Source organism: Miscanthus floridulus, chromosome 7, assembly GCF_019320115.1.
Source record: "Miscanthus floridulus cultivar M001 chromosome 7, ASM1932011v1, whole genome shotgun sequence".
In the NCBI taxonomy this organism is placed as follows: Eukaryota; Viridiplantae; Streptophyta; class Magnoliopsida; order Poales; family Poaceae; genus Miscanthus; species Miscanthus floridulus.
The window spans coordinates 2,963,549-3,035,637 of NC_089586.1; the positions used below are offsets into that span (position 1 = coordinate 2,963,549).

The following is a 72,089-nucleotide window of genomic DNA, read 5'->3' on the forward strand; positions in this document are numbered from 1 at the left end:
CGCTAGTCCTTGCAACTAATGTGCAGCATACTCCATTTTCAATACCTCAGTCATCCTCAACACATGGAATTTATCTTCCATAGTGTTGATCCATTCCTCAGCATCGAGTGGCTCTGTTGCTTCCTTGAATATTGGCGGCCTGGTGTCCATAAAATCTTTGAAGCTGCTATATTGGTTCACTCCAATGCCACCACCCTGATTGTTACCGCGCTGAACGTTGTTGGCGATGGTGCGTAGAAAATCCTCCATGTTCTTCTGGGATTGTTCCGCGTTACGTTGACTCCCGAGCAACTGTGCGAGGAACATCTCTGGGGTAAACGGGGGAGGAGGTGGCAAATGCGGTTCATGGGGAGGCTCATTGTTGTTGTCGTGGTTTCCACCACCACCATCGGTCCCCGCACCGTTAGCACCGGTCTCAGCGGCCTCATACGTGGTACGGCGAGTGTTTGTCATCTGCATATTTCAGCAACAAGTAATGATTGAGTGAAGCTGTAATAATTGCGAGTGAAGGAAAAATTATGCCGTACTGAATTTACTGGAGAGAATAAATTCATACAATAAAACAGAGGCACAACAATCACATCCCAATTAAAACAACATCACTTAATCAAATTACTTCAACAGCAAACATCGCGTCCATACAACCAAATTGCCAGCATACATACACTAGACTTTTATGCGTTCAGATATCGCATTCTTAATCAAGTTCCAACCACATGCCAAGTCTCATAAGTTCGAAGCAAAATACGTTAGGTTACATGCCAACAAAAGAAATGTCATCGCGACAGGACCTAGATACTAGCGCAAGGCAACTAGCCTACTCCTCGGGGCCATCGTCGGGATCAGAGATGTCACCATCGCCCCCAGGTGAAACTATAGGCTCGTCCTCATTGTCGTCGTCGATGTCCATGCTAGCGGCGTCTGGAGGAGCATATGGGCCAACCCCATTGTAGAGCGCATGAAACTCCTCGTGCAGGTTGACGTTGTACTCCTCTAGCTCATCGACCCTCTGTAGCAGAAGGTCCCTCTCGTCCTAGGCTTTATTCCTTTCCTAAACCAACTGTCCAATCATGCGGTCTACATTGTTGTTGGCTTGAGTCAACGTATGCACCCGCTGCATAGCTCTATCACCTCTCTCAACCGCCTGGTTCCGCTGTAAGTTCATATCCGCTAACTGCTCCTGCAAACTAGCTATAGCACGTGCCTATCTCTTCTTCTACTTTCTCCCCTTGAGCTTATCCTGACCACATAAGCCAGTCAAAGTCCAGTAGGTACTCTCAAGACCCTCATACGCTCTGATGGCAGCGAACATAGCACTCATAGCCTGATCGTCGCTAGCCTGTCCCTCAGCTGGACCTCTGACCAAGGCACTTCCCTGAGGCTAAACCTAAATAGCATCACGAGGATCATCCCTAGGAAAAGTGCCAGCTAGAGCTGCTACAAGCTCACTGGGAAATATGCTCATGATATCCCTGATGACACGAAAGGCTGCTCCCTCCGCACCCTCAGCAGGAGTGCGACCCTCAAACTCCAAGTGCCAACCATCCCAATCTGGAGCATCACCAAGAGCAGGAACCGTGATCTCTACCACTGCAAGTCCATCCTCTGCTAACTGGCTCTCATTCCAAGAGTACACCAGCTCTTGACCCTCTGGGTACCCCACATCATGGAGCACTCTCCAAAGCAAGGTCGGCATGCCAAACTCGCTCAAGAAGGTGTCCGTGGTGCGGTGCTCCCTCAAGGCCAACGGACATCAAGGTGCTCTTCCTCCAGTGGACTTACGGGCGGTCTGCTTCGTGCGAGCCATTTGTAGCAAAAGTTCTTTTATTACCCCGTGGAAATATATTTTAGGTAATACAACTTTTATCAAAATGAGATAATCAATTTATAAGGGAAGGAATGCATGACATGAATGAAATGCACAAGTAATATGATGTATGTACGTGCCGTACGTTCTCACAAACTTATGAAATACATAATTTCTAGTGACGAATTCGGTGGCATACAAACGATCTCTCAATTACGTAGCTAATACGTTCTACACGATAGCATTGTTATGTACCTGCAGAAGATTCATTTCAGCCCAATTCCCAATAAATGCATAAAAGCAGTAAATTTTATCTACACGCTCTACATGAATCCATAGATACGTGTACAACAGTAGTAACTACCCGAACCATCGCCCTATTGACGGCATCGCCTCAACAGACGGAAGACCCACACATGACGTACCTTTGTAAAACATGCGTAGAACATGTAATTACTCCAGCATCATATAAACATTCACCCTAGATCGACGGTGTATCCGATCATGCTCTCACAACTCACACTTACCGAGGCGTAGAGGCAATTGATCCATACATTACCACTCAAACAAGTGGCACTCATACAATAGCATGCCGTATGAGCGACGAAAGAGAAATATGATGCAAGAACCCCAAGTCAGTACTTAATTAAGCCACCTAAAGTCCTTAGCTGGGCATAAAGGATATGACCACTGGCATACTTTTTAGTTTGGAAATCACATTTTTCAAATGCCTTTTTGTTTTAAATACACTTGTGAACAGTAACACGCTAAATCATGCTCTGATGCCAGCTGTAACAGAACCAACCAATTATACAAAATTAAGTAAGAAAATCATCCACCAGAGCAGACGATTTAACAAACTTAAGCCTGTATAACCCGGTAGTCCGTGAAATCATGAAGGATTTCAAACCAACTCACATCCCAGTCAAGATCGTAATAAGTTTAGCGGTCACCATCACATATTACATAAAAGTTCGCATCTCAGATACATCAGAGTTTAAGCATAGTTATTACAAAACGAGTTCAAATAAAAGTAGCGGAAGCCATTTGTTCAAAACCACACACACTCACACAGAGTTCAAATACAGTGCCAGCTAATGATCATCTCCAACAAAAGCATCAGACGAGACATAAGGAATGACCATGCCCATGGTCCTAAGCATCACCCATCGCAGGATAAAGGTAGTTGATACAGTAGCCATAATACATCTGCCCATCTGCAACAAGTGGGAATAAAACCCTGAGTACAAAAAGGTACTCAGCTAGACTTACCCGACATAACTGAAAATAAGTGACACCAAGGATTATGAAGGCTTTATAGTAGGGTAGCTGACTCATTTGCAAAATGAAGCATTTTTAGCATTTCAAGAACCTTTCTAAAAGCATTATTGCCAAATTAACTATTTATAACCTGTCGACTAGATTTGCACCTACACTAGAGCAAACATGTGATTAAGCCAATAATGATAACCAATGACCATTAAACAACTTTCATAATGTCATATTCATTATAACTGTCCAAGTGTTCCATCAACATTACTACGATGAAGTCACTCAAGTCAAGTGCTCACTATCCAGGAGCGATGGCGATTCGAATCGATTCCTAACCAGCTGGTGATTTATTCCTTACACAAAAATAACAAGCTATGGCATGATTATGAACATGAAAATACTTTATACTGTGAAAAGTGTCAAACAACAGAGGAAATATTTTTCCTATGTTCTACCCAGCAAATAATCACTGTACAAAAATTATCACATGCATATTTTATACAAATTTTGCTCTCTAGCAAAAATAACAAAAATTAGCCATTAAAGGCACTTGAACTACACCTCATACTTTTTCTACAGCACATGCATGACACATATTTTTCCTAGGAAGTACATTACATAAGAAGATTAACAAACTTGGAAATCATATTTTTCTGAAGCTTATAGGTTTTTCTACACATTTTTCAATTTATCAGCAATATCAAGGATTAAATAAAGCTCTACAGAAAAGTATCTCAAAAATAACATGCAATAATTTTCTCATGTAGATCTAGTGACAAGGAACCTAGAAAAATTTATTTCAAAAGATTTGGAGCAAATTTAAGTATACAAACATTTTCCAAATCATTTCTCTTTTCAAATAATAAAAGAAAAACTGAAAACGTAATTTTCCTATTACTACTGGGCTGGCCCGTGGAAACCAGCTGGCCCATGGCCACTTTCGGCCTATGCAGTCCGAGTGAAGGGGAAGGGCGGCCTGGCTCGGGGCTTTGGCCCACGGCCACTTGGCCCAGCTCGGCCGAGGCGAAGGGGTCACGCCCCGTCGGCGCTCCGGACGACACGGTGGCGCGGCATGCTCGCGTGCGGGCACCTCCCGGTCACAGCAAGGGACGGGGGGCGCGCACAAGATGCGCAAGGGCAAGGCGGGCACGGTGCACGCGGAAGGAGGAAGATAGGAAGGTAGAGCCGGGCTGTCCACGCGGGCACGAGCTCCGGCGAGCTCGGCCACGGCGGTGCGGAGACGAAAACTGACCACAACCGCCTCTCATCTCGACGACGGTAGCCGAACGTAGGCGCAAATGATGGAGCTTAACGAGGCGGAGTTGTGGACTAGAAGTAGGCGGTGGAGGTGAGGTGGAGCTCGTGCGAGGCGGCGGCGGAGGGGGTGCGGTGCTCAGCGGCGCTGTGCTCTACCGCGGTGAGAGGAGGGGCAAGCACGGGAGAGCGAGAGAGCGGGCAGGAGTGAGTGGAGAGGAGCGCAGCGCGGCTCGGCAAGTGTAGGCGCACGAGTGGAGGTGGAGTCAGGCCGTGGCTGCCGTGCGGCGGGCGTCGCCGGTGCATGGTCGCCACGCGGCGATCGCGTTCTGACGCGGTCGGGACGCGGCGCGGGCGAACGGCGCGGCACAGCGCGGAGGCAGGCCAGACGCGCGTGGGGCTGGGCTGGGCCGAGGCGAGGTGGGCTGGCGCGGGCGCGGGAGGTTCGCTGGGCCGGCTTCGGCCGTGGGCCGAGAAACGGGGCGACGACCCGCGAAAGGAGAACACATTTTTCTAAATTTCTATTTTTAATAAATTTTCAAATATCAGTTTTTAAATATCATTTTGAGCAAGAAAATGACATCTTTTGAAAATGGCCCAAAAATAAAAGTTGCTTAGAATTTAATCCTCTACAACTTTGCTTTTATGTCCAAAGTCCAATTCTTGCTAGATTTTGAATTATAAATTTAAAGTCAATTTTAACTCAAAACCCTAATTTTGGAGAATTATTTTTAAAGCAAAATTTGGCAATAATTTAAATACAAACTTTGCTCCAAAAATTGTGCTAAATAATTCTAGATGATTTACAATCATTGCCAAACAAGTTCTACTAACCTAGCATGCATAATTAGGGCAAAAACAACTCTAAACAAGTGTATGCAACATTTACGTTTCACGAGCATGTTTCGTATGTTTTGAAGCAGGGTTTCAGTTATTATTTACATGATTAGGCATGTATGATTAAGATGCTTGATGATGCATGGTTTGCAGTGCCTAAATGCTGGCATAACACCGGGGTGTTACAACGACCTGATCTCATCTATAGATCGGGTTGACAAGAAGCTCGCCGAGTGTTTGTCGCTCATAGAGTCGGTCCTAGATTGGTCCACTCACGACAATGAGTGTCCTCTGTTGCAGGTGGTTCACCCTAAGCGCTCCGCTCGATCACGCCGTCCGAGGTGGCAAGATGCAGATCTGACCATCACAACTCCACAAGGGCGCACAGTGCAGCTCTGACCGCTCTCCAGATCTGACCAGCCCAGGGTTGGTCGGCAACGTCCAATGCAGGATCCCGTGATGGCTCACCCCTACAGGCTGGCCAACGCGTTCGCTTTATATCAAGGGCCCCTGCATGATCTCTACGCCGACCAGATCGGCAACATTCACTCGCTCGCCGAGCTCGTTTTGTCGAGCGCCGATCAGTTTGCACCAGCCACAAACATGGTGCAAATTTGTCAACTCGATGACGACTCTTTGCTCTCGATCTTGGAGGCAGATCTAGGGGCAGAATCGAAAGGCCCCACCAAAACTGTCACCGAGACTATCACTGACCTCATCACCAGCTCTCCATCCCTGCCTAGATGCTTTCCTAGGGATATCTTCATGATCAGCACCGACAGTGCTACTCGCGATGGGGAGACTAACGCTCAATGCGCCGCACGAGAAGGAAGAAATGCCAATCGTGCTTGGCGCCACGGAGAAGCAGACACCGTTGTAGCCGCAGCGAACGCTAATCTTGGCATGGTCGATGGTGGTGGCGCTGCCCATAACCTAGGGGCACCGTGTAGTCCACAACCTCAATGAGGAATTCATCCAAGTTGATGGGCATGAGGTCCTACCGACACCGAGCACCAACCTCGTTGTCGCCATGAACAGAGCTGGGCAGGCTCGCGCCGTCACCAGAGTCGCCAAAGCCACCGCCATGCTCAAAGCAACTGCGATTTAGGTCAACGAAAATCACCAAAATCAGGCGCCATCCCACTCCACCTCTTCAAACCGATCCACTGTGTCGACGAAATATAGTCGGCAGTCTACCTAGGGGTATGCCCAAGATAGTAGATTGTCGGCAGACAGATGCGCAAGCCACAAACAAGACGGTGACGCAAGACAGACATGAGGTTTTATCCAGGTTCGGCCGCCAAGAAGGCGTAATACCTACATCCCGCGTCTGATTTGTATTGATGTATGTCAATGAGAGATGTTTTTTAGAGGGGTCCCCTGCCCACCTTATATAGTCCGGGGGGCAGGGTTACAGATCTGGAAACTAATCCTAGTCAGTTACAATTGCCATATGTGGCCGGATAAAGATTCCTATTCTAACCGACCAGGATCCTGCTTGATCGCCAAATCTGCCTTGACTCCTTGTGCGGGACTCCGACCAGGTTGGCTGGGCCGCACGTCATCTTTTAGGTGGACTAGACCCATCGATCCGGGCCGGCTCAAGCTTAGCCGTAAGGGTATAGGGGTTAATACCCCCACAGCTAGTCCCCGAGCACCATGTATTATGCTGTGACACGCCATTTCAACCTTCTCCGACAAGTAAGGCTCGAGTCCTTGACATCTCTGACCACCGTCGTCACCGGAGAAATAGGTTGTCCGAAGAATGTATGGTGCTCTTAAGAAAAAAGAAAAAGATTTCCGTCCTAGGAAGTGTGCCACTTGTATTTCTGAAGAGAAATGTAAGTGGTCTTGAAGCGTAGCGTCCTTGAACATCAGAGGCGTAGGGGTCGAAAAACAAACACATTCACCGCAAGGTGAAGTGTGCCCACTTAGTCCCCGAGCCTAGTAGTAGGTGACGTAGGCACGTGGTGCCAGGGTCTAGAAAGAATTCCTAGTTAAGTTGAGAACCCAATTGCCGTACAGGCAATACGAGATGCACCGGCAGGTGCATCGTACCGATGTAGTCCCCGAGCTTGCTGGAAGGCAAAGTATGAGCCTTGTAGCATGGTCTAAATAAATGTCTCTCCACTATATGTGAGTACAAATCACACGTCGCCAAGGAGAACAATTCTCTGAGCAGTGATCGGGACAGTCCCCGAGCACATTGATAATCCTTACAATCATTCAAAGCACAGAGGTCGAGTAAAACACATTCACCGCAAGGTGAAGTGTGCCCACTTAGTTCCCGAGCCTGGTAGTAGGTGACATATGTTCATGGTGCCAGGGTCTAAAAAAGAATTCCCAGTTAAGTTGAGAACCCAATTGCCGTACAGGCAATACGAGATGCACCGGCAGGTGCATCGTACCGACGTAGTCCCCGAGCTTGCTAGAAGGCGAAGTATGAGCCTTGTAGCAAGGTCTAAATAAGTGTCTCTCAACTGTATGTGAGTACAAATCACATGTAGCTGAGGAGAACCATTCTTCAAGCAATGGTCAGGACAGTCCCCGAGCACATCAGTTGTTGGAGCAGTCTCCGAGCACGGTTTGGTCGGTGCAGTCCCCGAGCACGGCAGTGGTCGGAGCAATCCCCGAGCACGGTAGTGGTCTTGGCAGTCCACGAGCACGACAGTGGTCTAAGTAGTCCCCGAGCACGACAATGGTCTGGGCAGTCCCCGAGCATTGTAGTTGTCTGATCCATCCTTTTGCACAAGACAAGCATCGAAAATACGAACGCCATTCGTATATTATTTGGTGTATTTATTTATCTCCTTTCTCTACCAAGTCCAGTCTGACACGTCTGGTCAAAGAAACAGACGGGTATAGTATGTCACTCTGTCTTCTTGCTCTTTTCTGGCAAACAATCGCTTGACACCTGTATGGAGGTGTGTCAGTGTGGGCCCTCTTACGCTATCAACGAAGAGGCGCGTACACTGGTAACGATGGAGCGCGTTTATTGGCGTAGATCTTGAGGTTGTGTGAACAACCGTTTACGGCGCGTGCGCACATCACCCAAGAATCTTAGGTGGACGAAACGATAGAGCCCTTTGTTATTTATAATATAGATCTGGTAAGTTACTTTTACCGATCCTCATTGTCATTCACCGCCGCAACCTTCTTCTTCCTCTTGCCAAACCCTATTCCACCAAAAATCATCACCAATCCCCTCGCCGCCGCATCCACCCCCTTAGCAAAGGCAGATTAATGGCGAAGAGAGACGCCCAGAAGAAAGGCGGAGTCATGGCAAAGGAGTGGTGGAAGTCAAGGAGCAATGAGCAGACCATTGAAGACCTCGTCGCCATGGGAGTGCTCCACAACAAGGCGCTCGCGGGATGGCGTGCGCCGAAAGGAGAAAGCTTCCCCGACCCACAACCAGGTGAGATTGTGGTGTTCGAGGATTTCTTCAAACGGGGTTTTGGGGTTCTAGTGCACCCTTTCCTTCAGGGTCTCTGCTTGTATTACCAGATTGGGATCTGCAATCTGCATCCCAACTCGATTCTTCTTATCTCCACCTTTATCCATCTCTGCGAGGCTTATGGTGGCTTCCAGCCCCATTTCGACCTCTTTCGCCACCTATTCTGTCTTCAGAAGAAAGGGAGCGGTGGCTCGAAGATAGCCGGAGGCGTCTACCTGAATCTGCGCGACAGTATGAAAGCCCAATACTTGCACTGCCCCTGGAATACCTCACTGGACGAGTGGTACAAGAAGTGGTTCTACATCCGTGAAGAGCTGAACACCATCACCATGTGCGACGTGGGGCTGATCCCGGAGAAGAAGAACAGCTGGTCGGAGAAGCCCAAGAACTTGGAGCAGATCGCCGAACTGCTCGGGATGATCCCATGGGGAAGGCTAGATGGCCCAAGTGTGGTCGGGAACTTCATCAGCCGAAGGATCCAGCCCTGCCAGAAGAGGGTACATCCTGGCTTCGAGTACCAGAGGAGCGCAGATCCAACAAGGACTAGGAAAGAGGCGCTCGATAAGATAGAAATCAAGGCCAGGATTGGAGAGCTATTCAACCTGGCTGATCCCAATTATGTCAGGTTGAACGACATCGAGCACGCCTTCAAGCTGGCCCGACCTCCCCCAAAGGTAAATGGTGCTTCCTTTTAACTATAGAATCATGTTGTAATAAGAAACTGACTGTTGTTTCCGTTATGTGCCTCAGAGTAATGGTCGTGACCGGGCAGCAGTGTTCGTGTCTCCGCCCCCCAGTGTGGATTGGCCGCAAGTTGCCCGCCCAGCTGCCTAGACCAGCGCCAGGACCGATGACGTCCATTGGGCGGCACTCGAGGCTATGGAGGATGCATCGACCAGAGCCTCTGGCAAGCGTCCGGCTGCCAACAAACGACACCAAGCCATCTTCCCCCTTTCGGATGATGAAGCAGAGGATGCGGACATCTTTCGGCTCGTCCCTCGAAAGAGGAGGAGACAAATGGGGTCGACGGAGCAGGGTGGCTCCTCTGTGCCAGCAGTGATCGCATCATCGACCACTGCAACACAGAGGACAAGCGAGGGAAATGTCGAGCATCAAACCCCGACGCCTGTACCGATGGTGGAAAGAGTTCTGGTGGAGCCTACTGAGCACGCGGAGCAGGGGCAATCGAGAAGATGCTCCTTTGCCACATCATTCCGCGCTTCAAAGCTGTAAGTATCTATTACTTTGATGTAAGCTTGTAATTTGTATTGAATACTATTATCTTCTGAACTTTTCTCTGATATATTAGGTCGGCGTCCACCGAGAACCCCGACTGGCTAGCCAGGTGTGGCACAACTTCGCCAGTAATGGTGGGAAAAACTGCCCAGCAACCAGCCATGGAGGAGCCTGTAGAAGGAACTCCGCTGGGACCTCAGTAGGCGGACGACCAGACATCAGTCCCCGAGCGGCTGGTCGAGAAGACAGCCAAGCAGAGTACAAGTGCTCCGAGCACAAACCCTGCTCAGGCGGATACCTTGGCGCCAAGGGAACCAGATCAAGCCGAGGAGCAGCAGCCGAAAGTGGCATAGAGCACTCATGCTGATGCAACGGCTCGCGGGAAAGCCATGGTGGTCGCTGAGACTACAGACTCCAGACCAGCGCCGCCCCCTAAATAGGAGGCTGAAGAGGACGAAGTTGAAGAGGTCCTAGGCCATCTCCAAGATAAGTGACAACATGTATATGTGTCGCGCTGGCGGAATGACGAGTGGGTGATGCACGAAGAAATCCCAGAGGTCGAAGAGACCCTAAAAGTTGAACGAGCGACAAAGTGTCTGGTGACAGAAGTCCAGGTATGACTAGTTTGACCACTTGACCCTGTTATGTAGTCGAACTGTCTTATTAATCTTGTCTATATGCAGGACTTGATGAAGACCGCAAAGTACCGAAAGAGGTGCTTCGACCAGATTGAGGGGATTACGGCAAACAATAAAGAACTAACGGCCGAGGTGGAACGCTTGCGCCGCCAAGTTGAAGCCGTCGACCAGAAGAGGGCAGAGCTAGAGGCACAGAACCAGAACCTAGTCGGCCAGCTTAATAACAAAGAGCGGGAGAAAACAATTAAGTTTTCATCTTATCATAGCAAGTGCAGGACTTGTGTTGTTGCATTGTTGGCAGTAACAGCTGTAATGCAGGTTTAGAAGCTGAAGTGACCCGCCTCCAAGGAGAGAATAGCCGCGTGACCGCAGAGTGTGGTCGCCTAAGGGAGGACAACGAGAAGCTGGCGCTCGACCAGTCTGAACTCTGGGACCGCACAACCAAGATGAAGGAGGATCTGAAAAGTAAGTATTTCAGACCACCTTTCTCATTCTATTGCCCGCTTTGTCTTGTCGTACCATTACATTTGATGTCTTGTACTGTGTTTAGTTTTAAAAGTCAATGCTAAGAGGCATTTAGAGGCCGTGATCAAAGAGCATGATGGCTAGAAAGCACGATGCCTCGAGGCCACCGAGGAGCGGGACACATGGAAGAACCGGTGCCAAGCAGTGGCAACTGGCATTGTGCCCGTCCTCGACCTTATCGACCCGGCGCTCACAGAGGAAGAGCCAAGGATGCCCCAGCTCAGACTGGCCGAGAGATGCAGACAAGCGTGGGGATGGTTCCAAGAGTTCGTGAAGGAGGCGGGTGAGTACATGGGTGCCCATGTACTAAGCATGGTGCATGCCCACTACCCCCTGATCGATCTCAAGCGCCTAGAGACTGGGTACCTGAAGGAGGTAGACCCAGACAAGGCAGAGGAGCTTCGGACGGCCCAGCTAGACTTGTCATCAAAGATAATTGGCGACATTAACCTGTGTGGAGGTAGGATAGCACCTATACAGGGTACGCCATCGACCAGTCAGCTAGAAACGCCATCAGTTGCAAGCCAACTGACGAAGCCTGCGGTCTTGACTAGCCAGGCACCGGCGGGGCCATCCCCTTCAGCTCGACTAGCACAAGAGTCCCCGAGACTCGAGTAGGGTGTCGGAAGCGGTGAGTAGTAAGTGCCACGTGCCCCGGCCAGCCAATGTAATAGGCTTAGAGTTGTAGAAGGAGGACATAGGTGTGTTATTGTAAACTTGAGCCTCTTCAGGCAAGCTTGTAATAATGTAACTGTATATAATTATAAGCTTGTTTGCTTTGTACAAAGCGTATTTAAGCCTGAAACTTTATGTTGGTGTAACTAAGTGAGAACGTGTTAACGTTCTGTTTAATTGTACCGTTTTGCTCGACACATCATCCCGAAGAGTTTGTGCGGCCCTAGTTTGGCATGTGGTCGGAGTGTGAGGTATGGTGACCTGTGCACACATAGACATGGACAAGTCAAACCAAGGGGGACCTGCCGATCACCCGTAACGTAGAGAGTGGATCTCATGCACGTGTTGGGAGGAACTGAAGACAGGGCCTGCTCCAAAAACCGTAGAAGGAGTGGTGGTCGGCTTTTACTGGCTAAGTTAGAATAACCATAAAATTCGAAGTGACACATTAGAGTGGTAAGAGAAATCATAATTGCTTTATTGAAGTAAATCGAAAGTACAAGTAGAGTACATATCTCAGTAGTTAAGCATAGAAATGTCTAAGCTTGTCGATGTGCCATGAGTTTGGTACGTCCGTGCCGTCCAGGTGAGCTAACCTGTAAGATGTTGGACGTGTGACTTCCTTGATCATGAAGGGTCCCTCCCATGGGGTTGCAAGTTTGTGGACACCAGCCTAGTTCGTCTTCCACTTCAGGACTAAGTCCCTGACCACGAAGAACCGCTCTTTAATGTTCTTGTTGTAGTACCTACGTAAAACAGCAAGGTATTTGGCCATGCGTACACAAGAATCGAGCCTTTTCTCTTCTGCGATGTTCACTTCTAGCTCCCATACTTCATTGACCTTGCCTTCATCGAAGTTCTCTACTCGTGCTGATCGGAAACCTATATCTGGTGGGAGGACTACCTCAGCGCCGTAAACCATAAAGTATGGTGAGACGTCGGTGTTACGACTAGGCTGCGTTCTGAGGCCCCAAACTACAGCTGGTAACTCTTTGAGCCATCTTCTAGGAGCTGTGTCATTTTCTCTATACATCCTCTTCTTCAATGCGTCCAAGATCATGCCATTTGCCCGCTCGACTTGTCCATTAGCTCTAGGGTGCGCCACCGAAACGTATTTTACTACTATGCTCCTTTCATCGCAGAAGTCCCAAAAGGCGTTCCCGGTGAACTGAGTACCCAGATCAGTGATGATGCTGTTGGGTACGCCGAAACGGTGGATGACCTGGTCAAGGAACGTGATAGCCTTCTCTGAGGATGCCTGTACCAGAGGCATGTATTCTATCCATTTAGAAAATTTGTCAATCAGCACGAAGACGCATGTAAATTTCCCAGGAGCTGGTTTGAAAGGCCCGATCATATCCAGTCCCTAGCATGCGAAGGGCCAAGAGGATGGAATCGTCTGGATCTCATGTGCTGGTACGTGGATTCTCTTGGCGAAGAACTGACAACCCTCATAGTGGCGGACTAGCTTCTCTGCGTCGACTATTGCTGACGTCCAGTAGAACCCTGCTCGGAAAGCCTTACCGACCAGTGTTCTTGAGGCCGCGTGGTTGCCACAGGAGCCAGAGTGGATTTGGTCCAGGAGATGTTCGCCTTCTTCCTGGGTTATACACTTCATCAAGATTTCCTCCTTTGTGTTTTTGCGCCATAACTTGCCATCGACGAGCAGATACTGCTTACTGTGACGCATCAGGCGCTCATTTTCTGTCCGATCAGTATAACCACTGCCATCTATTAAGTACTTGATGAAAGGTGTTCTCCAGTCTGGCTCATGAGTCATCAGAGGCGGCTCGGTTGTGCTCGGCGCCAGAACCGTAGCCACCAATTGCTGGTCTGGAGCTTTGTCGACCGTGGGATCTTCCTCTTCGATGGAAGGCGTGAGCAGGTCTTGGACAAATACGCCATGTGGGATTTTGGCTTGGGATGATCCTAACTTTGACAGCGCATCCGCTGCTTGGTTCTTGTCCCAGACCACGTGTATGTACTCGATGCCATAGAACCTGCCTTCTAGCTTTCTTATCGATTTGCAGTATGCGTCCATCTTTTCGCTGGTCGTGTCCCAGTCCTTGTTGAGTTGGTTGATGACCAGAGCCGAGCCTCTGTAGACATAGAGACGTTTAACACCAAGCTCAACCGCAATGCGTAAACCATGGAGGCATGCTTCATATTCAGCGGCGTTATTAGATGCCGGGAAATAAATCCTGAGGACATACCAGAGCTGCTCCTTGGATGGTGACATGAAAAGAACTCCTGCTCCCGCACCGTCAATGTTGAGAGAGCCATCGAAGTACATCGTCCAATATTCGTCGGATCTCGGAGAGGCAGGCGTGCTTAAGTCTGTCCACTCGACGATGAAATCGACGAGTGCTTGAGACTTGATTGTAGTACGGCTTGCAAGTTCCAAGGAGAAGGGGCATAGCTCCATTGCCCATTTGACAATGCACCCGTTCGCATCCTTATTGCGAATGATGTCCCCCAAAGGGTACTTGGTCATGACCACCACATGATATCCGTCGAAGTAATGTCTCAACTTTCGGGATGTTATCAGTATGGAGTAGAGCAGTTTCTGAATCTGTGGGTACCTAGTCTTGGATTTGTTGAGGACCTCACTGATGAAATAAATTGGCCGCTGTACCTTATAGGCATGGCCCGGCTCATCGCGCTCGACCACCATGGCAGTGGAGACCACCCGATTGGTTGCCGCAATGTAAAGGAGGAGAGTTTCGTCTTCTCTGGGAGCAGTGAGGACCGGAGGTGATGTAAGGTATTGCTTTAGCTGCATGAAGGCAGCATCTGCTTCCTCCGACCACTCAAACTTCTTGGATGCTTTGAGCAATTTGAAAAACGGTAGTCCTTTTTCTCCTAATCTTGATATGAAATGGCTTAGAGCAGCCATGCATCCGGTAAGCTTCTGGACATCCTTCACCTTTTTTGGGGGCTTCATGTCTAAGATAGCTTTGACTTTCTCCGGGTTAGGGCGTATGTCGTCGTAACTGACGACGTTGCCGAGTAGTATGCCAGAAGGAACACCAAAGATGCACTTCTTTGGGTTTAACTTCCATTGGAACATATTGAGGGCTGCAAAGGTGCGTTCTAGGTTGTCAACAAGGGTATGTGCTTCCTTGGTTTTGACAACTACATCGTTGACATAAGCCTCAATGAGGCCGTCTTTTATCTCGTTGTTGAGGCAGGCCTATATAGCGTGTTGGTAGGTAGCCCCGGTGTTCTTGAGCCTGAACGACATAGTCATGTAGCAGTAGGCGCCGAAAGGCGTGATGAAAGATGTCTTGATCTGATCATCCTTTTTAAGAGCGATCTGGTGATAACCAGAGTAGCAATCAAGAAAAGAAAGCAGCTCGCAACTGGTGGTTGAATCTATGACCTCGTCTATGCGAGGTAAGCCGAAGGGGTCCTTAGGGTAGTGTTTGTTGAGATCAGTGTAATCAACATACATTCTCCATTCATTATTCTTTTTGCGTACAAGAACCGGGTTGGCTAACCACTCCAGGTGATACACTTCTTTAATAAATCCGGCTGCCAAAAGCCGTGTAACTTCTACCCTAATCGCCTCCTTTTTGTCGTGAGCGAACCGTCGTAGCTTCTGCTTGATTGGTTTGGCCTTGCTGTTGACATTTAAGGAGTGCTCGATCAAGTTCCAAGGCACACCGAGCATGTCGGCAGGTTTCCATGCGAACACACCCACGTTGTTCCTCAAGAACCCGACGAGCGCATCTTCCTATTTGGGATCTAGGTTGGCCCCGATAAGGGCCATTTTGCTGGAATCGCCGTCGACCAGCTGGATCACCTTGTGCTCCGTTGACTTGATGTTCTTGCGTGGAGCCTCAAGCTCTGGGATCTCTAGGTGGTCGACTGAGGTCTTCTAAGCGTCGAGCATGGTCTCGGCCATGCGAATAGAGAGGTCGTGGGCCTCTGCTATTTTGAAGCTGTCGTCCTCGCAGGTATAAGCTGCGTATACGTTGCCTCTGAGGGTTAGAACTTCTTTCTTGGTAGGCATCTTGAGCACCAGATACCTGTAATGAGGTATGGCCATGAACTTGGTGAGCGATGGTCGACCAAGAATAGCATGGTAGGTGTCGTCGAAGTCAGCGACCACGAAGTTGACGTAGTCGGTGCGGAAGTGGTCCGGAGTCCCAAATTGCACAGGTAACGTGATCTGCCCGAGAGGTGTAGAGCTCTATCCGGGGAGAACGCCCCAGAACTGCGCCTCATATGGCTTGAGGTCCACTTGGGCTATTTTCAGGGTAGGCAGACTGTTCTTGAACAGTATATCGAAGGAGCTGCCGCCGTCGATCAGTACTCTGTCGAACTGAACCTTATTGATACAAGGATCGAGGACCAGGGGAAAACGTCCTGGTTCAGGTATGGCGGCCCATTGGTCCTTCTTGCTGAAGTAGATTTCACGGTGAGACCACGGGGGGAGCCACGGATCGGTGAGAAGGTTGTCGGTGTTTGCCACGTTCAAGCAAGCGCGGGCGAGCATCTTGCGTTCTCGTTTGGTCTCAATGGACACCTTTCCGCCGATGATGGTGTGCACGCGATTAGTTGGCTTGACGTATTTATGACGAGGGTCTGCATCGTCGTCGTCGTTATCATCGTTGCGCTATTCCCCTGTGTCGTTAGGCTTGTCGGACGTATCCGGAGCCTGTTGACGCGTGTAGATAGTCTTGAGGACGCGGCAATTCTCCATGGTATGGTTTGACTTAGGATGGAGCTGGCAGGGTCCCTTCAATGCTTTAGCGTAGTCATCCTCGTAGTTACGACATCAGCCACCCTTTTTAGCGATATTGACTTCACCATCGTCTTCCCGAGCACATTTGCTCCTGTAATCGTCACGGCGGTTACGCCGCTGATTACGTTGGTCACGGTGGTCGCGGGAATCATTGCGCTGGTTGCGGCGGTCAAAATTGTCATTCCGACCACGATTGCCGCGGTAATCGTCGTGGTGTGGGGGATGGTCGGAACGTGGGACCCTTGCTGCTTCTTCAACAATTATCTTTTTAGCGTCGTCGGCATCTGCATATTTCTTAGCGGTGGCCAAGAGCACTGTGACTGATTTAGGTCTCTTGGGGAGGAGCTTGTCCCTTAGGGCGTCGTGAAAGCGGAGGCCAGTGATGAAAGCCTCAATTGCCTCGTTGTCGGAGATTGATGGGACCTTGATGCACATCTCCGAGAAGCGCCGGACGTACTCACGCAGTGGCTCATCCTTTCGATCTCGAATCCATTACAGATCGTATTTGTTGCCTGGCTGTTCACAAGTAGCAATGAAGTTGTCGATGAAGGCTTGCTTGAGCTCCTGCCAAGAATCAAAGTAGTTCGCCGGCAAGCTAACCAACCATTGGTGACCTGCATGGCCAACAGCGACTGGGAAATAGTTAGACATGATGTGCTCATCAGCCATGGCTGATCTGCACGCAGTTTCGTAGAGCATGACCCATAATTCGGGGTTTTCCTTGCCGTCATACTTCTGAAGTTTTTCGAGCTTGAAATTTTTGGGCCATATGACTTGGCGAAGGTGTGGAGTAAACTACTTCAAACCTAGCGGGCCGTGGGCAGTGTCATATTCCATACGGCGATAGCTTTCATGGGATGCACGATCGTTGGCTCTCTGGTTGATGCGAACGCATAGATCACGTCCACCGAGGTAATGGCGGAGATCGTTATTGCCATCACGGCGATCTCGATTGCCATCTGGATTAGCCCTACGACCGTGGTTATCACGGCGATTGTCGCGGTTATCTCGGCGGTTGACATCTCGAACATCGTGGCGGTTATCCTCCCGGCGGCGGTTGTCGTCCTGACCACCATCATGACCATCGTTTCCGCCTTGACGGTTGTCCAATGGGTCGTCGTTGCGCGAGCCACGTTGGTTGAGTGGCTATGAGCGACTTGAGTATTGGCGGCTGTGGCTTGATTCGACTGAAACGGATGGAGCCCGGGCTTGATTCACCATCTCTGCGGTCTGAGCCATAGCAACCGTCAGATAAGCTTGTATGTCATCGCGAACTGCCTGGGTCTCGGGAGTGTTGGGTAGCCGCTGCATTGTCGCCATGGTGATGGCTACGTTGGCGCTTGGAGTCTTGAAGACTTGCTTGTCCCCCACCCTGTCGAAAGCATTGTTGAGGTCACGTGGCAGGACCCTTATGCGTCGTGCCTCCTGGTCTACTTCAGCTTCGATTTATCGGCGATTAAACCGGTCAATATTGCATGCTTCGCGTGTAGTCTTTTCTTGTTCTGTTTCGCCAACTACTGACGGCTCGTCATTGCTGACAACATGGATCAAATCCCCTCGTCTTGGCGGGAAAGACGAAAATTGGGGGAAACCCGAGGCGTGGTCTGGGAGATCCAGATCGTATTTGACGCCTTCATCTTCGTGATGCTAAAGCTCGGTGTGGACAGATGCATTAGATGCGATGCTAGACGAGGAGCTAGAGTCACCCTCTTGGACTGTGTGGACGGATCCTTCTTGATAATCTTCAATCCGGACCATGTTGACGAAGTTGCATGGCTTCGGCCGAGGTCGGTGTATAGGACATAGATCCGAGCGGCGTTGTAGGTTGTACGTGTAGCTAGAGGTAGCGTTTCGTAGGCCGTAGGGCTAGACCTGGTGGTTCTCCATCGAGGCTTCGTACTCGGAGAGTCGGAGACCCATTGCGAAGGCTGGCTGGCGACGAGCGAAGCGCCCCTCAGGAGTAGATACGACCACGAGATCTGTTCTAAGTCATGCAGGACAACTGGTCCGAGCTGGTCGGGTATATCTGTTGTGGGGAGCGGTTACCTGCTCATTAGGTTGACTTTGAATTGTACTTACCAGAGCTAGGGTTTCAGCGAGTTTGATGCCGACCCGATCGATGGGGTCGAGCAGGTTGGTGTTGTCGATCTGCTTCCCTCTGTAGCGGGGAAGCGGATGATGGGTTATCGGCGTGGCTGTAGGCGTGGTCGAAGCCAGATGTATCATGGTCAGAGCCAGATCCATCGTGGTTAGAGCCGTATCCGTCGTGGTCGGAGCCGTGTCCACCGTGGTCGGAGCCGTAGCCAATGCAGGTGAAGTAGTGGTCGGCGCAGGTTGAATCCATGCCTCCTCCGTGGTCATGGCGATGGAGTCATTTGAGCTGGTGGTCCAGGTGATCTAGTCAACGGTGAACTTGAGGCTGTTCGGCGTAGCCATGGAGCCGGAGATGATGACCATCTTGTTTGCTTGGAGAGTAGTACGCACACCCCCTACCTGGCGTGCCACTGTCGACGAAATATAGTCGGTAGTCTACCTAGGGGTATGCCCAAGGTAGTAGATTGTCGGCAGATAGATGCGCAAGCCACAAACAAGATGGTGACGTAAGATAGACACGAGGTCTTATCCAGGTTCGGCCGCTAAGAAGGCGTAATACCTACGTCATGCGTCTGATTTGTATTGCTGTATGTCAATGAGAGATGTTTTTTTAGAGGGATCCCCTGCCCGCCTTATATAGTCTGAGGGGCAGGATTATAGATCTGGAAACTAATCCTAGTCAGTTACAATTGCCATATGTGGCCGGATAAGGATTCCTATTCTAACCGACCAGGATCCTGCTTGATCGCCAAATCCGCCTTGACTCCTTGTGTGGGACTCCGACCAGGTTGGCTAGGCCGCACGTCGTCTTTCGGGTGGACCGGACCCATCGATCCGGGCCGGCCCAAGCTTAGCCGTAAGGGTATAGGGGTTAATACCCCCACACACTGGGCCATGCAGGGCCCAATCCCAGCGACCTGGTGGAAGTCGCCTCTAGGCATGCGGCCCTTATCTCCAAGGGGGATCGAGAGGTAATTACATTATAAATCCCAAGGAACGAATGCAGTATGCCAATCCCAACGCCAGCCAGGAGGTTGAACCAGGGGCGAAGCTATGTTCATCTTAGGGGGTACCAAATGCACCCCCAAACTTTTAAAAATAGTAGATTTGATTAAAAATTCACGATATATGCACCCCTACAACACATGTATATGCACCCACAAGGCAAGTGCATCCCCCTCAGATATGCTCTAGCTTCGCCACTGGGTTGAACAACCTACTGGTGACTTGCGTCAGCATCTTAATAATCATCATGACATTTGTCGCCGTATCGATAATCGGCGCAACTCGCGCCACGCGGAGGAGATTCTTTGTTGCCAGCAATACGAAGAAGCATGGGGCAACCCCGACGTGGCGTTTGAGCCGATCTAGCAGGCTCACTCCACCAACGTCACCCAGGTCGCCGCTGGTAACGCTGCCCGACCAGCTACCGGTGCTGCTGTTCCACCAGCCGCTGGTGACGTTGCCGTCGCCGGTAATGTTGATGGTCTGCGAGCATTCACCACAAAGCTATGGGCTATACAGTGGCCCCCTAACTTCAAGATCTTCGGTGTCGAGCAGTACGACGGTCATGCCAACCCGAAGCAATGGCTCATGAGCTACGGCATCGCCGTACGAGCCGGCAGCGGCAACACCGATGTCATGGCAAACTACTTGCATGTCATGCTTAAGCCTGCCACGATGAATTGGCTCACAAACCTCCAATCGGACATCATCGACTCATGGGATGACCTCAAGAGGTTGTTCATTGAGAATTATAAGGCTACATGTGAGAAGCCAGGGACGAAGCATGACCTGGCCAAAGTGTATCAGAAGCCTAGCGAGCTCCTTCAGAGTTACATCAAGCATTTCTTCGAGGTCAGGAATCGTATCTTGAACATCCTAGAGTCCGAGGTCATCGCTGCCTTTATCCAAGGACTTTACCATCATGATGAGCTCCGCAGAAAATTCAATAGGAAGCCACCAGCATCGATCAGCGAGATGTTCACAACCGCCAAACAATATGCTGACGCTGAGGAGGCTGACCTGCGTCACCGTGAAGATATCACCCGGGTTCCCTAGCCTGATCATCCACCATGTCGCAATGACGAACGTCGCGATGAATGGCGCAGTGATGATCGAGACCACCGCTACGCCAAATGCGAGCGTTGCTTCGACAGCTGTGACCATTGTGACGGGTAGGAGAACTTGAGGGCAGGGCAGCTCCGACACCGCTGACTAGAGAACTTCATCACTTCCGTCAAGCAGCCTCATGCGAAGCATAACTACATCGCACAGTCCGACAAGCTCCTCGACGGCCCATGCCCCATTCATAAAGGCGCAAAGCATACCATGAGGGAGTGCATGGGTCTAGCAAATATCTTCCAAGAATAGGTGGATAAGAAATGTGCAGAAGACAACAACGGTGGCAAGGATCACAAACCCCCTAATGTGGATGGCGCCTTTCAAGATCCTAGCGACAAGAAGCTCACCTCCCGACGAGTCTTATTCGTCAGGGGCATCAACACCATCGCCGACCCTAGATACCTCCCCTGGTCAGAGCAGCCCATCACCTTTAGTAGGGCCGACCAGTGGGCGGAGATCCCATACATAGGATGTTTCCCCCTCGTGTTGGACACCATCATCTGCATGGTGCGTTTCACAAAGGTCCTCATCGATGGTGGCAGTGCCCTCAATATCCTCTTCGCTAGCGCCTTGTCTGAACTAGGCCTCTCTAGGGAAGATCTCACCCTCGTCAATTCTCCTTTCTAGGGGGGTCATCTCGGGAAAGGCTTGCCAGCCCTTGGGCGAGATCACTCTACCGGTGCAGTATGGCACCATCGAGATGTTCCACATCGAGTACATCAGCTTCTTGGTGGCTGATTTCAACACCGCCTACCACGCCATCCTTGGCCGCCCGGTGTTGACCAAGTTCATGGCCATACCGCACTATCCTTACATGGTGCTCAAGATGCCGGCCCCCGGAAGAGTCCTTACCTTGTAGGCTAACCTCGCCGTTGCCTACACCTACGAGAAGGAGAGTCTTGCTCTCGTTGAGGCAGTCGACCTCTCCCTTCGCATGGACGCCTACCTCACCGAGTCAAAGAAGGTGCCCCTAGAAGAACAGGAGACCCCGACGATGGCGGCGCCTCGTGAAGCTACCAAGGCTAAGGAAACCAAGGAGGTGAGCCTTGGCCTCACCGACCCATCCAAGACCGTGAAGATCGGGGCCCATCTGGACACCAAATAGGAAGGCGCGCTCGTCAGCTTTCTACGTACTAATGCAGACGTGTTTACATGGAAACCTACAGACATGCCTGGGGTACCAAGGGAGCTGATCAAGCACTCCTTACATGTCTCGTCGACCGCCAAGCCGATCAAGCAAAAACTCTAACTATTCACGCAAGACAAGAAGGAGGCTATTAGGGTAGAATTAAACTGGCTTTTAGCAGCCGTATTTATTATCTCGATTAGCTGGCTAACCTAGTGCTCATTCAAAAAAAGAATAAAGAATGGAGAATGTGCATTGATTACACCGATCTCAACAAACACTGCCCTAAAGACCTCTTCGGTCTCCCTCGCATCGACGAGGTCGTTGATTCTACCGCTGGTTGTGAATTACTTTGTTTTTTAGACTGCTATTCCGGTTATCACCGGATCTCTCTCAAAGAGGAGGACCAGATCAAAACGTCCTTCATTACACCATTCGACGCCTACTGTTACACCACCATGTCCTTCGGGCTCAAAAATACTGGTGCGACATATCAGAGGGCCATTCAGTGTTGCCTTAAAGATCATATAGGGCACAACGTTGAGGCCTACATCGACAACGTAGTTGTTAAGTCCCAGACCGTCGATAAGCTCATCGCCGACCTCAAGCAAACATTTAAGGCCCTCAAGAAGTACCGGTGGAAGTTGAATCCTACCAAGTGCATATTCGGCGTTCCATCCAGCATCACTCGATTCTTCGGCAACGTCGGGGACTGGTTGCTTTCTTGGCCAAGCTGGGGACTATATGTTTTTTCTTTGACCCTGCTACAAGATCCATTCCTCATCTTCCAGCAGGCTCGAGGACTACATTATGTACAATGCACCTCGCGGTGCACGTACTGTTTTTTCTTCACGGTATTTTGACTTCGTCGATCCTATCTCTTAGTGCCTCCGCTTCAGTTCTGATGATCACATTGTCAGAGCCTTCGCAATTGGCACTTAAGTGTGTACGCTTCACCGACCAAGATTTCTCAAAATTTTCTGTTGAGCTCCTTACATCCTATTGGCGAGCCTCACTTGGCTAAGTTCGAGATCCACTATCATTTTCACTGCTCGGATCATTAATCAATCTGATCGGTTTTATGTCAAACTGCTCGGACTTGATCAAGACGGCGTCACCAAGCTGATACAAGGCGCTCGTGGACTAACTATGGGGGGTCTGACCCTAGGTACCCATGGCAGACTACATGGCCCGCACCGCAAGGGGTGGTCCAGCCCACAAGATGATGGCTTGCGGCTTACGGCACAACTCGGCGCACACCGCAAGACACCTCGACGACATCCTGAAGATCGCGTAGAATCTGTTAGGATATGCCGAATGTAATATTTCATGTATATCTTATTTGTTACCCGATTAGTTGTAGACCTGATTGGTATGTAATCCTACCCCTGGGCTATATAAGTCGGATAGGGGACCCCTCAAAACACACACAATCATATATGATAGCCAATACAAACTAACGGGACGTAGGATTAGGGTATTACGTCGAACTGACGGTCTGAACCTGTCTAAATCTTGTGTCTTAGTCACCATCCCGCTCCTGATCTCGCTCACCTCTACGACAAATCTACCACCGCAGCGTTTAGTCGACAAAAGTCGTAAGCCGTGGGATCAATCCGATGGCTGTGAATTAAGTCCTAATCATCATTATAGCTAAAATACGTAGTAATCAAATCTGCACGTGTGAATACATTAGCCGTAGGCCATTTTTATGCACCTGTGCCCAAGGACCGAGAACGTGAAGCGCCTTCCACCGCGTTTCTCTTGCACCGCAACAAACGACCCAACGGCAACGGGACGGAACGGACTCGGTGAGGCAGCGCGGGGTCCATGATCCACCGACCACCATCCACCCACTCTGCTGGCCGCTGCCGCCTTTTCCGTTTCCGCGCGTCCCGGTCGCGCGGGTGGAGACGGAGCTCTACAGAGTACACACAGGGGACGGCGTTGCTTGCACGGGAGGCTTCTGCGCGAGCGCGGCCTCGCCCGGTGCGTCACGCGTGACATGCGCAGCCCTCTTCGCGTTCCTCGCGGCAAAGGCGGCTACCGCGCGACACGTTTTCAGTGTGCCCGTCTATGCCTTCCGGCTTCCGCGCGGCCCAAGCAACCAAGATTCTTCGCCCCCTTGTCAGTTTCCTCTCGCTTCTGCTTGCGTGCCAAGTCTACGCCCGGCTCTTCTCAACTGGAGCCTATAAAAGAGCGGGCACGCGCCTCAACTCCTTTCCCGCAAACTCCGATCACATCGGATGTTTACTAATTTAGAGTATTTAATATAGATTAATTATAAAACTAACTACGTAGATTAAGATTAATTTGCGAGATGAATCTATTAAGTCTAATTAGTTCATGATTTGACCATGTGATGCTACAGTAAATATGTGTTAACGATGACTTAATTAGGTTTAATAGATTCATCTCGTAAATTAGTCTCCATATATGTAATTAGTTTTATAATTAACTCATATTTAGTCCTCTTAATTAACATCTGAACGTTCGACGTGACAGAGACTAAACTTTAGTCTCTGGAATCAAACGACCCCTTACACAGGAGCGCGCAGCTGAGCTACTTCTGTCAGCTTAATCGACCCAGTTCAGTTGCGAAGAGGAAATTTCAATTAGGAGAGGAGCAGGTCATTTGCAATGGCGTCCATGATGGGAGGAGACTTCATGGAGGCGTACGTGCTCAAGAACGCGTACAAGAAGCTCCGGCGCTTGGAGGCCGCCGAGGAGAAGAAGAGCAACTGAGCAAGCAGCAGGGCTCCGCCGAGAAGGAGGCCGCGAGCGGCGGCGGAAGCAGCAGCAGCAGGGGAGGAGGAGGGCTGTTCAGGCTCATAGGCCTCGTTCGGCTTATCCAGAAACTGGTTTGTTCGGCTTATTTTTTCAGTTGGAACAGTATTTTTCTCTTACAATAATTCAGCCAGAACAACGTTTTTCAGTCAATTTCAGCCAAGATTCAGCAAGCCGAATGGGACCGGTCATGGACAAGCAGGCGCATCCCAAAACCGCCGCTTCATCAGCGGCCATGGAGACCGGTCATGGAGCCTCTTCTTGAATGTTCCCCTCTATGATCGCCCGGCAGTCAGTGGTTTTGAGACGGCGCGGCGGACGAAATGCTGTTTATTTTTGCACGTCGGGGACGATTCTCTTAAAAATGTTTTAGTTGTATAGATAGAATAGATAGAGATAGAGATTGCCTATCTGTATATTACATACTCTTTATACTCGTCATTATCATGACTCTTTATTGTTCTAATTACTGAATATAAACACCTAATCTTCTCAAGTTGAAATACAGAAATGAAACATCGTCTAGTCGTCAACCTATCTATTTAGTTTAGGCTGGCTTGAGATCAACAGGACACGGCCAGCTTCCGGAAACGCGCAGTTTGACCTCTACAAAAGCTTCCAATTTTATGCCGACCAATGGGAGCATGAAACCTATGTTTTTCTATTAAATAGAATTGATTCATGTAAAATTTCTACACGGTTCCCATGGTCGAAGCATGCCCAAGTGAACAGATCAATAGAAGACCATCCCTCTCACGCATTGCGGCACATACACCTAGAGGCATCGCTCCAATCGTCACGCATGACATTCGACCGGCGGCGTTTGAAGCGAGTAACAAAAGTTGTGGACGCCATCGAGACGTGTGGTCGCCCCATAACGCCGGCAACCGAGCGCAATTCGCCCCCCATTTCTGCTGACGCGGCGTGCGCTTGGACTTCCATTGCACCAACCAGAGTGAACAAACGACAAGTGCCGTCCGTCCGTCCGTTGCATTTGGCACGCAGGTTGAGGCAGCTGACGCGGCTTGCTTGTTGAGAGAATGAAAGAAAAAGGGCACTCGCCAAAGTCGCCATGCTTGCTGGCAGATCCGGATCTGCACACCATGCCCTCTCATGCCTGCCGGACAACGGGTCGGCAGATCCAGTGGCCCTGTTCGCTTATGCTGAAATTTGGCTTATGCTGATGCTTATGTTGAAATATTGTGAGAGGAAAACACTGTTCCATGGCTTACGCTGATGTTTATGTTGAAATAGGTGGTAGTTGTAAGCTGGAAGTCACAGGGTGATTCTGCTGCCACATGTTGGCATGGATGCTTGGATAGGATATGTAATGCAATATAAGGCGCAGAAACGGATACTAAAGTCATCATATTTTTTTTTTCTCGAACCCACAGGACTCCTGCGCACTGAGAAGGTCACTGGGAGTACAAGATAGTTGCAGCCTTGCAAGTGCCCACTGAGAAAATGAAGAAACTTAGTATCATCAACCATATAAGACACGGCTTGGAATGGAATGAAGGATCATCAACCGCCTTGGAACGGATTGATGGATCTCCCAGAAGTTCATCAGGATCAGAAACATGTTAAAAGGAAACTAAAATTGATCACTGTACATTAACATGTCGATCGTATCTCTGTACACAGTGTCCCAGCAACTGAGTTAACTTATACAGTTACACATATCTGCAATTGATCTCTCTCCACGTCAAATTAAACGCTTGTTCCACACACACACACACAAAAGACAAAAACAAAAACTATATATTTTGTTGGTTAAAACGATGGTCTATGATATTACTATATGCGCTACAAAGTGTAACTTGTGACCCACATTTTAAACATCTAGAACCTGGCTGCTGACGAGCTCAGCCGTCCCAAAGTTCTTAGAAGCCACAGTGGTCCATACCACATTTTCTTCAGATACTGCGTTATCTGAGTTATTCTGCACTACAGCCTGCATAACTTGAAGAGTGTTGTTCGCGGCCTTTGTTATAACATGGAGCCTTCCACGGAGACCGGCGAGTAAATAAGGGGCCTCTGCGTCAGTGAAATCATTAACTGGAACTTGTGGCGAGATAGTTACCCACGTGTCCTCTTCGGAGTTGTATCTTTTTATCTGACCACTGTCCAAAGAGCTGGAAGGCTCCAGGGTGTAAAGTTTGTCATTGATCACAATACCCAATTTTGTGCCTGCCTGTCTTGCTGGCCATCCGTCGCCGAGACCATCAGGCATTGTTGACCAAGCATTAAGATCTGGGTCATAGATCTCACCTCCGATGTCAAAAAAGAAGGGCCATGAGTACAAGCTCTGAGGAACATACAACTTTCCCTTGTAGGGTGCCATTCCTGTGGCGATAGGCTTAAGCACATCGATCAAGAAAGCTGTGGGGAGTACCTGTGCTTTTGCGAAAGGCATTTCTGGTAGCTCACTCCACAGTCTAGTTTTGGGATCAAACGCCTCAGCTGAACGCAGAGGAAGCAAGCCATTCCGACCCCTACTGACTCCACCAACTACATATAACTTGCCATTCAAAAATGTTGCCTTGCAGAAAGCCCGTCCTGTGATCATTGGGCTCACTTCCTGCCACAAATTGAGAAAAGGGTCGTATCTCCAAACGCAGTTCAGGGCAACAGCTTTGGAAAACCCCCCAATGACATACAAGTAACCATCAGCAACACCAACTGAACAACCACAAAAGGGCATCTGATCCAAACTGTTCCTGCGCCAAAACAAGCTCCTCACGAAATCAGCAATCCTAATGCTTGATCCCATGACATTCCACATCCGGAACCCAGAAGATGCCGTCCTATTGGATTCCTCCTCATTGACGAAAGAAGGCATCGGTGCCAACCTCTGCCATTTTTGAAACACTGGATCGAGGGCATACCAATGGAGCTTGTTTGCCTCAACCTTGGTCAGTACATACAACCATTCTTCACTTACGCCAAGCTCTTTCCTCAGCTGGGAAAGTTCAGAACCTATGATTGCTGCCTTCCAAGCTCGGCAAACCATCTTCAAGTTAAGGTAATGGATCCGCGGTAACCTTGCCAGAATCTGGAGTGAGAGCTCATCAGGAAGAGTTGGAATTATCCTTGGGTTGGACCCATACTCATAAGTAGATACCTTCACCCTCTTATTAGGATATGTCCCAGATGTCTCATGCTGATCCATAGACTTAGCCGTAGTACTTGGCGCACTTAGAATGGAGCCCATCTGAACTTGTTTTCTTCAAACCAAATAGTTGAAGCAGTCTTACATCTTTAATCCATCAATAGTTGCTGAAACAGGGTTTGAAAATAGGAGCTCTATGAGCTTCAATATAAGTCTGAGATAAATATAGTAGCAAAGCTCAAGTCTAAAATGTGATTAATATGCCACAAACATTTAAAAAGCATCATAAAAAGGATTTCCAACAAAGCGAGCAAATACTTGAAAATGAACACATCCTGCAAATCCAAGTTTTTGAGAAAGTCAACATCACTGCCACACAATGTGTGTTCACAGGTTTGCCAGTCGCATCATGGCATGTGGCCCTAGGCTCCAACTCCACAGGTCATTACTGAGACAATGAGGGGCAAATCCCCACATACACCAATAAACAAGAAAGAGATTGTAACCATATGGAATGTTGGCTTGGGCAACATTGAAATAAGAAAAAATATCAATAGCATATATATTTCATTTTATCGACTATTTCTACCCCTATGTAGGGACTCAAACCCAAAAAAAAAAAATCTCAAGCAGGAGCATGAATTTAACTTCAAAATCTCCATCTCCCCCAAAGAAAAAAAAACGCCCACGGTCCTAAAATTCATGACCCATCTAAATATCTAATAATAGCAAAAGGCTCGAATTTGACAGAGCACGGTACGTGTTCTGCCAAACCTAAACAAGGCGGCTAATTCATCGATCCCTGAAGAAATTAGAAATTAAAGATGATCTGCGCGGGACCCAGAATGGTTTTCCATGAATCAGACGAGAATTGGAGGTTGACCGTGGCCGGGCTTACCGCGGGAGGAAACGGCAGGGCGGATCTCCGATGGTGCTGAAGGAGCAGAGGAGAGGGCGAGCAGACAGCAGCAGATGATCCCAGGTAGGGGTAGAGGCGTAGAGCCCGTGGCGTCGAGCGAGCACGACCCGCGCCGCCGTGTCAGCAGGCAGTAGAGGCAGGCACGCAAGGTAGAGAGGGCGAATGCTGAGGACGGCACAGAGAGGGGCGGGCCGGCGCGGCGGGGTGGGTGGACACGGGTTGGTGGAATCCGGGAGGGGAGGAGGGATCAGAGCCAGAGGCGGAGGCGGACTTCGCGTGCGAACGGCGCCTCGCCGTACTCGTGTACGCTACTCGGAGTGGAACCATGTGGACTTCCTGGACCGGACGGTTCGGGGTCGGTGGCCTGGCCCGCTGTGGCGCTATCGGCGGCCCAGTTTGGCGTCTGGACTTGGCTTCCGCTCCGTGAGGGAGTTCACAACGCTGCTGGTCTCTCTACCGGCACCATTTGTTACCTTGCTGATTCTCAAAACAACACCAACAAAAAAAATGTTTCCTTGCTAACATGTCACTACTTTAATGACTCCGTCCAACATGATGTAATAACCATGTAATCCTTTGCTGGACTAACAGGACCAGTTCCGAATATATCCAGGTGGGGACACCCTCCCCTAAGTTGCTTATATTAAAAATATGTATTTTAACACGGAAGGAAAGCATATCAATTTCAATATCTATCTAATATTTAAAGAAGAAAATCTTCTCACCCACATTTTTATTTTGATAAATACACTCAAACGAGTGTCACGTCAAATATATTGCAAGGAAAACAAGGGCTAGTATAAAAGATGGACAATAAGACAGAAAAACGACCTATAAAAAATAAGAGTACATCAGATAGCAAATCGGTCGTCTTCCTCCTTCGGACCTCCACTGCCTGCCGGAGTTTGAAGATCGCACTGTGAAGACAGCAAAAAAAAGGGACGTATGCAAACACCCTCGTCAAACAAGGCTTTAAAGACCGAAAAAGTCACTCACCGCTGACGACGAGGTCTAGTATACACTAAAAGAACATCGGTGGGAGAAAACTTCCAAAGGACGCAGGCTTACAATCCTTCACCCTCGTAACAGCTTGTTGAAGATGTGGGACCTTGCGGTAGAACGGACCAAAAGAAAAAGTTCGAGATCGCATCAATGAAAGCCAACCAACTTATTCCTTTGATACTCTCCCACATTTATGGTCTGCCAGTCTATTCCACCATACCTTACTCTTCTCCGTTCACATCTCTCTTGTTTTCCACATTTTTCAAATCCATACCTAACATGAGGTCACGTTTTCGATTCAAAACCAGCGCAATCCAATTCAACACAAGATCACGTTCAGTACGATGAGTGTCTAGTCACAATACAAAGTTTGATTTTAAAATGTATTAGAATAATTAACACGATCATTGTACACATCGATCTCCAAACTACAAGACTACAAGTTGTATAGGTGACTGCGCAACAAGATATGGCATATGTTTGCTCCTAAAAACCAAAGTGTACTTGTGAACAACCAATGTCCCAACGGTGTTCCAGAGGTTCCCCTTTTAGCACCGAGACCGTCCTGATTGCGTTTGGTCCGCCGGCTTGGTGGAGACGTGGAGTACTGGAGGTCTGGAGTGGATAGCAATTAGGGGCCAAAAACGGTTCACGGTGAAAAGCCTGTCTGTCTGAATGCACCAGAACCTCCAGAGCCGGAGACCGGGGCGGGGCATCGGCCAGCGCCAACACGATTGTCTCGCCACGGGCCGTTAGCTTCGCGCAATCGCTCGTCCATGGCGCCACTCGGTGGCCGTGGCCGTCACATCCCTGCCAGCTGCCGGCATCAGCAACAGGAGATAGCTCTTCAGCAATCAGCAGAACGCATGAAACGCTTCAGTGCTCAGCTTCTCCGATTGTCCAACACGGGGGCAGGGCACCATCATCACTTATCTGAAACCAACCGCGCTACATCCGGCGTCTTTCTTCTTTGCCGCGCCGTCCTCGAGCATCCGCCAAGCCTCGGCAACACCATCCCACCTCCCGCCCGACGCGTACAGGTGCGACAGCAGCACGTACGGCGAGCTTGTCGCCGGACCAAGCGCCAGCAATCTCTCGGCAACCCTCCCGCCGACGTCCGTGTCTCCATGGACCCTGCAGGCGGAGAGCAGGCTGCCCAGGACTACGGGGTCGTCGCGGAACGCCGATGCCTGGACATGTCCCTCCCTCAGCTCTCGGTGAGACGCCGTGTGTTTGGCCCATGGAGTAGAAATACTCCATGCCTGGGCTGACCAGTCCGGCATGGTTGCACAGCTAGAAGGCCAGTGAATGTGATCGAGTCCGGAGCCATCCCAGTTTCCTTCATCCGATCAAAGGCGTTGATGGCTTCCGTGGCATGGCCTTGTTTGTTGAACCCAGAGATCAGTGTGTTCCAAGAAAGCAAGTTGTGATCTGGCGATCGATCAAACACGCGAGCCGCAAACACCATCTGACCACACCTTGCGTACATGCTCATGATCGCATTGCTCGCAGCGACATCAACATCATCCCTGCTTCTGATGAGGTGGCCATGAACTTCACTGCCATGCCGGAACAGAGAGAGCTCCCCACGAGCAGCTAGCGCGCTGGCGAACGTGAAGTTGTCAGGGCAAACGCTTGCATCCACCATGTCCTTGAAAAGCTTGAGCTTCCGTGTGGGCACCACGCTGGGAGTGTGCAGCGATGTAGGTGTTCCAAGTGACAGCTGTCAATTGGGTCTTGATCCGCGCCCTGATCAGGGCGCCCAATCCTAACTATGGTTGATGACCACCTCCACATTGCACAGCGTCATAAAAAGAAAGGTGGAGGCCGGGGCACAAGGCACGAGGTTCACCTGAGCCACCAGACACCCCATCTACATCCTAAACCCTAACCGATCTAGAGAGGGGGCACTACGAGTGACGGGAAGCACCGCCACCGGCTTCACCCTGCCTCTGCACCGCCGCCCTGCGACTGCGCCTTCACCGAGTCACCACCGCACCTCCACCGTGCACCAGCGATGGCCAACTCGTCTTCGTCGAAGGCGACCGATGGTTTGCGTCTCCGCACCCCTCTCTATCTCTCTCTGTTTTCCCATTACTAGTATATGTTCTATGGTTCACTATTTATCCCAAATGTCTGTTAGACCCGGCTGATCTACACCTAGCCGATCCTATGTATCTATCAATGGTATCAAAGCCTGGTCTAGATATAGATCTAGTCTTTGTGGTAGAAATCACGAAGAAAACATAAGGAGGAGACTCGATTCGAATCGGATTGAAACCCCATCTAAAACCCTAACCCTAACTCTAACCCTAACCCTAGATGGATGGACGGAGAAGGGGGAAGACCTACCCGGTTTCGCGCCGCCGTCGCCACCGCCGTGCGCGGGAAGATGCGCCTGCCGCGGCCTCGCCGACACGCGGGGGGAAGCCGAGCCGCGCTCGTCGCCGTGCGCGCGAGCCTCGGCTGAGGACACCGTCACAGGACCGCTCGACGGTGGCGCGCTCACCCACTGGGGAGCGCACGCTCCGGCGAGGGGACCCGCGGCGGCGCCGGAGGGATCTAGGGTTTAAGGCAACTCCATCGCAGCGCGTGTGGGGGCGCAAAGAGCAAGCGACGGGAAGCACCGCCACCGGCTTCACCCCCGCCTCTGCACCGCCGCCCTGCGACTGCGCCTTCACCGAGTAACCACCGCCCTCCACCGTGCACCAGTGATGGCCAGCTCGTCTTCGTCGAAGGCGGACGATGGTTTGCGTCTCCGCACCCCTCTCTCTATCTCTCTCTGTTTTCCCATTACTAGTATATGTTCTATGATTCACTATTTATCCCAAATATCAGTTAAACCCGGCTAATCTACACCTAGCCGATCCTATGTATCTATCAATGGTATCAAAGCCTGGTCTACATGTAGATCTAGTCTTTGTGGTAGACACCACGAAGAAAACAGAAGGAGGGGACTCGATTCGAATCAGATTGAAACCCCACCCGAAACCCTAACCCTAACCCTAACCCTAGATGGATGGACAGAGAAGGGGGAAGACCTACCCGGTTTCTCGCCGCTGTCGCCACCACCGTGCGCGGGAAGATGCGCCCACGCGCTGCCTCACCAACACGCGGGGAGAAGCCGAGCCACGATCATCGCCGTGCGCGCAAGCCCTGACCGAGGACACCATCACAGGACCGCTCGATGGCGGCGCGCTCACCCACTAGGGAGCGCGCGCTCCGACGAGGGGACCCAAGGCGACGCCGGAGGGATCTAGGGTTTAGGGCAACTCCACCGCAGCGCGTGTGGGGGCGCAAAGAGCAAGCGACGGGAAGCACCGCCACCGGCTTCACCCCGCCTCTGCACCGCCACCCTGCGACTGCACCTTCACTGAGTCACCACCGCACCTCCACTGTGCACTAGCGATGGCCAGCTCGTCTTCGTCGAAGGCGGCCGATGGTTTGCGTCTCCGCACCCCTCTCTCTATCTCTCTCTGTTTGAAGAGCACTTAAATTTTATTTAGTAAATTATGATATTATTATTTTTCTGACCAACGTTGATAATAACAATATTATAATGTTTATTCATAAGTTTTCCATACATTAATTCTATTTCTGTCCAACGGTGATGTAAAATTAGTGTATAAGAATGTTGTATGTTTTAATTTTGACCAACGTTAAATTAAACCATGCAATTATTATGTCATATTTTCTCACTATCTCTGACGGTGTTTTTCAGGACTCAACACAATGACATTTATCTCGTACATACCACCTCTTAAAGGGGGCAACTATAGGGTATGACGAGAGAAGTATGAACTAGCACTTACGCTTTCTGAAAATGACCTAGCGCTTACCTCCCCATGTCTTACTGAGCTAGTGCACCCGGTAAGGGAAGAAAATGAGACTGATGCTGATTTCACTGCTCAGCAGCGAAATCATGCAGAAGTGTAGATGAAATATGATCTCGAACATAAGAAATGGGACATTTCAAACCGCAAGTGCTTGATGGTGGCTAAGTCCACAATTTCATATGTTATAAGGGGATCTATCCTAGATTATGATGCTGCCACAGAGTATCTTAAGAAAGTGGAGAGTCAATTCACTTGCTCTTTAAAGGCTTATGCTAGTACTTTGATCAAGAAATTATTCAATGAGAAATACACTGGTGGCGATATCAGAAAGCACATATTGAAGATGAGCAACACGGCTTCGAAGCTAAAGTCAATGGATTTGGGGCTCAAGGATGAGTTCCTGATTCATTTAGTTTTTGCTTCCTTGCCCAAAGAATATAAAATTTTTGTTGTGAATTACGACATGCAGCCCGATAAATGGGATATAGAGAAGCTCATTGCAATGTGTGTTCAAGAAGAGGAGAGGCTGAAAAGCTCACAGGGTGACTCTGCTAACCTTGTGAAGGACAACAAGAAGAAGAATTTCAATAAGAATACCAAACCTCATGGGAAACCCCTCAGACTGAGCACCATTAGAAGAACAACAATACCCAATTTTAAAAGGATCAATGCAAATGGTGCAAGAAACATGGACATTACTAAAGGGACTGTCCAGACTTTCTGAAGAGCCTTCTAAAGAGAGGTGAGGATATCATTACATTCATAGATGAATCCTTGTTTTTAAGTTATGCAAAATCTACTTGGTGGATTAATTCAAGAGCAATTGTTCATATTGTAAATTCATTACAAGGATTCCGTATGAGGAGGACCCTGCAAAGAGGAGAAAGAAGAATTAAAGTTACAATTGGAGTTGAAGCTAAAGTTGAAGCCATTGGAGATCTTTCTCTAGAATTAGATGATGGTTTTAGACTTCAGCTTTCAGATATTTTTTATCTACCCTCTTTACATAGAAAATTGATAAGTGTTTCAAGATTAGATGATGATGAATATGATTGCCATTTTGGTAATGGCAAATGTCGGATTGTGATTGATAATAAGTGTGTTGGTCTTGCCTTCCGATAAGATAAGCTTTATTTATTATCACTTTTTTGAGAATGTGAATGATGCGAGCACTGAGAGTGAGAATGCTTCCTCGTCTATGAATACAACAAGTAAGCAGAAGAGAGTGTATGATGTATCTTCGAAATTATGGCACCGTCGTTTAGGCCATATTTTGAGGGAGAAAATAGAGCGATTGATTAAGAAATCAATTCTTTCGCCTTTAGAATTTTTAGATTTAGAACAATACATTGATTGCATAAAAGAAAAATACATTAAGAAAATAAAGAAAGATGCCAAACGAATTGCAGAAATTTTAGATATAATTCACACAGACATCTATGATCCTTTTCCTATGAAGAGTGTGGATGGTTATGATTCATTTATAATATCCACAGATGATTATTCTCGTTTTGACTATATTTATCCAATTAAGAAAAGATCGGAACCATTGGATAAATTTAAGATATTTAATGCTGAAGTAGAAAATCAGCACAACTTAAAGATTAAGGTGGTAAGGTCCGACCGTGGAGGAGAATACTACGGTCGACACGCCTCATATGACTAAGTTCCTAGACCCTTTGTAAGGTTCTTACAGGAAAATGGCATAGTTGCCCAATATTCTACATCGGACGAGCCTCAATAGAATGGAGTAGCTGAAAGGCGCAACCATACCTTAATGGATATGGTAAGAAACATGGTAAGTTACTCTACCCTACCGATAAGTTTATGGATGGAGGCGTTAAAAACAGTCATTCATATTCTTAATCGAGTGTCAAGCAAGTCGGTGCCCAAAACACCGTATGAGTTGTGGACAGGAAAGGAACTCTCACTTAACTATTTACATGTGTGGGGTTGTTCAGCTAAGGCAAAAGTCTTTAACCCAAACATAGAAAAGTTAGACTCCAAGATAGTCAGTTGCCATTTCATTGACTATCTAGAAAAGTCAAAAGGTTACCGCTTCTATTGTCCTAACAAACAAACGAAGTTTGTAGAAACAAGACATGATGTGTTCTTGGAGGATGATATGATCAGAGGGAGCATGGTAGCCCGAGAAATTAGTTTTGAAGAGAAGTGGGTATACATGCCCACTCCGATGGTTCAGGAACCATTATTCACGCTACCTGTTGTTGCTGTACCAATAGTGCAAGACACTATAGTAACAACACATGTTATTAGTTCTCCTGTTACAATAATAAATGAACATGAGGAACCTGTCGTTTAGGATCCCATAGAACCCGTTGTCACACATGAGGAAGAGCAACAACCTCATATAGAACAAGCATCATCTAACGAGGCCCCTAGAAGGTCTCAAAGAGTTAGGAGATCAGCCATTCCTGAAGATTATAAAGTTTATGAATGTGAGGGATTTCAAATGGAGGGTGGTCCCACCTCATTTGAAGAAGCCATGAGAAGCGCTCACTCATCAAAGTGGCTTGAAGCCATGGAAGATGAAATGAAATCAATGAAAACCAACGGTGTTCGAGACTTAGAAACAATTCCTAAAGGAGCCAAGACAGTAGGCTGTAAATGTGTCTACAAAACCAAACATGACTCCAAAGGGAATATAGAAAGATTCAAAGCGCGATTTATGGTGAAAGGCTTCACGCAAAGAGAAGGTATAGATTATAATGAGATATTTTCTCCAGTCTCATGTAAGGATTCTTTTAGAATCATAATGGTGCTTGTAGCACATTATGATTTAGAATTACATCAAATAGATGTAAAGACGACGTTCCTAAACAGGGATCTAGAGAAAAATATTTACATGGCACAATCGAAAGGTTTTGTTATGAAAGAAAAAGAACGTATGGGATGCCACCTGAAGAAATCCATTTACGGATTAAAACAAGCTTCAAGACAGTGGTATTTGAAGTTTGATAGTACAATAAGAAAGTTTGGGTTTTAAGAAAATGTAGGGGACAATTGTGTTTATGCAAAGTTCAAGAATGGGAAATATATTTTCCTAGTCTTGTATGTGGATGACATCTTGCTCGCTAGCAGTGATGTTAATCTACTACTAGAAACAAAGAAGTTCTTGTCCGCGAAGTTTGATATGAAAGATCTCGGTGAAGCTTCGTTCGTCCTAGGAATAGAGATTCACTGAGATAGAGAAAATGGGTTTTATGATTATCACAAAAGGCATACTTACAAAAAGTTCTAAAGAAATACAGTATGCAAAATTGTAAGTCTTCGCCTGCTCCCATAGTCAAGGGCGATAGATATGGGGAATTTCAATATCCTAGGAACCAATATGAGATCGATCATATGAAAGCGGTTTCATATAGTTCAGCTGTCGGAAGTTTACAGTATGCTCAAGTGTGTACTTGCCCTGGCATAGCATTTGTTACCGAGTTACTTGGCAGATATCAGAGTAATCCAGGAATAAAACATTGGAAATTAGTAAAGAAAGTTTTGCGTTACCTGTAAGGTACGAAGGGTCTCATGCTAACGTACAGAAGATTTGATTCCCTGCACATAGAGGGGTATACAGATTCTGATTATGCGAGAGATGATAGAAAGTTCACGTCAGGATACATATTCACTCTCGTAGGAGGAGCTATATCATGAAAAAGCTCAAAGCAAACCATCACTACATCGTCCACAATGTATGTCGAGTTTGTAGCCTATTATGAGGCCACAATACAGGTGAATTGACTGAAGAAATTTATGCCCGGGTTGAAAGTGGTAGACGACATACATAAACCACTCACGTTATACTGTGATAATAATCCAGCAGTATGTTATGGTCACAACAATAAATCAAGTGGTGCTGCCAAACATATTGACATAAAATATTATGTTATGAAAGATAAAGTCCGAGGTCATATAATTAGTCTTGAGCATATAAGAACAGAAAAGATGCTCGTGGATCCGCTTACAAAAGGCTTACCACCCAGCGTGTTCAGAGAACACTTAGCCGGCATGGATTTAAGGAAACACCTATGATTCCTAGACAATGAGGGCCTAGTTGAGAATCTATTTCAAAACAGAGAGGTGCATTATAACTGTTTAATCTAATAGCAACAGACCATGACGATGAGGCACGCTCTATGCTCTGATCTATGATGGAATGAGAACAAGATAAAGTAATTTAAGTTTAAATCATAAGGTGAGATCGAGAGGGAGAATGTTAGATTGATCCCACCAGTTTGACCTAATGGCCAATTGGGCCTTGATCCGCGTCCTGCTCGGGGGTACCCAACCCTAACTATGGTTGATGGGCCCCCGTCACACAGCACCATAAAAAAAGAGGTGGGGGCCGAGGCACAAGGCACGAGGTTCACCTGAGCCGTCAGACACCCCACCTACATCCTAAACCCTAACCGATCTAGAGAGGGGGCGCTGCCAGCGATGGGAAGCACCGTCACCGGCTTCACCTCGCCTCTGCACCGTCGCCATGCGACTGCGCCTCCACCACGTCACAGTCGCGCCTTCACCGAGTCACCACCGCACCTACGATGGCCAACTCGTCTTCGTCAAAGGCGGCCGATGGTTTGCATCTCCGCATCCCTCTCTCTATCTCTCTCTGTTTTTCCATTACCAGTATATGTTATAGAATTTACTATTTATCCTAAATATTAGTTAGACCCGGTTGACCTACACCTAGCCGATCCTATGTAACTAGCAACAACATCCTTCTCTTCCGCAGACAAGAACACCTGCTCTGCCTCGGCGATCGTACCATGTTTGGAGTACATGCCCAAGATGACAATGCCCACAAAAGCTGTCACGTCCAGCCCAATCTTGACAGTGTCACAATGCAAGGCTGCTGCAATGCCAGAATTCTCCAAATTGCTGCGGATCACAAGAGCGGCAGCGTACGAGAACCTATCAGGATGCAGCCCACGCAGCTTCATAAGGTCCAGTTTAGTTCCTTTTCAAAATGCTAAATTTTTCGAGATTCTCCATCACATCAAATCTTTAGACACATGCATAAAGCATTAAATATAAATAAAAAACAAAACTAATTACACAGTTTAGACGAAATTCACGAGACGAATCTTTTAAGTCTAATTAGACTATAATTGGACACTAATTATCAAATAAAAAAAACGCTACAGTGTCATTTTGCAAAATTTTTCACCATCTAAACAGGCCCTAAGCCTGAGCACATCCAAACCCATCTCCGGTTGGGAGCTCGCTGCCAGACCTGAGATCAGGGCGTTGTGCGATACGAGATTGAGCTCGAAGAGCGTCCTGAAGACGTTGTACCCTGCCTCGTAGCAGCCGCACTTCATGTACATGGACACGACCGAGTTGGCCACGAAGGACGCGCCTAGGGACCCGCTCTTGACGGCGTGCGCGTGCACCTGCGCGCCCGCCGCGAGCGCCTGCAGGGCGGCGCAGGAGCGCGCCACGCTGGCGTATACGTGCTCGTTCGGCCGCACGTCTCCCATCCGCGCGAAGAGCTCCAGCGCCAGATCCGGCCTCCCTGCCTGAGCGCAACCGGAGATGAGCGCTGACCAGGAGACGAGGTTCCGGCGCGGCATTTCACCGAACACCCTCCGCGCGGCCTCGAGGAGGCCGGACCTCGCGTACGTGACGGTGAGGTGGTTCGAGAGGAAGACATCCGCCGCGTGGCCGGCTTTGGTGGCGGCCGCGTGCGCCGCTATGGTGGCATGGGCGCGTGAGCTGGTGGTGGCGCCGTGGAGGATGAGAGACACTACCCATCGCAGGATCATGTAGGTACTACAGCGTTGAGACTGAAGATAGGGATGCTGGGCTTTGCGTTGCGGTCTTGCCCGGGCCTTCCGGATCCGGGATAAATTGAAGACCAATCTGAGTTTTGGCACAAGAAGAGACTCCAATTGTCGGCCATCACAATTGGTCCACATTTTTTATTCCCTTCTTCTCTCATTTCTCATCTCTCACAGCTAAAAACGCTAGAGAGTGGACATATTTTCGTGCGACAATCGAACTTGGGGGCCGTCGTTCTGCCTCCATGCGTTTCCATCTCCGCGCGCTCCCCCGCTCGCGCGGTGGGCCCGGTCTCACGCGGTCTGCCCTCCCCCGCACGACGATCTCGTGATAGATGGCGTCGCAGGATCGCTCGCTTCCCCGGGCGACGATCCCGCATCCAATCACGCAGCACCCGTTCCCGCCCGGCCACCCCGGCCAGATCCATCACGGTCGTGCTATACTGCAGCCTCTCCACGGCCGGCCCGACCATCGCCCGCCCGCGCCATCATCAGGCCCTGTCGCCGCCGGATCCCCGCCGCAGTGAAGGGGATGCGGAGTTGACGGAGGCGGCGACAGCGCATAGTGCGCCATCTGCCTGGCGGAGTTCGAGGACGGCGAGTCCACGCGTGTGCCGCCCCAGTGCGTCCACACGTTCAACGCTGCCGGCCTACCTGCGGGACAACGAGTGCAGCCACCGCCACTACCGCTGCGAGTGGCCGCTCCCGCAAGTGCTGCTCTCCGCCTTCTCCATCGAGAACGAGACCCTCAAAGTCTGAATGTACGTAAACTCTCTCTGCCCTACCCTCCTTAATTAACGGTTCTATATATATTGTTGTTTGTTCCAATTGATGTTAGCTACGTTGGGAGGAACGGGATATCGATTTTGGCCGTGACTCTGATTGCAATGCGTTCAATTGTTTGGTACATGAGATTTCTGGGCGTTTATTTCCTGCTTGTGCATAATCCTTGCGTATGTTTCAGAATTAAGATTCATTGTTATGGATTGGCGAAATATATTGAATTTTGTAGTTTCATTCTTTTAGCCGGTTCAGGAACACGTTTGGAATCAGAAAAGGTCAGCTTCGTAGCCCTGACAGTCTTTGTTCTTTTGGTTCTTTTCATTTGCATGTTGTTGAATGCAAGTACATCAACCAGTTCAGAGAAAGCAGGACACTGACTTAACTTAGCATCCCTCCTACTCAATTTGAAGTCTTTCTTCACGTCAGTTAATACATTTTCATTACATTTAGCATAACATTAGAAAAACAGATAAGTTCAGAGTTAACATTCAAACAATTGCCCTGCTCCAGACTGTCTTCGCCAACCTGCAGGAAGTCTTCCTTGGCACCAAGGTCGTCGTGCTCTTCCTCATTGTGCTGCTCACCATCGCTGCCCAATGCACACACTTTGGCTAGGTATGTAGTATGTGTGTCATGTTACACTTCATTCTAAATTATAAAATATTTGGTGTTTGCGTAAGGGTCCTTGGTGGAAACTGAAAGGGGAGACGTTAGAGGTATTTAGGGAAAGGGTTATCAAAGGGGGCTCTTGGAAGGAAGAAGACGACATAAACAATATGTGGGACAAGATGGCAACCAACATTCGGAAGGTAGCCTCAGAGGTGTGTGGAGTAACCAAAGGAAAGGGACGTGAGGCTAAAGATACTTGGTGGTGGAACGAGGAAGTCCAAAAGGCTATTAAGGAGAAGAAAGAATGCTATAGACGCTTGTACCATGACAGGAGTGTGGACAACATAGAGAAGTATAAGGTGGCAAAGAAGACTGCAAAGCGAGCTGTAAGTGTGGCAAAGGGTAGAGCGTACGAGGATCTTTACCAACATTTGAGTACGAAGGAAGGAGAGAAGGACATTTATAGGATGGCTAGGGTTCGTGAGAGAAAGACATGGGACTTCAACCAAGTTAAGTGCATTAAGGATGAAAGGGAGCATCTCTTGGTAAAGGAGGATGAGATCCGACATCGATGGCAAGAGTATTTTGACAAATTGTTCAATGGTGAGAATATGGACACAACCTTTCAGTTGGATGACTCTTTTGATGACACCAATAGGCGCTTTGTGCGGAGAATCCAAGAATCTGAGGTCAGAGAGGCGTTGAAAAGGATGAAAGGAGGTAAGGCGATGGGACCGGATGGTATCCCAATCGAGGTGTGGAGATGCCTCGGGAACATAGCTGTAGTATGGTTAACCAAGCTGTTCAACCATATTTTTCGATCGAACAAGATGCCTGATGAGTGGAGGAGAAGTATATTGGTACCGATCTACAAGAATAAAGGGGATATTCAAAGTTGTACAAATTACCGAGGAATTAAGTTTATGAGCTATACTATGAAGCTATGGGAGAGAGTTATCGAGCATCGCTTGAGAGCAATAACGCGGGTCTCTATGAACCAATTTGGTTTCATGCCCGGAAGGTCAACCATGGAAGCCATTTTCTTAATAAGACAAGTTATGGAGTGGTATAGGGAGAAGAAGAAGGACCTACACATGGTTTTTATTGACTTGGAGAAGGCTTATGATAAAATACCAAGGAATGTTATGTGGTGGGCGTTGGACAAACATAAAGTCCCAACGAAGTACGTTGGGCTCATTAAGGACATGTACAGCAATGTTGTGACTAGAGTTCGAACAAGTGATGGAGACACGGATGACTTTCCGATTAGGATAGGACTACATCAAGGGTCAGCTTTGAGCCCTTATTTGTTTGCTTTAGTGATGGATGAGGTCACAAGGGACATACAAGGGGACATCCCTTGGTGTATGCTTTTCGCGGACGATGTAGTGCTAGTTGATAAAAGCCGGACAGGAGTGAATCAGAAACTGGAGTTATGGCGGGAGACTTTGGAGTCCAAAGGTTTTAGACTTAGTAGAACTAAAACTGAGTATATGAGATGTGACTTCGGCACTACTACTCGGGAGGAGGAAGATGTTAGTTTGGAAGGTCAAGTAGTGCCTAGGAAGGATACCTTTCGATATTTAGGATCAATGCTACAGAGGGACGGGGATATTGATGAAGATGTTAGCCATAGAATCAAAGCAGGGTGGATGAAGTGGCGACAAGCGTCTGGTGTCCTATGTGACAAAAGGGTACCACAGAAGCTAAAAGGCAAGTTTTATAGGACGGCGATTAGACCTGCTATGTTGTATGGTGCAGAATGTTGGCCTACGAAAAGACGACATATTCAACAGCTAAGTGTCGTGGAAATGCGTATGTTGCGTTGGATTTGCGGTCATACAAGAAGGGATCGAGTTCGGAACGATGATATACGTGAGAGATTAGGGGTAGCGCCAATTGAAGAAAAGCTTGTCCAACACCGGTTGAGATGGTTTGGACATGTGCAACGGAGATCTCCAGATGTACCGGTGCGTAGTGGAATCCTAAGTCAGAATAGTAACGTGAAGAGAGGCAGAGGAAGACCGAAGTTGACTTGGGTAGAGGCAATAAAAGGAGACTTGAAAGGATGGAATATACCCAAAGACTTAGCCTTAGATAGGAGTGCTTGGAAGACAGCTATTCACGTGCCTGAACCTTGATTGCTTCTGTTGGGTTTCAACTCTAGCCTACCCCAACTTGTTTGGGACTTAAAGGCTTTGTTGTTATTGTTGTTGCTGCGTAAGGGTCCTTGGTTGTGGGTTATGTTACAGTGATTTTTTTTGTTCGTTGCCTCTGCAAATTGTGAAATTTATTTGTTGGTCTAATCCAATTCAATAATGAGGCAGGAAGGTAAATTGAGGTGTGATGTTAACTTCCTTCTTCTAAATGTTCAACGATGCTTTCTTGTACTAAAATATTTGCCTTGGATTTGGTTAGCTGAGATGAGATATAGCTGAATATTCCTTGCTATTAGCTGTTTGCTTGCTTCTGGTAACCGCAGGGAGAAATTATTATTGTGAGCAAACCTATTCATCATTAACTAAAAATAGGTCGCATTATGTGTTGCTTTGCATGTTGTAACACTGATATTTTCCATCTTTAAGGATTAGTACTAGAGTTTCATTGATTATTACTAGAAATTCATCGGTACTTCAGTGGTTCAGAGAAATTTAGTAATTTTGCATTTTAGCCAACTTGTCCCTATTGTTCATCTCCCTCCCACCGTCCCCTGCTTCCCATCCACCTCCCTCCCCTGCTTCCCTAGCTGCTCCAGGAATAATGTCATCATCATCAGTTCCATCTCCTTCATCAATTGATTGGGTTCCTCGAGCTTGCAACAATTCTCTACAACTCTGTTCACTGCCCATGTGTATTGTGCTGACAACAATGCCATGAGCATTGTGCTGATTGAGTGAGTGACTGAGGATAAGGCCAGCAGGATTTATATTAGATTTGAGAGTTGAATCTTAAAATTGATTTTGATATGAATGGTATGCCCAAATAGAAGAACATGGTTATAGAATTTTTGAGAAGCTCCCATCCTCTGAACATCTGTTGTTTGAAAGTCTGCAATTCTGATATTGTTGGTAAATAAATTGTCAAATATATTGTTTTACCCAGCCCACTTAGACTGTAATATTTTTATTAGTTTATATCTCTAACTGTATAATTTCGCCATTCCCCTGTCTTCGATTGGTGTCAGCACTTCATATGGGCAGTGATTTAAAAGATAAGGCTTTAAATTCTTTTTTCCCTCAAAAAATAATTTGTAACCTATGTGTTTTTTTCAATGGTCAGGATGAAGACTTCTACTTGGTAGATCCTCATGAAATGATATATTTGTCGACAAAAGATGCTCGGCAGTCCACCGGAGTATCCCACGATGTAGATTTGTCATAGAGGTGAGCGAGATTAGGGGCGAGATGGTAATACAAGCACCAAGACACAAGATTTAGACAGGTTCGGCCGTCAGTATGACGTAATACTTACATCCTGTGTTCTGATGTATTGCATTGAGATGTATGGATCTGTCCACTAGGGGATCCATGTCTCTCCTTATATACTCTGGAGAGGTAGGGTTACAAGGAAAGTATCCTATTTGGTACTATACAATAGTTTGCGGTGCACGTCGAGCAACGCCGTGCACGCCTTGATCTTGTGGGCTGGGCCACCTCTGATGGTGCGGCCCATGTCTTGTCTTGTGGATACCGGAGGCCATACCTCCACAACTAGTCCCCGAGCCTGACAGTAGGTGACGTAGTCACGTGGTGCCAGGGTCAGAAAATAGAAGACCAGCCGAGCAGACAGTCAGTCCCCGGGCATAGCCTCGAGATGAGAACAAGCACATTCACCGCGAGGTGAAGTGTGCCCACTTAGTCCCTGAGCCTGCTGAAAGATAAAGAATGAATCTTGTAGCAGGGTCAAAGAAAAAGAAGTCTAAAAGCTTTGCCAACGTCATCCGACATGCGCGCATCAAGACCCCAGACGTGCTGCCGAAGATCAGCATCCTGATCCGAACAACATAGAGCAGCTTGATAGCACACCGATGAGACGTAGCAAGATCCGACCACCAAGGAAGCACCGAGGAGTCCCCGGCGTCGCTGACGATGTCCGAGCGCCGAAAAGCGAGGAGTCCCCGGCGTCGCTGACGATGTTCGAGCACCGAAGAGCGAGGAGTCCCTGGCGTCGCTGGCGATGTCCGAGCACCGAGGAGTCCCCGGCGTCGCTGGCGATGTCCGAGCACCGACGAGCGAGGAGTCCCCGGCGTCGCTGGCGATGATCAAGCACCGAGGAGCGAGGAGTCCTCGGCGTCGCTGGCGATGACCGAGCACCGAGGAGCGAGGAGCGAGGAGTCCCCGACGTCGCTGGCGATGTCCGAGCACCGAGAAGCGAGGAGTCCTCGGCGTCGCTGGCGATGTCCGAGCACCGAGGAGCGAGGAGTCCCCAGCGTCGCTGGTGATGTCCAAGCACCGAGGAGCGAGGAGTCCCCGGCGTCGCTGGCGATGTCCGAGCACCGAGGATCGAGGAATCCCCGGTGTCGCTGGCGATGTCCGAGCACCGAGTCCCCGGTGTAGCTGGCGATGTCCGAGCACCGAGTTCCCGGCGAAGCTGGCGAGGTTCGAGCACCATCGTAGTTGGCGACGTCCGTGCGGTGAAGTGTGCCCTCTTAGTCCTCGAGCACGAAGAAATCGAGTGCCGAGGAGTCCCCGGCGTAGCTGGCGATGAAGCACGAGTGACGAACAGTCTAGTCAATTGGTCGGCGACGAATTGAGCATTGAGTAGAAGCGACCGGTGAACAGTCCGATCAACTGGTCGACGACGGAGTCCATGAACCAAGCGGTCCGACCAGTTGATCGCTGGAGAAGCCCGAGCACCAGGTGGTCCGATCACCTGGACGATGATCCTACAGTACAAACATGTAGAACAGGTAGTACATGATGTAAAAATATATGAACTCCGGAGAAAAAATAGTGTATGTAGCTCGGCGATCAGTTGAAGCGAAGATGTATTTATATTTAATATAAACCGTCCGGCCAGTTAGTGTGTAGCTGAGTCTCCCGCCCTAGCTAGCCTATAGTCCATGACGTCGAGCGCGAAGCCCGTGCACGTGTAGGAGGAACATGCATCGCTAAGGAGGCGCTGCCGACCACCCATAACACAGAGGGCAGACGCTCGTGCACGTGTAGGGAGGAGCTGAGACAGGGCCGTCTCTGGAGGCTTTCGAGCATCAACATGACTGTTCAGGGGTTCGAAAAATTGTTTAGAGAGCAAACATGGAGAAAACAGCTCGGAGAAACATCATGGCAATATATGGAGATTGGATAATATTTAGGAAAATATTAAAGCGTGACTTAGCTTTAGAAAAAAAGTCTGGTCAGCGACGTATGTCGTTATCTGGTCAGCGTTGACGGCGAGCTTCAGGCGGGCGGTGAGTTGTTGGTGAAGGCGACCTCGGAGGTGGTTCCAAGATCGGATCTGCTGTCGTGGGGGCTGGTGTAGCCAGTGATGAATCGTCGTCGTGGACCGGCATTGATCTCCACAAGATTGATGACGAGAACGCGTTGTTGATTTGATGTCCATCTAGCTCACCATGGATCAAGCGCACACCCCCTACCTAGCGCGTCAACTGTCGACAAAAGATGCTCGGCAGTTCACCGAGAGGTATCCCACGATGGTAGATTTATCGTAGAGGTGAGTGAGATCAGGAGCGAGATGGTAATACTTGCACCAAGACAGAAGATTTAGACAGGTTCGGCCGTCGGTATGACGTAATACCTATATCCTGTGTTCTGATGTATTGCATTGAGATGTATGGATCTATCCACTATGGGACCCCTGCCTCTCCTTATATACTCTGAAAGGGTAGGTGTCATGTACGGCCACACGTATACCAGGCGCAGGAGAGCCTGCGACGTGCGCCGGGCAGCCGAGCGGGCATCAAGGGCGCAGGAGCAGCAGGCGAGTGGCTAGGAGGGAAAGTAGCTATCTTTACCTTATTTGGTTTAGTCCTACAATTAAGGAGAACCTTCTCCATCTGTAAGGCCATTGGCCATATATGCTGTACAGCAGTAGCCTTTGGAATTAACGAAGATTATTCCCATCTAATCTCCTCTCTCTCTCCTTAAGCCGGCGACCTGGGGGGCATACCCCAGTCGACGTTGAAGCTCGGCGTGGGGGAATAACCCTGCTGGCAACCACGGACCGAGACTACGATCTGCGTAGTCGAGGTCCTCCTACCCTGGGCATCGCTGCCCTTGACAGCATGGTATCGCGAAGCCGACGATCCTCGTCTTCCCAGCCATCCACATCCACCACAGCCGCCACCAATCAACCACAACCACCACCATCGCCCGCAGCCTCCACCACTTCCACGGGCCACTCCACCACCATGGCGGAGCCAACCATGGCTGACCTCATGGCGATGATGCAATCCTTCAGGACGGAGATGAAGGAGATGAAGGCCGAGATGGCATCCATGAAGGAGAAGTCAGCCTCGTCGTCGGACAGCAGAGGCGGTGGTCACGTGGAGCATCCTCGCGAACCGGATCGGCCCCCCAAATTCCAGAAGATGGACTTCCCTCGTTTCAACGGCAAGTCTGATCCGCGGCTCTTCCTTAACAAGTGTGAGTCGTATTTTCGTCAACAGCGCACCATGGCCGAGGAGCGTGTCTGGATGGCGTCCTACAACCTCGAAGGCGTCGCCCAGGAATGGTTCATGCAGCTCTAGGAGGACGAAGGCACACCGGCGTGGGGGCGCTTCAGAGATCTCCTTGATCTGCGCTTCGGGCCGCCGCTACGCTCGGCGCCCCTCTTCGAGCTGACGGAATGTCGACGTACGGGCACCGTGGAGGAGTACTCCAACCGCTTCCAGAGCCTCCTCTTCCGCGTCGGGCGCCTCGACGAGGGGCAGCGTGTCCAACTCTACACCGGCGGTCTCCTCCCTCCGTTGAGCCACGCCGTTCGTCTCCACAATCCGGAGACGCTCGCCGGGGCCATGAGCCTCGCCCGACAAGTGGAGTTGATGGAGCTTGATAAGTTGGCGGCAGCATCGGCCAAGCTGGTGCATCGCGTGGGCCCGGCCGCTCCGGCACCACGGCCGGTGTTGCCCGCCCCCCAGGCGCCCCCGCTGCTCGCGCTACCGGCACCTGGGGCGGAGGCTGCACCAGGCGCGCGCGAGCGGCCACCTGGCCGCCATCTTTCCAAAGACGAACAGGAGGAACGCCGCCGGCTCGGGTTGTGCTTCAACTATGATGAAAAGTACTTCCGCGGCCACAACCGTACCTGCCGCCGCATTTTCTACGTCGAAGGCGTTGAGCTGGAGACGGACGACGACGCAGCGGGCGCCGCTGACCCGGCGGGAGAGGCCCCCGTCTACTCCCTGCATGCAGTGGCCGGGGTGCCTGGCTTCGACACACTGTAGGTCCGCGCGCTCCTCAGGACGGCAGTGCTGGTCGCCCTCCTCGACACGGGCTCAACGCACAACGTCATCGGCGAACGCGCCGCATACCGCTCCGGGCTGCACATCCAGCCGCACCCACGTCTCACCGCTACCGTGGCCAATGGCGAGCGCATCGTCTGCCCAGGGGTCATCCGCGACGCGCCGGTCACGGTACATGGTGAGACGTTCCACGTCGACCTCTTCGTCATGCCTTTGGCGGGCTTCGACCTCATCCTGGGCACTCAGTGGCTGGGCACCCTCGGGCCCATCGTCTAGGACGTCGCCGCGCGGACCATGCAGTTCCAGCGCGCGGGACGTGCCATCTGCTGGACCGGCATCGCCTCCTCCGACAGGGCGGCCCTCCGCGCGGTCACGGCAGCCCCAGCGCCGGTGCTACAACCCCAGCCGCCCCGGGAGCCGCTACTCGACGCCCTGCTCCACTCCCTCAGCGACGTCTTCACCGCGCCCCGTGGACTGCCACCCAAGCGCTCCCGTGACCATCGCATTGTCCTCAAGCCGGGAGCGCTGCCGGTGGCTGTCCGCCCGTACCGGTACCCGGCGACCCACAAGGACGAACTCGAACGGCAGTGCGCCGCCATGATCGAGCAGGGCATTGTTCGCCGCAGCGACTCGGCGTTCTCCTCACCAGTACTCCTCGTCAAGAAGCTGGATGGCTCTTGGCGCTTCTGCGTTGACTACAGAGCGCTGAATGCGCTCACCATCAAGGATGCGTTCCCCATTCCGGTGGTGGACGAGCTGCTGGACGAGCTCCATGGCACAAAATTCTTCACCAAGCTCGACTTGCGCTCAGGCTACCACCAAGTCCGGATGCGCCCGGAGGACATCCACATGACGGCCTTCCGCACCCACGACGGCCTGTACGAGTTCCTGGTGATGCCGTTTGGGCTGTGCAACGCCCCTGCGACATTCCAGGCGTTGATGAATGATGTACTGCGACCGTTTCTTCATCGTTTTGTTCTGGTGTTCTTTGACGACATTTTGATCTACAGCAAGAGCTGGAGCGAACATCTTCGTCACATCCGCATTGTCCTCGAGGAGCTTCGACGCCATCAGCTGTTCCTCAAGCGCACCAAGTGTGCGTTCGGCACAGCGTCGGTCGGCTACCTCGGCCACGTCATCTCCGAGGCAGGCGTCGCCATGGACCCGACCAAAGTACAGGCAATCCGGGACTGGCCCATGCCTCGGTCAGCGCGGGCGGTGCGGGGCTTCCTGGGCCTGGCCGGCTACTACCGGAAGTTCGTCCACCACTACGGTACGGTGGCTGCACCACTCACGGCTCTGCTGAAGAAGGACGGGTTCTCATGGAGCGAGGGCGCCGCGGCGGCGTTCGTAGCGCTCAAGGACGCGATCACCTCGGCCCCCGTCCTCGCCATGCCGGACTTCTCCAAGCCGTTCGTCGTCAAGTGCGACGCTTCGTCCCACGGGTTTGGCGCGGTGTTGGTCCAGGGTGGCCACCCCATCGCGTTCTTCAGTCGGGCTATCGCTCCCCGCCATCAGGCGCTGGCGGCCTACGAGCGGGAGCTTATCGGCCTCGTCCTGGCAGTGCGGCACTGGAGGCCATACCTTTGGGGCCGCCGGTTCGTCGTCAAAACCGACCACTACAGCCTCAAGTACCTGCTGGACCAGAGGCTCGCGACGATCCCGCAACATCATTGGGTCGGCAAGCTCCTGGGCTTCGATTTCGCCGTCGAGTACAAGCCCGGGTCGACCAATGTGGTGGCGGATGCTCTCTCCCGCCGCGACACACCGGACGACGGGGTTGTTTTGGCCCTCTCAGCCCCGCACTTCGACGTTCTCTCCCGCCTCCGGCAAGCACAGCTGACCGACCCCGCCCTGGCTGCCATCCAGGACAAGATCCAGGCCGGTGCTCGGCGCGCACCCTGGGCGGTGGTTGATGGGATGGTCCAGCACGCGGGCCGACTCTACTTACCGCCGTCTTCACCGCTACTCCAGGAGCTGCTGGCCGCTGTGCACGCCGAAGGCCACGAGGGGGTCCAGCGCACGCTGCACCGCCTTCGCCGTGACTTTCATTTTCCTAACATGAAGCAGGTGGTCCAGGATTATGTGCGGGAGTGCTCGACCTGCCAGCGCCACAAGTCCGAACACCTCCATCCGGCTAGGCTACTACTTCCTCTTCCGATTCCGCAAGGCGTCTGGACAGATGTGGCGTTGGATTTCGTCGAAGCCCTGCCTCGCGTACGGGGCAAGTCTGTCATCCTGACGGTGGTGGACAGGTTCAGCAAGTACTACCACTTTATTCTGTTGGCGCACCCATACTCGGTGGAGTCAGTGGCTCAGGCGTTCTTCGGGGAGATTGTCCACCTCCACGGTGTGCCACAGTCTATGGTGTCCGACCGAGATGTTGTGTTCACCTCCAAGTTCTGGCGAGAGCTCATGAGGTTGATGGGGACCAATCTCCACATGACGTCGGCCTTCCACCCTCAGTCGGACGGCCAGTCCGAGTCGGCGAACAGGGTTATCATCATGTACCTGCGGTGCCTCACAGGTGATCGGCCGAAACAGTGGCTGCAGTGGCTCCCATGGGCGGAGTACGTCTTCAACACCGCGTACCAGAGCTCCCTCCGCGACACGCCATTTTAGATCATCTACGGGCGCGATCCTCCCTCCATCTGGTCCTATGAGCGGGGGGACACCCGTGTGGCTGCTGTGGCTAGGACCATGGAGGAGCGTGAGGAGTTCCTCGCTGATGTGCGCCATCGACTTGAGCAGGCTCAGGCGGTCCAGAAGAAGTACTATGACCAGGGTCACCGCGACGTCAAGTACCAGGTGGGCGAGTGGGTGCTGCTTCGCCTCCGCCACCGGACACCTGCCTCCCTCCCCACCGATGGCGCCAGCAAGCTGAAGCCAAGGTTCTATGGGCCGTACCGTGTGCTGGAGCTCATCAACGAGGTCGCTGTCCGCCTCGAGCTCCCGGCACGTGCCCGTATCCACGACGTCTTTCACGTGGGCGTCCTCAAGAAGTACCATGGCGCGCCCCCCGCTGCTACACCGCCACTGCCACCGCTTCACCATGGGGCTGTCACCCTGGAGCCCGAAAAGGCCGTCAAGACCCGACTCGCCCGTGGCACACGTCAGGTGCTTATTCAGTGGAAGAACCAGTCTCCTGCCTCGGCCACTTGGGAGGACGTCGACACTTTCAGCACCAAGTTTCCCACATTCCAGCTTGAGGACGAGCTGCCTCTCGAGGAGGGGAGAGATGTCATGTACGGCCGCACGTATACCAGGCGCAGGAGAGCCCGCGACGTGCGCCGGGCGGCCGAGCGGGCATCAAGGGCGCAGGAGCAGCAGGCGAGTGGCTAGGAGGGAAAGTAGCTATCTTTACCTTATTTGGTTTAGTCCTACAATTAAGGAGAACCTTCTCCATCTGTAAGGCCATTGGCCATATATGCTGTACGGCAGTAGCCTTTGGAATTAACGAAGATTATTCCCATCTAATCTCCTCTCTCTCTCCTTAAGCCAGCGACCTGGGGGGCATACCCCAGTCGACGTTGAAGCTCGGCGTGGGGGAATAACCCTGCCGGCAACCACGGACCGAGACTACGATCTGCGTAGTCGAGGTCCTCCTACCCTGGGCATCGCTGCCCTTGACAGTAGGGTTACAAGGAAAGTATCCTATTTAGTACTATACAATAGCTTACGGTGTACGCCGAGCAGCGCCGTGCACACCTTGATCTTGTGGGCTGGGTCACCTCTTATGGTGCGGCACATGTCTTGTCTTATGGATACCGGGGGCCATACCCCCACATATATTCTTTGATTCTTTTTTCATCAAGAAAGATTTGGAAGTCGAGAAAAAAGTGTCTGGTGTGGATTAGCCAAATAGAACCTGTAGATTTTGATAAACAGAGTATATTCTTCAGTCAGTTTGTTGCAGCTGTCGCATCTCATATATGGATATTATGTTGCATCTCACTTTCGTTCCCTGATTGATAATCATTCCCTTTTATATTGATTCAAATGTGGTGATTTTAGTTTGCAACATTAAGTTTGTGTGACACTCAAATTCTTTCATGCAGATGGCATCTTCAAAACACACTGCGTGTCGCATCCCATTCATAGATATATCCAACACCAACAATGAAAGTGGACCAACGACATCCAATTTGCAACCAGATGACACAGACCCAAAAGAACGCAAGAGGCAAAGGGCAAGGGATGCATATGCGAACATGCCTCAAGATCGAAAGGAGAGGTTACTAAAAAAACGTCGAGAAGATTATCATCGAAGGAAAGCTCAAGCTCTCCTTACAAATGAAGATTCAGAATCCACAATCCCACTCCTTGCTGAAGGTTACTAGACTTTTTAACGCATATTATGTCTATAGGCATCCTCAGTAATGTTGAGCAGTGCGACACCTCAAGAGTAGAAAATATGGTTCCAGATGAGAATGCTGATTGGTTGCACAGAAATGATTCATACAACATGCCACATGCAACAAAGACCTCCCTTCAAGTGTTGGGTACCGCGTACAATTGTCCAGTGAATATCATTTTATACATATGCTATTTCATAAAGCGGATATGCTACATTTGTTGTAATACTATTGAATTTCATTTCTACAAGTCATGTATTTCAATTCAGCTTCATTGACATCTATTTCAATTCTGTTTAATTGATTGGGAGTAATCTCTATTGATATACACCGAAGCATGTTTGATTTAGCTAGCACCTCCAAGTGAATAAAATATGACCAAATATACAAAAATATTTACAGAAACCTCCTTTGATTTGTATATGAGGAAATGCTAGCCGAAATTAGCCTTGATTCAGCAAATACCACATTAGTTGGTGATTGTGCCGTCACAACACCCTCATCCAAGAATTCATGTACGATGAACTTAACAAACAAGCAGCGTAAAGCTAAGTGTGCCAGGGAAAGAGAGCGCTATGCATGTATGACACCTGAGCAAAGAGGCTAAACGTGCACGTAAAAAAAATGCACAATTGCCGAACTCAGGAGCAGATTGAAGCAAAAAAAAAATGAACGTAGAAGGGTATCAAATATGATGGCTGAGCAAGCGCAGGCAAAGCGAGATAAGAAAAGGATGGAAAGGCATTGTCGGCGCAACACTCTGAACAGCGATTCCATTGGGGTGGGGGGGGGGGCAGTTGCTGAATGGCTCCATTACTGTACTGGTTTTTGGATTGTAGTCCTCTCTCTTCAATTGGATTAGTGATGATGTAAAAGAAAGTTAAAAACCAACAATGTCTCTCCATCACATGTTTTTTTTAAAACATAGTGCTTAGTCAACAAAAAATGCGGCAGTGCATTGCCTATTTGTTAATTATCTGAGTCACCATCACCTATTGTTAATTACCTATTAAGTTATGATTACTTTGTTGTTTAATGTTACCTATCTCATTATTGTTTTTTTAACAATACAACACGTTCATGCTTAAATTATCAGGACATTATTTGTTTCCGCTGCAATGCACGGAAAGGTCTGTATAGAGTTGGTGAGCCTGCGACGCCGTGCTCACCATGACCGTGTTAATTTCACGAACTTTGCCTTTTAGATTAAATATCACTTTAATATTGGTATTTAATTTTTATTATCTTATCGTGCGATCCGTGTGGTTTTAGTATAAAAGTTTAATTGTCCTGTAGTAACGCACGGGCACATTACCTCATATATTAAAAAACACTTTTCTCCCTTATAAAAAAATCTTTTATTTTCTAATTTTGTATCCAGTACGATCTCTCATGATCCTCGACTTTGTAATTCTGTAGCACATGGTCTTGCTAGTTTAGGGGCTGGTATGGGACCTAGCCCGACCTCGGTTAGGGATATTATGCCCTCTTGTAATCAGGTCCTGGTCGTCAAAGATTTGGCGCCGTCTTATGAGTAATGGAGTTTTCTTCCATGTTCAAAAAAAAAAAAAAAACAGCACATTAGAAAATACTAAATTCATTCCAAATTATAGTTTGTTTGAATTTTTTATCCCAAGTTTGACCACTTGTCTTATTAAAAAATTTATACAAAATATCACTTCTTTTGCTGTGGCTTGCTTTATTAATAAATGTTCTTCAAGAATAACTTAAATTTGACTATGTTTGTATCAATTTTTTGAATAAGACGAATGATCGAACTTAGAATAAAAAAAGTCAAACAAATTATAATTCGGACCCGAGGGAGTAGAACAATTTCAGGCTATCATGTGATCCATCAAGCAGCCATATCCTTCTCATCGTTTTCAGCACCGGTCCTGAGTTTCCGAAGTCTATAAACAAACTCGCGGTTGCAGCTTGTGGTGACTAATGAGACGAGTACGAAGTAGTATACCAAGGATTAGCTTTTAGGACAATGGAGAACGTCCAATTAGCAATTCACAAAATCACAATGTCTAGTCTTTTGAACCATATGTAAGTGCCCGCCACTTTTGAAAGCCTGAGATGTCAAGCGATCATTGAATGCATGCAGTTCATAATATTTAGATAATCAAGCTTCAAAAGCTAATATCTACTCAATAATTGTCGGTGTTTCGAACCACCGACTAGTAAATTTGTGTTTGCGTATCTGGCCCGGATGGTGTGCTCGGAGGACACAATGGTTTATACCGGTTCGAGCAGAATGTCCCTACGTCCAGTTTAAGGCTGCTCGTGTTACCGACACTTGTTTGTAGTAGGGGTTATAAAAGGGCAAGAGAGGGAGAAAGTCCCAAGTCTCTGATGGAAGGATCGAATGGAGTTGAGTCTACTTGAACTGAGTCCCCCCCCCCCCCCCGGACGTCCTGCTTTTTCTTTTATAGGCGTAGGTTACACGAAAGAAAGAGAAAGAGAGAGAGGGAGACAGAGAAGCGAGGAGCAAGAGGGCCTCCGGGGTCACGTCATCCTTCATCCCCCTACGTGGGTCCCACCGGTCCTGTAGATGATGACGGGGACGGCTCCATGTCGTGACCCTTTTCGCCACTGTCTCTACACGCGGGCGTCGTCAGCCGGTTGTGGTGTCCCATTCCATCCCGACGGACAGCATGGTCAACAGGTACCCTGACGGAAGTCGTGCGGGGGGTTAGGCAGCACAGTGTTGGCCTGCTCGACGATGTCGGCGACGTGCGCTCCCAAGTATGGCTCGTTGTGGCCACGGGTCACGTCAAGACGTGCCTACTCCCTTTCTGGTGTCAAAAGTTTGACCCCGGGTCCGTACTCTTATACCCGTAGTGGTTGGAGATGGTGTGGGCCCCATGGGGCCTATGCTCCTGCCCGTGACCGAATCTGTTCCCTTAGGGTCGGGCGAGGCGGAATCCCCCCTCGAGGGGTCGAGCGAGGTGGGCTCCCCCCTCGAGGGATCAGACGAGACAGAGCTCATGCCCTTGGGATCGGACGAGATGAAGCTCGCGCCCTCAGGGTCGGGCGAGTTAGTTGTTCGAGGCCATTAGCCTTTTTCTTTCGGGTATCTCTAATATCAATACCCGACAGTTGCCCCCGAGCCTGCGGAGGAGTAGGATACTCCTTTGAAGGCTTTTTCAAATGGAAGGACTTTGAGGGCTTTGATCTCCCTTTGCGGCCCGCGGAATGTCTTGGTAGGGTTGCGATTCCTTTCTATCGCGATCGAACTCTTTGGGAGTATGCAGCTGTGGGGTTCAGGGGGTCGAAAAAGATTTCTCTTGATTCCGATCCCTCCCTAGGATCCGATCGATCTGTCACTGATACACCACCACGTACTCGGTCTCCTTACGAGTCCAACTTCCCCTGAGGCCCCGCTCGTAGCAGGGGTTTGGTCAGGGGGGTCAGCTTGTCTTGTGGTCGTCCTCCCTCAAGCGTTTTTTCGATAAAAATAGAGGGGTTGAGCCATGCCATGCTTTCTCGATGGACGAATCATGGTGCTCGGTGAGCTGTTAATGGGCTAGTCCAAGTGGGGCTCCGGCTTCCTATTCGTGGGGGTCTAGCATGGGTCAGCTGGTGACCGACTCTAGATTCCCGATGACTAGTCCATATAGTTCTCAGGTCTGTTTGATCGATACCAAGGGCTCGTTGCCTTTCTTCGAGGAAAAACCATGGACCGTGCTCTGGCTAAGACTCGAACATGGGTCGGGATGCCCATGATGCTCGTGCGCCTGGGTCTGGCCGCTAACGGGCCCATCCTTAACCACCCCTCACTCTAAAGGTGCCCTAGAGCAGTTGTGAACCCATCAATCGGCCAACCTTCTAACTCCTGGGCCTTAATGGGCCGTGGGAGCATTTTTAGCTTCGTATCCCTCCTTACCTATGGTAGTTTTTATCCCATCGAGGGGGTGAACCATCGTCTGGCACACCCTTCAAGGGAGCGGCTGGGGGTGGCGTGCGCATGACTCCTGGAGAGACAAAGTGATGAGGCGTGGTAGGCGCATTGATTGAGGCAAATGGTTTGTGTGGGGGGTATGACCCCAGATACCCATGGTAGACCACATGGATTGCGCCCCCAGGGGTGGCCCAGCCCACAAGACGAAGCCTTACAGGGCACGACACTGCTCGATGCCTCCCGCAAGACACCAGGAAGATATCCTAAAGATACTACAAGATCTGTTAGGATACGTATGATCCCATGATTCATGTAATCTGTTATTACTTTCTGGTTATCTCTTAGATCTAACCGACTTATAACCCTGTCCCCTAGACTATCTAAGGCAGGCAGGGACCCCCTCCAAACACACGCAATATCTTATGATAGCCAATACAATTCAACAGACCATAGGAGTAGGATATTACGTTATACTGAGGGCCTAAACCTGTCTAACTCGTGTGTCTCTGTTGCCTTCTTGTTCTTGATTATACGCCTCTCTGCTGATCAATCTACCTTTGTGGGATACCCTTTGGAGGACTATCGATGATATTCTATCGATAGTTGGCACATCAGGTAGGGGTGTGCATGCTGTTTCCATGTCGAACAAGATGATATGTTCTACAAGCTCTTCATCCCTACCACAACCTGGCCAGATCTTCATGGTTGGATCGATCTCGTGGATCATCAACGCTGATAGAGTCGGAGAGCTCATCGAGCTAGCGTAGATCGATTCTACATTGATCACCGCAACACTTGCGACTACAGATCCAATCTTGGAACAGCCTCCAAGACCGCCTTCATCGACAACTTGCCGCCCGCTTCCTCGCTACCAGAGGAGGCAGATCAACAACGATGATCTGATCGCATCCATCGACCAGGTTGGTCAGAAGCTCACCGATTGTCTCTCCATTGCCGAATCGGCTTTAGACACTCTCGTTCAGCACCGACCACCCTCCGATCTAGATCTATCGGAGGCTGCTCGGAAAACTCCAGAGGTTGTGGCTCTACCCTTCGGGCTCAGCAACGTCGCCACCACCTACCAAGAAGTCCTAAGGTGCAAGCTCGCCGACCAGGTTGGAGATGTCCAACCTCCCGCCGACTAGATCGTCGACCAGCCTCCGCCGGCCATCAACTTGCTGCATGTTGGCTGATGCCCTAGAACATCCCTCCAAATCATCTCAGAGGAGAATCCAGACTCCGAGTCCTAGGGCTCTACAGAGACTGTCGTCGAGACCACCATCGAACTACTTCCTCTCCCTCCTTTTCGTGGCGGCATAATCTTCAATGTTAGCGTCGATAGCCCCTCGTGGGAAGGGGTAACAGAAGAATGTTCACCAACCTGAAAAGGTACCGATGGAAGCTGAACCCTTCGAAGTGCATCTTTGGAGTTCCATCCGGTATACTTCTAGGCTACATCGTCAGCGCCCGTGGCATCGAACCCAACCCCGACAAGGTCTCCGCCATCACCAATATGAAACAACCAACATGCGTCAAGGATATATAGAAGCTTATAGGTTGAATGGCTGCTCTCAGCCGCTTTATATCACGCCTCGGCAAAAAGAGACTACCGTTCTTTAAACTCCTCAAGGCCTCCGAGCGCTTTTCCTAGTCAGAGGAGGTAGATATAGCTTTTGAGTAGCTCAAGTTATTTCTAATGAAGCCTCCGATCATGATGGCACCTCGACCAGACAAAACTCTACTGATCTACGTCGCCGCCACTTCTCGTGTTGTTAGCACAGCTATCGTCGTCGAACGTGAGGAGGCCAGGCACCCCTATAAGGTGCGACATCCGATCTACTTCATCAGCGAGGTCCTTAAGGAGCCCAAAACTCGTTATCCTTAGGCCCAAAAGCTACTATACGCCATTCTAATTATGGCATGCAAGCTCCACCACTACTTCGAGTATTACAAAATTGCCGTGGTCATCGAGTTCCCTCTAGGGGACATTCTCCGCAACAAAGAGGCCAACGGACACATCATCAAGTGGGCTGTTGAGCTCGACACTCACTCCATTGAATTCAGAAGCAGGCCTACCATCAAGTCTCAGGCGCTCGCTGATTTCATCGCTGAGTGGACCAAGATCCTAGAGCCCATCACCGCTACTTGCCCCGAGCACTAGGTGATGTACTTCGATGGCGCCCTCAACATCAACGGTGCTCATGCGGGTATTCTGTTCATTATGCTGACCAAGGATAAGCTCCGATACGTTCTCCGGATACATTTTTTGGCCTCCAACAACGTCACCAAATACGAAGCGTGTGTCCACGGACTCCGTATAGCCATTAAACTCAGCGTTAAATGCCTCATGGTATACAGGGACTCCGCACTAGTCATCAACCAGCTCAACAAAGACTAGTCCTGCTCTAGTGAAAAGATGGATGCATATTGCGTTGAAATCAGGAAGCTTGAAGGGAAATTCTATGGTATCGAGTACCACCATGTGGTATGAGATCAAAATCAACTCACCGACCACCTATCCAAGTTAGGCTCCTCTCACGCCATGATTCCACTAGGGGTCTTTGTTCAAGATCTTTTGGTGCCATCCATTAAGGAAGAGAAGGAAGTTCAAGAGATTGCCCCCACCGAATAGCTAGTACTTATAGTACCTTTGCCAATCGCTGATTGGAGGGAATAGTTTATCAAGTACCTCACTAGCGCCGAAGTACCCGCCGACAAGACTAAAACCGAATGCCTAATTCGTCGAAGCAAGCATTACGTGCTTGTGGATGGCAACTTGATGAGGAAAAGTGACAACGAAGGGATTCTGCAGAAATGCATCACCTAAGAAGAGGGGGTGAAGCTACTTCTCAAAATTCACTCTGGTTCCTGTGGCAACCACGTGGACTCGAGAAACCTAGTCGACAAAGCTTTCCGAGCTAGTTTTTACTAGCCCACGGCCATCTCTGATGTAGAAGACCTCGTCCGATGTTGTGAAGGATGTCAATTTTTTGCCAAGCAAATACATGTGCTGGCACAAGAACTGCAGACCATCCTAGCTTCCTGGCCTTTCGCATGCTGGGGACTGGACATGATTGGGCCTTTCAAGCCAGCATCAGGTGGTTTTCGGTACGTGTACATCACCATCGACAAGTTCTCCAAGTGGATCAAGTATAAACCGCTTGTCTCGACCACTGCAAAGAAAGCAGTCGAGCTCTTTGAAGATATCATCCATAGATTTGGTCTCTCAAACAGCATCATCACCGACCTCGGAACCACATTCACTGGTCATCATTTTTGGGACTTCTACGAAGACCGATGCATCTCTGTTAAATATGTCTTTATTGCCCATCCCAGACATAACGGCCAGGTCGAATGGGTGAACGACATGATCCTTGATGCCCTCAAAAAGAGGCTATATGAGAAAGAAGAAAAGCATCCAGGCAGATGGCCCAAAGAGCTACTAGCTATGGTCTAGGGACTACGCACTCAAGCTAGTCATAGCACCAGTGTGTCTCCATATTTCTTGGTCTATGGCTCAGAAGCCATACAACTAGAGGACGTTGCCTTTTGAGCACCTAGGGTGGAAAATTATGATGAAGAGCAAGCCGTAGCTGTTCGAACAGAGGACGTCGACAGGGCCGAGGAGGAACGCCTGATCACCTATGTTTGCATAGCCAAATATGTAGAAGGCTTGCGGAGATACTACAACCACAACATCAAAGGTCGTTCATTTGTTGTCGGCGACCTCGTTCTCCGTAGAAAACAAAAAAATCAAAGGGATGCACAAGCTCTCCTCCCCCTGGGAAGGGCCTTACGTCATCAAAGAGGTTACTCGACCAGGGTCTTATCACCTACGTGACTTGGACGGAATTGATATCCCCAATCCATGGCATATCGAGCACCTTATACATTTCTATCCTTGAAACGCTCCAGATATGTATTCTCCACTCCATGATGAATAAAGTTTTGGTCGCCATAATTTGTCTCCATTTTTTCTCCATTATGATTTAATCTCCACTTACGGTCGCTGAGCTCTAAGCTGCTCCATAACGAACTCCAATACGAAATCACCATAACTGCTCCACCACATTTCTCCATATCTCCAACATATGATTGCCATAAACACTCCACCGTGTTTCTTCATATCTCCAAAATGTTTCGCCGACCACCAAGCAGCACATGTTCTGTTCTATGCTCTATGGAGAAGACCCAGTCTCTGATCTCTCCCTACACGTGCAATAGGCTCCACGCTCTATGTTATGGGTGTGGGTGGTCGGCTGTGGTTCCTTGGTCATGCCTGTTCCTCCTACATGTGCATGGGCTCCATGCTCGATGTTATAGACTATGGGCTAGCTAAGACCGAGAGCTCAGTGAAGAACTAACTGCTCGGATGCCACTTATACTACATTTATCTCCAAGTTATTTCGCCAACCGCCGAGCAGCACATGTTTTGCTCTGTTCTCTATGGAGAAGACTCAGTCTTCGATCTCTCCCTACATGTGCTATGGGCTCCGTGCTCTATGTTATGGGTGGTCGGCTGCGGTTCCTTGGTCATGCCTATTCCTCCTACATGTGCACGGGATCCGTGCTCGACATTATGGACTATGGGCTAGCTAAGGCCAAAGAGTTCAATAACGAACTAACTGCTTAGACACTACTTATACTACGTATAATTGCATTAGGATTAATACTACAATGATTTTTTCACCGCAACACTAATAAACTGCATAAACATGCACTTGTTACTTTACAACATTTATACTTATACATAAATGTCTGTTTGCACCCTTGCGCATTCTAACTACTCTCTCTAGTTAATATAGCATAACTCTCCGAGCAGATCACTGAGCCTCGCCATCGCCGTCCATCTCATTGAACAGGTCGATGTCGCTGGCCCGCTTCTTCGCCGCATCTTCCACCTCATCTTCTAGCTGCTGGTGCTCCATCTCGCCCATCCCTTCAGTGAATTCGGCCCCTATCGCCTGAAGGTCAATGACTGGGTAGTGGGACCGGACCACCACAAGGTCATGAGTAATGGCAGTAATAATGGTGTCGCGGTTGAAGCTCTTGATGTTCTCCCATGCCGCCTTGCACCTCTCGATGATGGTGTCCGGACATGGTGGCCTACCGTCGAACTAAGGAGCCACCTCCAGGTTGACGTAGTTGAGCACCAGTTTGATTCCAGCAACAACAGTGTTGAGCTTGTTCTTCAGGGTTCTGGCCTCTTGACCCAGCACATCAAACTATGCCCAGACACTTTGACGGTAGTCTACAAGCATTACAAGGTTCCATCAAGCAAGGAAATTACTCCAACAGTAACTCTAACCACGGAGTACTCACCTTTTAGCTCCTCTTCTAGCTTCTCCACTCACCCTGACTCCTTCGCCTTCTCCTCTCAGAGTTGCTTGACGGTTTGGCATAGCTGGCTGAGCTCTGCATCTTGCTCTACAAGCACAGCAGTCATCAGCACCAATAATAATTCAGTAATGCAAAGCAAGTTCACTGATACGTCATACCTTTTCTCTGCTCGGAGACACTTTTGAGCTGCTCGGACTTGTGTTTTAGCTGATCACAAAGATTCATCACCTGCTTGGAGCTCCATTCTAGCTGCTGGGACATACCACGCAACTGCTCAGACATCATCGCTAGCTGCTCAGATAGGGCACCCTTGTGGTATTCTAGGTTCCACGTGTTGGACTCAGCAAGGTCTCGCTCGCGCTAGGCCCTTTGGATGTTCTTCTCCATAAGTTTCATTGACTCTTTGAGTTTTTCATTCTCCTTGGCGAGGGGCTCCATCCTCTTTATCAACTGGTGCCGCTGCTTGGTAGTCCAAGTTATCCCCTGCAAAAACGCTAAGATTCTGAAGAAGAACAATCTCCAACATCAAAGAAAAATGTTACTGATGCAGTACTAACCTTGATTAGTTTCATCACTCCGGCAAGGGTGGTCTCTAGTCTCCTGAACTCCCTGGTGGTGTCCTCCTCCTCAACAACCACCACCTTGTCATCGCGTTTGCGGAGGATTTGGAAAGCTTGGGGTCCAGATTCCTCACATTTGATCTCTTCCACCTCATCCTCCTCCGCTGCAGCTGGAGACACCACTAGGGGGCTTCATGGCCGGACAACGTGTCCAACCACGCCCTTCGACTCTTCAAGGAGCGCTGTCTGCTCCTTGAGCACTGTAGGTTTCTTCGCTCCGGCCTCCAACGTGGCATCAATGACTCTAGCCTCCGCTCCCGAAGACCCGATGACTTCCACTGTTGCCCCGGGCACCATCACCGACCCATCCACCATCGACACTAGCCTCTCACCGCCACCAAGTCCATCAGCAGCGGCAGTTAACTCCTCCGCCAGCTACCGAGCACCTAGAGACGAGAGCCGTTGGCATTGCCTCCACCCTAGGGCTAGCCCTCGGCTGCTCGTTAGCCTAGACGGGTGGGGTCAGATCCTCCGTATGCCTCGCACTGCATTAGATTAGCTCGTCAGTCACAAAAAAGATATGAGGATACGACACCAAGATAACTCCAAGGCAAGGATGCTTACATGTCGGCTTGTTGGTATACTTTTCTGAACCAGCGCTACCTCCCAAGCCCCTAGCTATGGCCATGGGGTCGATTCCTGAGCCTTAAGGTGTAGGTCTTGTGGTCTCCGCCGTTGGCCTATCCTCCGCCCGCCACTCCGAGACTCCCCTCGCCTATTGCTCGGGGACTCCCTTCGCTTGCTATGTAGGGACTCATGTCGCCTACTGCTTAGGGACTCCCTCCCCTCCCTTCGATTGCTCCTCCGTGTGTATGTTGCGTGGAGGTGCCTTAGTGCTCGGTGGAGGAGCCATTGGCACTTTGTCATTATCTAACCACTCGTATATCATGGCGCTCCGCATCCGAGTGGTCCAGTCACCGCCAAGCAAGATGCCGCTCGACATGAGGGGAGCGACACCCGCCGTCTTTCTCTTCTTCTGGGCTGGCTTGTCTGTCGCTGCCCTCTTCCCTCAGACTTTCTTCGACGCTGGGGATGGACTCTCTATCCGACCAGCATCCATGCCTCTAGACTCTAACAAGACACTGATGACTCCCTCCTCAGGCTGTGTTGGAGGTTGGGCATCTACTGCCTGTGGCCAATCACCCCTTGGCATGCTCGAGAAGTACACCGCTATTTTCTATGAATGGATCTTTGCATAAGTGAGTCAGTCCACTACACAACAACGACAAACGATAAAAAGCATTAGGAACACACAATTGAGATATTTACCTAAGGAAGCAGATTCTTGCAGTGAAAGGGTCTCATGTGCCCTGGCAAGTTGAACAAGGCAAGTGGAGCAAATAGCTCTATGGCCCGCTCTTGCACAACATCCCTCGACGGCATCTTTGTCCTCTCCTGGGTGTCATCGGTCTCCCCCTTAAACTCAAAGGCTATGTGGGCCCTCTCTTGATAGGGCTAGATGCGGCGCACTATGAAGCTCACCACCACCAGTCCACCATTGGTCTTCATGCCCTTTATTAAGCCAAGGGGCTCCCTTACCTCCTCCATATCAGCACTGCTTGGCTTCTCTGACCAGCTTTTTTGGCTCTCCGGGATGTGGTCGGCATCGTAGCAGATGGAGGGGTGGCTCTGCTTCATGTAGAACCACCTGACATTCCACCCCTTCAACGATGTGTTCAGCGGCACAGTAAGGTACTCGCCTACCATTCCATCGCCCAGCTAAAGATACATGCTGCCGACCACCTTGGAACCATCGCTGCCCTTCTTCTTCAACCAGAACAGGTGATGGAAGAGGTTGAAGTGGGGAAGGATTCCGAGATACGCCTCATAGAAATGGATGAAGATAGATATGTGAAATATGGTGTTTGGGTGAAGGTTGCACAGACTGACTCCCCAGAACTCCAACAAATCTCTCAAGAATGGATGAATAGGAAAACCTAATCCATGCCAAAAGTAGTCCTCAAATACTACAGCTTCATTGGTATGAGGCATTGGGAAGGACTCACCAAGGGCCAGTCGCCATCCGGTGGTGATGCGGTCAGGAAGAACGCCTGCCTCCACCAATCCGTTGAGCTCCGCCTCTCCCGTGCATGATGGCACCCACTCTTCATCATGCCTGGCTCTGGCACTTACCTTCTTTGGGCTCGCCTTCTTTGTGTTCACAGCTCCCCTCTTCGGTGCCATCTCTCAGATCTGGATTAGGGCTGGCGATGGAAGCACATGCGGCTACGAATCTAGAAGCACGAGGGTTGAGGAGGAAGATGAAATGGCAAAGTGGCAAAGGTGAGAGCGCAGGGTACGGCGGCACAGTTATAAAGCACTCTCCCCACCATTTCACATTCGAGGGTTTTTGGGAAACTGCTGCCAAAATTGGCGCTTCTCTAAATTCTCCGCAACAGCAAGCTAGGCCGTTACCTGGGCTTTTGTGCAACCGCGGCCCGTATCACCCATTTATCTCCGTAATTTGTTACGGCTCGCCGAATATTCGCCGACCTCTCTGCCAACCATTCTAGCTCGGTAATTACTATTGTACAACCATTACTCTGGTATTTTATCTATGATTTGTTTTTTCCAAGATTTCCTATTGTGGCTCAGGAACTGCGTTAGCATTATGTCTTGGTTCCTCACCGCATTGGGGATCTTCTTCTGTTGACTGTTGTTTCTGACCCTAGCACCATGTGACCACGTCACCTACTATCAGGCTCGGGGACTAAGTGGGCACACTTCACCTTGTGGTGAATGTGCTTTTTCTCATCTCGGGGCTACGCCCAGGGACTGGCTACCTGCTTGGCTGGTCTTTTACTATTCTTCTACTTTGGACCCTGGCACCACATGACCACGTCATCTACTGTCAGGCTCGGGGACTAAGTGGGCACACTTCACCTTGCGGTGAATGTATTTGCTTTATTCTGGAAGACTCCACGCCTCTTGAAGCTAAGGAAGACTATCTCCCTTTCTTGTGGTCGGACTCTAAGTGGGCACACTTGGTCCACTGTGAAGAAATTTTTGATTCTGAACTTGAGCTCCTTACACCCTTATGGCAATCCATACTTGGGTTACTCTGCTCGATGATGGTTCGCACTGCTCAACGATGATTCACGCTGCTTGGCAACTGCTCACAACTGCTTGGCAACTCATCACCATAGTCGGACCATGAGTTTGACTGCTTGGCTTTGTTCGCACCTGCTCGGACAAGCTCAAGACGGCATTGCACAATGGGTACAAGGCACTTAGGGACTAGCTGTGGTGGGTACGACCCCAGATACCCATGGTAGACCACATGGGCTATGCCCCTAGGGGTGGCCTAGCCCATAAGACAAAGCCTTGCGGGGTATGACACTGCTCGACGCCTCCTGCAAGACACCGGGAAGATATCCTGAAGATACTATGAGATCTTTTAGGATACGTATGATCCCATGATTTCTATAATCTATTATTACTTTCTGGTTATCTCTCAGATCTAACCGACTTGTAACCCTACCCCCCCAGACTATATAAGGTGGGTAGGGCCCCCCTCCAAACACACGCAATATCATACGATAGCCAATACAATCCAATAGGCCATAGGAGTAGGGTATTACGTCATACTGATGGCCTAAACCTGTCTAAGTCATGTGTCTCTGTTGCCTTCTTGTTCTTGATTACATGCCTCTCTGCTGATCAATCTACCTCCATGGGATACCCCTCAGAGGACTGTCGATGATATTCTATCGATAGTTCACTTCTCGCTCCACCTTCCCCAATAACTTGGGGTTTCTCCCTTCATCTTTGATATGCCTAACCGTAGCCTCGTCCTCTCTGCTTCTCCACCGCAAGTGCTCGGATCTCTTGCTCTCACTCTTCCATCGCTGGCCAAGTTCTCATTCCTCCACCCTTGCTTCCCATGGAGTCGTGGTATCGCTCCAATGTCACCCACGCGCCCATGGAGGGACTCATCAAGTATGGTCTTCTCTATGGGAGAACTAAGGCGGTGGAGTGGCTCATGCCCGGTCATGAGGAGGTGCTGGTGCCACCCAATGGCTACGCCATGTCCTTCGCGCCCTTCCATGAGTGTGGACTCATGATTCCTCCCCACCCGTTCTTCCGAGGACTACTGCACCACTACCTATTGGTGTTTCAAATCACTAGCTAGTAAATTTCTAGTTTGCGCATTTGACCCAGATGGCTGTGCTTAGAGGACATAAGGATTTATACTGGTTTAGGCAGAACGTCCCTACGTCTAGTCTGCTGCTACTCGTGTTATAGGCACTTGGTTTGTAGTAGGGGTTATAAATGGGCGAGAGGGGGAGAAGGTCCCAAGTCTCTAGTAAAAAGAGTGAGTTTAGTTTAGCTCTTTGTCTATCGTCGAATGCCTAAGCCCTCAACCACTTAGATGTGTTAGATGTGTCTTGGAATTCCCTCTCAGTGGGGTGCCCTGCTTTCCCTTTTATGGATGAAGGGGAAGATGTAGGTTACATCGAAGAGAGAGAGAGAGAGAGAGAAAGAGACGAGGAGAGGGAGGCTTTTGGGATTCTAATGTCTTCCATCTCCTTTACACAGGTCCCACCGGCCCTATAGATGACAATAGGGATGTCTCCACATTGTGGCCCTATTTGTCACTAATGCCGTACATGGGCGTCGTCAGCCGGTCGTGGTGCTCCATCTCGGCCTAGCAGATGGTATGGCTCATTGATGTCTTCGCCTGAGGCCATACATGGAGTAAGTAGTACAGCATTGGCACGCCCAATGCTATTGGTGACATGCATCTTCATACATGGCCTGTCGTGGCTATAGGCCATGCCAAGACACGTCTGGTCCCCTTCTGGCATCAAAAGTTTATGCCCAGACTCATACTTTTAGACCTGTAGTGGTTGGGGCGGTATGGACCTTCATCGGGTGAGGGGGAGTCCATGCCCTCAGTGGTTAGACGATGCAGAGTCTGCGCCCTTGGGGTCGGATGTGACGGGGCTCTCGCCTGAGGGGTCAGGCGTGATAGGGCTCTCGCCCATGGGGTTAGGTGAGATGGAGCCCATGCCCTTGGATTGGGTGACCTAGATCCCATATCCTTGAGGTCGGGCGAGATGGAGCCCATGCCCTTGGGGCCGGGCAAGACCAAGATACGCTCTTAACCATCTGAGGGAGTTAGCATTTGCGGCTATTAGCTTCCTTCTTCTAGGTATCCCTGATACTAATACCCGATAGTAGCCCCCAAGCTTGTGGAGGAGTAGGATACTCCTTCCAAGGCTATTTTGGAGGGAAGGATTCTAGGGATCTTGATCTCCCTTTGCGGGCCACGGGATGTCTTGGTATGGTTAAGATTACTCGTGTTTGGACTCCTTGGGACCATGTAGTTGTGTGATTTGGGGGATTAGAGAAGATCTCTCTTATGATTCCTATCTAGGATCCGACCGATCCACCATTGTTATGCAACCGCGTATTCAGTCTCCTTGCGAGTCCAACCCACGAGCCCCCACACGCAGCAACTGTCTGGTCAAGGGGTCAGCTCATCTTAAGGTCATCCTCTCTCAAGCATTTTTTATAAAACGGAGGGGCTAAGCCATGCCATGTTTTCCTCGATGGACAAACTAGGGTGCTCGATGAGCTATTAACGGGCAAGTACTAGTCGGGCCCTAGCTTCCCGTTCATGGGGGTCCAGCATGGGTTAGCTAGTGACTGACTCTAGATTCCTGATGGCCAGTCCATATAGTTCTTGGGTCCGTTCGACCAGTCCTGAGGGCTCCTTGCCTTTCTTCGAGGAAAAACCATGGATCGTGCTCTATCAAGACTCGAATGTGGGTCGGGATGCCCGTAGTGCTCGTGTGCTCGGGTACTGGCCACTAGCGGGCCCATCCCATTCCACCCCTCACTCTAAAGGTGCCCTAGAGCGGTTATGAACTCATCGGTGGGCCAACCTTCGAACTCCTAGGCCTTAATGGGTTGTGGGAGCATTTTTAGCTTCGTATCCCTACTTACCTACGGTGGTTTTTAGCCCATCGACGGGGCAAACCGCTATCTGACGCACCCTTCAAGGAGCAGCTAGGGGTGGCATGTGCACAGTTCCTGGAAGGGTGAAGTGATGGGGCTTGCCGGGCATGTCGATCTGGGCAGACAGTTCGCCTCCTGTCTCACCCGACCTTATAAATAGCGGGCTCCTCCTTCATGTTTTAGCATGCCAAACTACAATCTTGCCTTCCCCGCCTTTCGTCTACCATCGTTCGAATCTGCTACCTCTGCAAGTCCACTGCCAACGCCCTAGATCCATAGCTTTCACTTCTCCACCATTGCCAAAAAGTCCTCGCTCCTCTATCGTCGCTTTCCATGGAGTCGTGGTACCTCTCTAACATCACCCACACACGCATGGAATGCCTCATCAAGTGCAGTCTTCCTTGCGAGAGGACTAACACGATGGAGTGGCTAGTTCTCGGCCATGAGGAGGTGCTGATGCCACCCGACGGTTACATCATCTCCTTCATGCCCTTCCATGAGCATGGGCTCGCGATCCCCCTCATCCGTTCTTTCAGGGCTGTTGCATCACTACTAGGTCAAGCTATAGTACCTCAATCCCAATGGGATCTAGCACCTCATAGCCTTCATCGTGATGTGCGAGGGGTACCTAGGGATTGAGCCACACTTTGAGTTGTGGAGGTACTTCTTTGTTGTCTCCTAGCACAGGAAGAAGGGCAGAGGTGGGGACATCCTAGTGCCGATGGGATGCACTGGCATCCATCTTCAGGGGCAGCGGGAGGCCGAGTATATGCCCTGCTAGCTATCTAGATCCAACAAGGGGTGGCATGCGTAGTGGTTCTACTTGAAGAACGACCCCACCGCTCCCTTGCCAGACTTCACCGGGTGCTTGATTGAAGAGACGCCGCTAATGTGGCCGTTGGGACCACCCGTCAAGCAGAAGAAAAAGATGTGTGACATACTCGAGGCCATTGTGTCACTGGGGATCCATGGCCTTCATAGGGCTAGCATCATTGGAGCATATCACGTGAGGAGGGTGGCGCCGCTGATGGCGTGTGCCCTCCTGTTGTTTGGGATGGTGCCCATCGTGGAACTTGGTGGGATGGTGCTTGCTTAGGGGCTGCTTTGCAATAGCAAGATTGCGCAGTGCATCAAGGAGTCCGACACCATGTTCTTGATCCTAGGACATCTCATGATGCGGTCAGAGCTGGGCTTCATCGAGCTACCGACGGATTTGGGCTTTCGGGCCTCTATCACACCGCTGTGGGAGCATGTGACCATAAGGGTGGCGAATTGTGCCGCATATGAGCAGAGGAAGAAGGAGAAGGAAGATAAGGAGAAGAAATAGTGGGCGAAGGAGCGAGCAAAGCTGTAGTGGGGGAAGTGGTGCTAAGGCTTGTTAGAGGAGGAAGATGAGGTGGAAGAAGAGGTGGGGGCGATGGCTCTGGGTCTCCTATCTTGTGGGATGATCTAGCTAGCGGGGACAAGGACTCGCCTTCACTATAGGCAAGGCCCTTCTCGTGGCATCTCCTGGAGCAAGAGGGGGATGACTCACCCCTAGAGACAGTTGGAGCGAGTTGTCCCTCTCCATCTAGGCCTTCTACGGCGCCCCTAGAGCCGAGGGGAGCCGATGACTCTACCTCATCCAAGCCTGCTAAGCAAAGGGAGGTCTCAAAATGATAGTGCAATGAGGAGTCGCAGCTGGGGTCGGGCGGGCCAACCCCAAACGTCAGCGCTCGACGGCGTCAAGGTAAGATGAGAGTTTTTTTTTCATTTTTTGGTTTTTGATGAATTTTTTGCTGTGAACTAACCATCATGCCTTCCATAGCATTGGGGGCGCGGGACCCTCCTAAAGCTAGGGCCGAAGAAGACTCTCACCCTTTGGTGGGTGTGTCGGGACCCATCTAGCACCACGCTGGAGGCTAGCGGGAGCATGGCCGGGGCGACCATGGGGTCAACTAGGGAGGCGCGGCCATCGGCTACATCTACGAGAGGGTAGGTAGTAGAAAGCGTGTTTGGGGTGCCCGTGGTAGGCATGGCATGCCTGGACATGACCGCGACACCGTAGGCGGGGATGGCACGGCCAGAGCCGTCATTCACGCTGGTGGTCGCGTTGGTGACAGGGAAACTAGGGCTATCATCTGGGTAGATGGCGACATCCATGGTGGAATAGATGGCAGGCATGATGGTGGGGCAGGCTTCCTCATCCATGTTGCCCGCCCCCTCTACTGCTAGGGGGCACTCTAGAGGAGTTGCGGTCGCAAGAGGTGTCAGCGCTACCTGGGGTTAGCGTGGAGGCATCTTGGCCTCTGGTCTATGTCGGTGGTGACCCTCACACCTAGGGAGGACCCCAGATCAAGTGGGCTAACCATCAGGACTTGGGGGCGATGCTCATCAACCTAGACGATGCCGTGGAGAAGAGGGAGTGGGGGAGCGTCCATGCAGAGGTGGGGGTCATGGTCTGCGCCCTGACCACCGTGCTAAGTTTGCTACAAGACGTCATCGTTCCGGTTGGCCAGGTATGGTGCTTTAGTGTTTTAGACCTTCATCTTCCCTTTTCTTGCCTTTTAACTCATACCCTTTTCACATGTTCTCATGGACCATAGCCAGGAGAAGTTTGTGTTCCTTCGCCACGAGATGGGTGTTTGGGATCGCCTCCTGGTGGAGGAGGAGCTACAAGCCATGGGGAGTGGCTATGTGAGGAACTAGCCACCCAGCTCGTTGCCACTTATTAAGAAGTGGCTGAACTTGCCCCTATTTGCCAGGAGTTGGCCAACCTCTAGATCAAGTATGTGGAGGCTCATGAAGACACTCGCGAAGCTAGGGAGAAGCTCCTAGACCTGATCGATAGTATGCACATGGGTGCCATGGATATCGATCGGCTATAGAGGGAGCGTTATGACACCTAGTAGTGGATTGACCTTCTCAGGGGTGAGCTCCGGGGGGAGAAGGATTTGAAGGCCACGACAGAGGCAGTGACCACCAGACTCGCCATGGAGGTCCGCCAGCACTAGGAATAGGCCTAAAACTTGGAGGTTGAGGTGGCCCAGCAGCGTGACGAGGCGTGCAAGCTCCATGCAGACATGGATGGTAAGCCCCTAGTCTTCCTTTACCCCTAGGATTTTTGACATGGCTGGTGCGTGTTTTGGGTAGGTCTTAATCATAGGCTTAGTGCAGAGGTGACGAAGAGCCATAGCCTGGAGAAGGATCTCGGCAAGGTGAAGGCCATCCTCCTAAAGGAGAGCGATGAGCATGATGCCCTATGTGTCACTGTCTAGCTAGTCTACGACAACCTCAAGCTGGCCCTAGTGTAGGAGACAAGCTCACTCGTGGTCCGCACCGTCCGGATCACAGATCGAGCATGCGAGATGGTGAGGGACGCACTTCGCTTTGGCATTCATCGATCGTTCACGATCGCTCGTTCTCACTATGAGAACATCGATCTAGAGACGATAAGCTAGGGCTTCACGCCTAATTACTCCAACGTCAAGCTAGAGGACATCGAGAAGGAGGTGTCCCCTCTGGCGTAGGACTTATCTTCTAAGATGGAGGATGAGATCATCCTCCCAAAAAATTAGTTAGTTAGGCCAAATAGTGACCTTGTATTAAATGGACAGATTTTAATTTCTGCTATGGTTGAACAATGTAACACCCTAGGTGTTAGCCTTGCATAACTTGACTTGCATAGCATGAGCATGATCATCAAGCATTCATAAACAAGCATTTACAATTGAAACATTGGATTGAAACGTATGCAACATTTGCTTGTTATTGCATGTTTCATTGTACATATGCAAATGATCATGAGTGTATACATGTAATTAGTTGATATGGATCACAACAACATGTAGCAAAACATGGGTTAG

At 49.9% G+C, this 72,089-nt stretch overlaps 2 protein-coding genes across 2 annotated transcripts; both read right to left on the reverse strand.

Moving 5' to 3' along the window:
* Positions 1–26,160: 26,160 nt before the first annotated feature.
* On the reverse strand, positions 26,161–28,892 carry LOC136462368 (F-box/kelch-repeat protein At1g22040-like). Its single transcript, XM_066461475.1, has 2 exons — positions 28,590–28,892; positions 26,161–27,858 (listed from the first exon to the last, which is right to left on the reverse strand). The coding sequence occupies exon 2, from the start codon at positions 27,791–27,793 to the stop codon at positions 26,414–26,416; it is 1,380 nt and encodes a 459-aa protein (XP_066317572.1). The 5' UTR covers positions 27,794–27,858; positions 28,590–28,892; the 3' UTR covers positions 26,161–26,413.
* Positions 28,893–30,541: 1,649 nt separating this feature from the next.
* LOC136462622 (pentatricopeptide repeat-containing protein At1g15510, chloroplastic-like) lies at positions 30,542–39,231 on the reverse strand. The gene is made up of 4 exons (XM_066461693.1): positions 38,700–39,231; positions 38,246–38,423; positions 31,091–31,297; positions 30,542–30,905 (listed from the first exon to the last, which is right to left on the reverse strand). The coding sequence occupies exons 1-4, from the start codon at positions 39,229–39,231 to the stop codon at positions 30,542–30,544; spliced, it is 1,281 nt and encodes a 426-aa protein (XP_066317790.1).
* Between the last annotated feature and the right edge of the window lie 32,858 nt (positions 39,232–72,089).

Bases quoted from the DNA above. Each gene is read 5' to 3' on its own strand.
- LOC136462368 (XM_066461475.1), bottom strand. From the start codon at position 27,793: ATGGGCTCCATTCTAAGTGCGCCAAGTACTACGGCTAAGTCTATGGAT.
- LOC136462622 (XM_066461693.1), bottom strand. From the start codon at position 39,231: ATGATCCTGCGATGGGTAGTGTCTCTCATCCTCCACGGCGCCACCACC. The intron at 38,424-38,699 runs GTCTGGCAGCGA...CATTTTGAAAAG, and splicing joins GCACAACGCCCTGATCTCAG to GAACTAAACTGGACCTTATG. The intron at 30,906-31,090 runs GTGTGGTCAGAT...CTGGCCTTCTAG, and splicing joins ATCATGAGCATGTACGCAAG to CTGTGCAACCATGCCGGACT.